General features: G+C 36.7%; 2 protein-coding genes, 1 long non-coding RNA gene and 2 other non-coding genes across 7 annotated transcripts in view; 2 read left to right on the plus strand and 3 right to left on the minus strand.

Annotated features, from left to right (window-relative positions):
* Positions 1 to 4,813: 4,813 nt before the first annotated feature.
* On the minus strand, positions 4,814 to 6,703 carry LOC133031816 (uncharacterized). Its single transcript, XR_009684896.1, has 2 exons — positions 6,475 to 6,703; positions 4,814 to 6,170 (listed from the first exon to the last, which is right to left on the minus strand). It is a non-coding gene; the product is annotated as an uncharacterized LOC133031816 (long non-coding RNA).
* An 18,608-nt stretch (positions 6,704 to 25,311) lies between these two features.
* LOC115713177 (uncharacterized) lies at positions 25,312 to 27,783 on the minus strand. The gene is made up of 4 exons (XM_030641683.2): positions 27,338 to 27,783; positions 26,676 to 27,253; positions 25,773 to 26,288; positions 25,312 to 25,665 (listed from the first exon to the last, which is right to left on the minus strand). The coding sequence occupies exons 1-4, from the start codon at positions 27,564 to 27,566 to the stop codon at positions 25,528 to 25,530; spliced, it is 1,461 nt and encodes a 486-aa protein (XP_030497543.2). The 5' UTR covers positions 27,567 to 27,783; the 3' UTR covers positions 25,312 to 25,527.
* Positions 27,784 to 52,646: 24,863 nt separating this feature from the next.
* Positions 52,647 to 52,753, minus strand: LOC133032827 (small nucleolar RNA R71). The gene has a single exon (XR_009685414.1). It is a non-coding gene; the product is annotated as a small nucleolar RNA R71 (small nucleolar RNA).
* Positions 52,754 to 57,714: 4,961 nt separating this feature from the next.
* LOC115701613 (small nucleolar RNA R71) lies at positions 57,715 to 57,821 on the plus strand. Its single transcript, XR_004008606.2, has one exon. It is a non-coding gene; the product is annotated as a small nucleolar RNA R71 (small nucleolar RNA).
* Positions 57,822 to 70,412: 12,591 nt separating this feature from the next.
* The window catches only part of LOC133032324 (protein S-acyltransferase 18-like), a 4,394-nt gene continuing 2,717 nt past the window's right edge, over positions 70,413 to 72,089 (plus strand). Inside the window, exons 1-3 of one of the 3 annotated variants that reach the window (XM_061106230.1) lie at positions 70,413 to 70,632; positions 71,241 to 71,393; positions 72,065 to 72,089. The exon at positions 72,065 to 72,089 is cut by the window's right edge and continues 181 nt beyond it. The gene's annotated coding sequence lies outside the window, so the exon portion shown is untranslated. Of the gene's footprint in view, positions 70,633 to 71,013; positions 71,394 to 72,064 lie in introns of those variants that run through there. The other 2 variants (XM_061106231.1, XM_061106232.1) reach the window with 2 other exon arrangements.

The raw sequence follows: 72,089 nt of genomic DNA on the forward strand, positions 1-72,089 counted from the left end.
TCTCCATCAGAAAAACACACATCGGTTTATGCACCCTCACCCAAGTTTGCAGCGCTTGGGTCGCCGGGGTTCTACGAATACCCCGGCAATTCCACGAAAGAAACTTCATTGAGGAGGAGGGGGCATGATAAGGGCCGCCTCCTCGCCCACTTGAAAATGCTGAGATTCATGGATAGGAACTTCCACCAAACTATGATCCGAACTTAACAAAGAACTTACCGAATTGTGCTCCGCCTTTGTTCTTTTCTTTTCATCAGTATTCTTGTTCTCTTTCGATTTCCTCTTAGGATTCTTTCTCCTAGTGGCCTGTCCATCTTTCGTTCCGCTGCTTCCCGGAGAGAAGGTATTAACTTCCAGTGTTGGAAGAAAGGTGATAGCAGACGCCCCTGTTTTGGCTCCCAAGTCAACAACTTCTTCTCTTTGGTCGATGATAGGGACAATAGACATACAAGCCTTTCGTTTTTTGGATCCAGAAAAGGCCTGGCCCAAAGTCGAAAATTCTGTTACATCATGCGAAACAATTGTTTGGGCCTGCCCATTCTTCACTTGGATTGGGTCCATTAGTTCAGACACCACCTCATCCAAAGTTTTATCAGTGGGCCAAGTTGCATATACATGTTCAGGATGTTGATGTGGCACTCTGGACCTACAAATTTCTTCATGAGGCCTTTCCACTAATTGGTCCCTAGTAGGCCCAATATCTGCCATGAGACTAGCAATGATACCCTTGTCCCTTTCCCGGTTATCAATGTGATTCATAGGATGAAGTTTTGGCTTTGAAACACCCAAGCCACTACTCTGACCTGCATTGCCTAAACCAGTATACTTCTCCTGGGATACACGGCTGGCCTTCGAAGGCACCTGACCCCCCATACTACAATTAGAGTGTCCCAGTCTAACGTTCAAAAGACCAGTATGTTGTCTACCAACCTGTGAGGGGTCATTGTCATCATTGATCATGACGTTTTTACCCTTGCCACCATCGTCCATTGCTGGTGTAACTCCGGCGGGCCGCCTATTCTCCGTGATTTTTAATCTCGGAATTCTGGGATCAAAACAGCTCTTGATTGGGACTCCTACCTTTATCCATGCACCGTAAAGAGGAACGGCTCTCCCAATCGGAGGGTAAGCATATTCCGTTGGTCTGCTGCACTTTGCGTATGAGTGAGCCAAGTAACCACAATTGAAACATACAGCAGGGAGCTTGTGATACTTAAACTGCACCCATTCCTTCCGGTCTCTCGAGATATTGAGATAAAAACCCGCCACCAGCCTCTGGTTTAGTAGAACATCGACTTGGAACTTTAAGAATCCTCTCCGAGCTATGTTCTCCCTGGTAGCTCTGTCGAAATCAATATACTCCCCTACTTTCTTCGCGATGACTCTCGAGTTTTCCCAGGTCAGATACGGAGTAGGCAACCCGTGAGCTTCCACCCACATCCTAGCCTTATTCATATCTGTCTCTTCCCATCTTCCATCTTCAGGCCACTCTCTCAAGTTTAATAGCAGACCATTAACCAGCCATGGTCTTTTCCTGAGCACCTCTTTTTTATCAGCTTCATTGTCAAAAAAGATCCCCCACACCCCCTGTTTCATGGTTTTCATACGCCATCTACCTGACAGAGACCAAATCTTGGTCAAGATATCTCTGAGCCTTCCTCGAGCAATAGTTCTCCTACCAAAGGTGGTGGCAAGAACTCCTTTACTTACGATATCAGCATTTATCTCGAAATCTGCCTCTAGTTCAAGGGACATTGAGTCAATGAACTGGAGACGCATCTCGTCCATATCCCCTGACTCATTTGCCAGCATATCATCATTAATCCCTTGATCATTTTCGATTACTGTCACCTCTTCTCCTCCTCCTTCTACCACAAGGTCATCGACCGGAGTTGGGTTGTTCATATTTGTATCCGTAGCATCCATTGTATTTTCCCTCATAAGACACTAACACTGAGACACTTCAGTAAATCGGAATTCCGATAGCTCAATCAGAGTACACTAACATTGTTGGTGATAAAAATATACTTATATATGCAAATATTTGCAATATATTGTAGTATGGTAGTCCCCCATTTCCAACATGGTTATGGTTGAAGTTACACTCATAGAACCATCAGAGTTGTTTCAAAAACTTTAATTAGAAGAAGATTATATGCACTTTTCCTCTCTAAAAGAAAAATGAAATGGAATTGTGATGATAGTCCCATATGAAAATGGGTTAGAAATGTCTTTTACAGGGAGTCTGGTTTCAGGTTAGAATAGTGTACCAGGCTATTAGTAAACACCTTTTTTTTTTTTTTTTTTTTCATTATTGGTGGATTCTAATAATGAATTTCTATACTAATCAAGTTTAGTGTTAAAAAAAAGTAAGTGGAGAGGAATGTTAGCCTTCTGCTAGTTGAATGAAAAACTAAAAGACATTTAGAAACGATCTTTACTTCTTCTTAGCAAGTCGTATGACGAATAATTATCTTCATTCCTTATCAAAAAAAGTGTTACTTTTGTGCTCCACATGAACAAGTGGATGATAACATCATGACTAATTATCTTCCGATAAAACAAACAAATAGCAACATAGTAATAATCAAGATTAGTTGTTTATTATTATAGCAAGCTAACTCCTAAGTCCTAAGGTAGGGACAGAAATAGCTTCTTTTGTTAGCTTCAATGCCAGCCTTTTGGATTACTTCAAATTCAAATTAAAAACGTTTGAAGGCGTGAAGTTTGAAGCAGAAAATTCCATAATCGGTTGATCTGTTGGAACTTTTTCATAGAGTTAATGAATTTTTAACAAAATGATAGTGTTTTAGTGTTTTTGACATGAGTGGATATGAGTTTTTGTTTATAAGGGTATATAAAATGTAATTTTGACATTTGGGATAGGGCTCTAAGGGGTACTTAGTTTTGTGCGAATGGGTGTGGATATATACTTGACCCACCACGAGCCGGTTGGTGTGGTGTGATACTTTGCTTTTTGAAAAAAATTTAATATATTATTTTTATTTAATTAATCAAAACAGTTTTTAAACATGTTTAAATTAATTGGTAAAACGATTTTTCATTTTTAAAAATGTATAACTTGTTTCACTCACCTTATTCAACTGTCTTGCATGGTATTTTGGGAGGACCTTTTTCTTCCAATAAGACTATTGGAGCCTATTAATCAACACCGCTCTGGATGACAAAGCAGTAATGACTTTCCATCAACAAATTTGGTCAGGCCAACAACCAAACAAACCAAGTAGTACTCATTATGGAATTGATCAACAACATTGCCAAAGTTTATGGGAGCGTATCTATATTTGGCGGAGTAGGTGAACATACCCGTGAAGGAGATGATCTTTACATGGAAATGAAAGAATTTGGCGTAATTAATGAACAAAATATTACCGAATTAAAAGTGGCTCTAGTCTATGGTCAGATGAATGAACCACAATCACTAGTATAGTTTCTTATCTATGATTTTTCTATTTAGATATACTAAAACCATCTTACTCAACGTCTTTCTTCCCATTACTACCTCTGTGCATTCCTTATATAATGCATCAAAACATTACGGGTGAGGACATAATGCATCAAAACCTTCCCTACCACTTGGGATAGGGCCCCATAGGGTACCCAATTTTGTGCAAATGGGTGAGGACTCACACTTACCCACTGCACGCGCGACGCGCATTGTCCGACTAGGTCAGTTGGTGTGGTGTGATACTTTACTTTTTGGATAAAATTTAATTATTATTTTTATTTAATTAATTTCAACAGTTTTTAAACATGTTTAAATTAATTGGTAAAACGAGACGTGTTCTTATTTTCGGCATCGTTCTCACGATCTCACTCAACGCCTTTCTTCTTGTTATGACCTTTTGTGCATTTCCTATATAATGCATCAAAACTAATGGGAGAAACACATCTTTTTCATAGAAAAATCATTTACTGTTTATTATTTACGATTACATTATATAAGTAGTCCGAGCAGTAATTTTTGGGTGTGGTGTTTCGACGGTTTTCTATCGTGCAGTAGAGCTCCGATACAGTGGTATTTCGATTAGGCTGTTTTATTTAGGGACGACTAAAATTTTTCGACTGTTTGCACTTTGCACATTCTTGGACAGTGTCGCAAGCGTCTTAAGGAGAGCAACCTAGTGTGCGAATCAATCCCAAAAATTTCATTCGATAATATCATTCCTATTTTATTATAACACTATCCAAGGGCAGTAACCAGAAGAAAATCAGTGGCATTGCATTGCGTGAGGATAGGAGTATTAGTAATAGTATAAATGTAATAGAAACAATTTTGCGATTGTGCTTCAAATCATGTATAAAATGTGTGATGACTAGCCAAAAGCAAAATTGTGTAAATCTTATAGAGTCCAGTCGTGTCTGGGCTGAAGGGGACATATAAACTTATCTAAACAAAAAATCGATCAACATAACCGCAGTCTATACCACCCTATTAAAAAAAGATGAAGTAGGGTCTTATTAATTTTGACCCGCCACCATAACATAGTAAATATTTAAATTTATATTATATCATTTTCTAAAATAGACAAATAATTGTTAATTTTGGTTTTACCTACCCATTTGTGGCCCTTCTTTCATTGATATCATATCTCCTTTTCCACCCCTTTCACCTAATCAAAGTCATTAAAAATAATCATATCCTTAAGTGTGTATTACGTGGGCTTCCCAAGTCTCTTTCTATTTTTGCAAACATGAAACGTAAGTGATTATGATATTATATTATTATTTGTTGAATAATTATGGATCAAAATGGTTAGGTCCCTTTCCATTATTGGTTGGTTAAAAGAAATGACAATCTAATCCCATGGTTTAAGTAACATAACAGTACACGATTCATAAAATATGATATCTCTTAGCCTCCTCTCCCAAAAACAAAAATAATAATAAAATAATAATCATATCATATCATGTCTATTCATGCCGTAGACTTTGGTTATTAACACTAGTTGGAATCCAATGACAGAATTGGGGTATTTTATAACTTGAAAAAGAGAGAGATCCTCGGTGTTGCAAGAAATGGTAAATGAAGAGTCTCTTATTATCTTACTGTTTTGGTAAATAGTTTCCTGTTTTGGCCAAAACAAATGGAGATTGTAGTTTACTAGATTTAAATTATGCTGTCTATTTATATTTTATATATATATTTTGAAACGTGTAGTTTATAAGTGTAGCCAAATGTTAGTCTGCCCATAACAGATACCACCTGACTCTTGAGTTGTCTCCGAAAAAACCAACTGAGAATCTGCCGAAGAGAATCAAACAAAGCCCACCTGAAAAGATTCTTGTATTGACTTAGCCTGCAATGGAATTCGGATCCTAGATCCGAGTGTTCATGAATATTTGTCATTATTCTTACTTGGATTTTCTCTCAATTATGGAAGATATACCAAAGGGTTGTTGGAGTTGGGAGGAGAACAAGTTGTTTGAGCTGGCTCTGGCCGTCGTTGACGAACAACACCCGCGTCGCTGGGAACTAGTGGCTGCCATGATTGGAGGGCAGAAGAGCGCACAGGAGGTGCTCAACCATTATGTTATCCTTTTGGAGGATGTGCAGGTCATTGAGTCTGGTAAATTGGATCACAAACTCAATACTCACTGCCCTCCTCTCTGCTGGACTGACCAAAATAACAAGTAACCATTTCTTTATTTGCTTGCTTTGACTATGCATATTGGTTAGTTTACATTGACTTGGTTTCTTATAGAAAACAGAGAAAACAAATATTAAAATAGGTTTCTTATGACCTCTTCATGTTTAGGAAGGATGTGAAAATAGTATAAAAGCAAAAACTAACAACATGTCAAAGACTTGTGATGTTGACTTTGTTCATCCAAATTTTGATATCTGATTCTCATGAAATGTGATTTTACTTGCAGAATTCTGCTTCATTTGAAATTGGAATAATCTGCTTTATCGATCTAGTATATCCAGAGAAGAAGCATATGTTGATGATTCTCAGCCAAAAGTAACGAATATCAATTAGAACGACGGATCATTATGTAATGAAGAAGCGAAATTCGAATATAGATTAGCCTTTGTCTATCCCTCTCTCATGGTTTTCTTATACTATCATTCTTTGCATTTCAATGGCTAATTTGGCTTATAGTGAATATCCCCTTTGTGAAGAACTCTACGTATCTAGTATATACTAACAAACAAATGCATCTAAGCAAAACAACAACAACAATAATAATAATAACATGCATATAAAAGATTGAAAGACAGCTATCATTATAAAAAGAACAAAAACAATGAGAAAATGAAAGAGAAGGGGGAAGGGGGCACAGGGTGAGCCAGGGAAGAGGCAGTGCATGAGTAGAGCCACAACAGGTTTCACTTTCTGTCGAAAGCTCCATCCATGCTCTGTCTGTTCCCTGTCTTGTTCTGTTTCACATCCCCTCTTTTCATCTTAATTACATTATATATTAATAAGTAAAAACTTGTGCATTTACCTCACCATTTTTTGACACACCATATCATTTGTGCTGCACCTTAAATCTAAACAAAGATTGCAATCCAAAATTGTCCTGTGGTGGTGATTTGTGGATTAGAAGAGTCTTAATGTTGTGTTTTTATAATAATGCACTTGAGAAGAGAGCCCAAAAGAAGGCCCAAAGAGAAGAATTGTACGTTTGTGTACTAGCATTCTCTTCTATCCACATCCCAATTATGACTTAAAGCTCCTTGTGTAAAGAGTACTAGTACTACACTACTACCGCTCTCTTTTGCGTACTACTAAATTGCGAAATGCAAAAGCAAAACCACAGCTCATGACACCATAATCAAACCAAAAATATGTACTACACAAACTCTTGGTAGTACTATTTCATTCTTGGTTTTGTGGTACAAGTACAACGACTCCTTAATAGTTCTATTTCAACACAACACCACCACCACCATCGCAATCCTAATTTAATGAAGAAATTTCAATCTTTTATTTAGTTTTTATTTATTATTTTTTTAAAAAAAGGATGACTTTTCTGTTTTCACCAATTAGATGGAGTCTTATGGGAAATAATGCATTATAATATCTAGTTTATTAACTGTATGGGAAATTTAAGAAGAAGAAACAAGCCGATGGTAGGTAGAAAATGGGAATAGAAGAAAACTGTTAGGGAATGGGATTATTCCCATTGTGTCCTCTGCCTTGCTGTCAAATAGAGCCGTTAGAGAGTGGTCGCAACTCTAATATTCTATCTTGATGTCAGAATTTGTTAGAATATTTTGTATATATTTCAGTATGTAATCATTACTGTATTATTGTATTTTTGAAAATGTATCATTTACTAATATATAATATAATCAACCAGCCACAAAATTTCTTGAGTTAAACTTTTACATTTCTCTCTATATCTCTCTACTACCTTTTCTCTGTTGCCTTTTTCTTGTTTTCAAACTTGGTATCAGAGCCAAATGGACGTGTGGCTTTGCAACGGCTGATAACACCCAAAACCCTGCTCACAGCACTCAAGCCTCCATTAGTAACAATGGTGTCGAAGGCCAATCTTCAACTGCTGCCCCAAGTCAGATCACACAGACTCAAAAACTGCAAATATACTCATACCTTAGGTAGGAAGTACCTTAACCCAATCTTTTGCTTTAAAACTTGATTGGAATCTCTCTATGAAAAACTATGGTTTCGTTCGTGGTCACCGTCTAGGTGGATATCTCACTGGTGCAAGAGCTAAACCAGATGAGTTTATACCCACTGAGACAAATGTAGGAGTTCAAACTCTCATAGTGAATCCAGCTTTTGAGGCTTGGATAGTACACAACCAACTGCTACTTGGATGGGTGTATGTATTAATGTCTAAAGGCATTGCAGCAGAGGTCATGGGATGCGATTCCTCTGCTGCTTTATGGACTGCTCTCGAGAACTTGTTTGGATCTCATTCTAAGGCTAAAATGGATGAGTATCGTACCAAGATCCAAACAGTTCGAAAGGGGAGTATGACTATGGTGGACTACCTCAAACAAAAACACTAATGGGCAAATGTTCTAGCATTGGTTGGAGACCTTTATCCAAAAAAACTTCTTGTCTCTAATGCTCTTTCTAGCTTGGATATTGAATATTTACTTATTGTATTAATGATAGAAGCTCGTCCCTCAACCTCTTAGCAAGAATTGCAGGATATCCTACTAAGTTTTGATAGCAAAGTCAAAAGATTAAGTGCTACTTCAGGCATAAACAAGATTGCAGCTAGTAACTCCTCACCATCTCCATCTGCGAATCTTGCCACAACTCGACCATTTGGTTTTCAAGGTGGAAGAGGACCTAACCATAACCAAAATGGATCTGAAAATCGTGGTAATTATAGAGGTGGTGGACAAGGTGGAAATAAAGGCAAAGGTCATGGAGATTGCAGTGGGGCAAACTCAAAGCCAACATGTCAAGATTATGGATGTTACGGTCACTCATCTGCCTACTGTTACAATAGGTATGATGAGACTTTTATGGGGTCTTCACCTCAAGATTTTGGATCTCAAAACTCAAACAAGAGTACACAAGGAGCTGCTGCTTTTGTTGCTACACCAGACATGGTAGATGATGCAGCTTAATATGCAGACAGCGGGGCTACGAATCATATCACATTTGATGCTAGAAATATGACACAGAAGTCTGAGTACCTGTGGTAAGGAAAATCTTATTTGTTGGAAATGGTAATAAAATTCCTATACATCATGTGGGAATCAATACTTTATGTTCTGCTAACAGTAAACTTTTGCTCAGCGATATGTTACATGCTCTAAATATTACTAAAAATTTGATCAATATATCTAAATTGACTCGAGACAATAATGTCTCTGTTGAATTCTTTTCTTTTCATTGTGTTGTGAAGGACCTGGCAACAAGGAGGGCTCTTCTTCAAAGGACACTTAAGGACGGTTTGTACCAGTTGGAAAGACACAAGAGAAGTCAATTACACCATCACAATTTCCCACCGTCTGTTGAAAGTTTTTCATTTTCTAGTTTAGTGTCAAAATCAAAGGAGAGACAACATGTTGTTGATCCTCCCTCTTTTTCAATTAAGGACAAGTAGCATAGCTTACTTGGCCATCCTTCTAGTAGAGTTTTACATTATGTGTTAAGTCATGTTAATGTAAAATCACCAATGAATGAAAAAGAATCCTTTTGTGGAGCTTATCAATTTGGAAAATCTCATGCCTTATCCTATTCTTTGAGCAATAGTAGAGAACAACATCCACTAGATCTTGTTCATACATATGTGTGGGGACCTGCCCCTGTGATGTCTAACACAAATTTTTAATTTTATATCCACTTTGTCGATGATTATAGCAGATTTACATGGATCTATCCCTTGAAAACTAAGGTTGAAGTTGCTGATGCTTTCACTCAGTTCATAGTCATTGTAGAAAATCAGTTTGATAGGAAAATCAAAGCTCTTAGAACCGATTGGGGGGAATTTCAAGCTTTTTCAAAGTGTGTCATTGAAAATGGCATAGATTTTCAACACTCTTGCCCACACTCCTCTCCTCAAAATGGTAAAGCTAAAAGAAAACATCGACACATAGTGGAAATGGGATTAACTTTGTTAGCTGTTAGGCTAAAATTAGTCTAAGTTTCGGGTCATATTTTCGGTTAGTTTTCACTCTTTGTTTCTAGTTTTAGGGTCATTTTACGCTTGATTCTTATGTTTCAGGTCCCCGGGTGTTTAAAAAAAGTATGTACAAGAATTGAGGACAAGTAGTGAAGAAATTGAGAAGAAAAACCAAATTACGTGTCGCTGCCTAATCCCGTCGCGACGGGGATTGGCAGAAAGAATTTCGAAAAAAGGATGTTTAACCCCGTCGCGACGGTGGCATTGCCAGTCGCGACGGGGACCCAGTGACAGGATTTTTGGGCAGTTTTGTAATTTCACGAATTTTAAAGATGAGACTTGGTTTAAATAGAGAGAGCTCGTGAAAATTAGGGATTATTCAGATTTGGAGCCCTAGAAACAAAGGAGGAGGCTAGAAGAGCTGCTTGTGGCGACCCGGATCAATTGCTTCAACTAGTTCTCTCTCTTCTCTTTAATTCTTCTATGCTATTTTCTATTTCAATGTTAATTATGGATTTGATTATGGATGTTTTGAACTAAACTCCTATTTAGGGAGAATGATGAATGTTGTTTAAGTTTTTCCTAGTTAATGAATAATTGCCATTCCTCCATCTTGATTGTGAAATTATCTATATTTGTGTTTAATTCCATGTGTAAACTTGATCACCTTCTACATGTTCTATAATCTTAATTCAAAATCTGAAAAGTGAGAATTGAGAATGCTAAAATTTGATAATCTAGGTTTTGATGTGAAACGAAAGTATTTGCATAGCCTTTGTGATAATTAGATTATTGCGTAATGCTGATTTCATGTTAGTTTAATTAAGAGATTAATTAGAGAACATGAGATTTAGAACCTAAAAGATCTGAAAAGAGTTAGGTTAATTTATAATCTGTCATTCACTTCAAGAAAAGGATAGCAATTAGGCATTAACGATTGGGTAAACTAACAACAGGATTCTCCTCCCTAATTTCTCATCTTGATTAATATTCACTTGTTTCTTAAAGTTTTCTGAATTACTTTCATTCTTTTTTAAATCATAAATACTTTTGATTTGCCAAATAGAATTATAAGTATAGTTTAGTAGTAATTAATCCAATTCTCTATGGTTCGACCTCACTTGCGTGAGTATACTACTTGATTGCGTGCACTTGCGTAGTGATCATAATTTTCGTAACATTAGCCCAAGCCTCCATGCCTCTAAAGTTCTGGTGGGATGCTATCCAAAATGCAGTATATCTCATAAATTGATTTCCCGCCATTTTCCTTAAAAACCAGCGCTCGTTTAAAGTTCTTTATTCTAAAAAACCAAATTATAAATGTCTTAGAGTTTTTGGTACAACATGCTATCCATGTATTCCACCTTATCAAGGTCATAAATTTCAGTACCATTCTGTGAAGTGCATCAACTTGGGCTATAGTGACTCACACAAGGGTGCCGGAGTACCACAGACAGATTATACATCTCTACAAATGTGATTTTTAATGAAAATGATTTTCCATGTAAAACTAGTTTCTTTAACACTCATAAACCAAAACAAGAAATCTCAGTCAATGTTCCTTCTTGGTCAGTCTCTTTTCCTTCAGATCAACAACAAGATCACTTAAATGACACACAAAATAATGTCACAGGAAGAACTCAAGACAGACTAGCTGGTTATGAACATCAAGATCAATCCCTTGAAGAAAGCTCATCCTATCAACATCTAGTATTTAACTCTGAACCTGATTTTTCTCATCATAGCTTGTCTAATGCTCTTGAATTTGAACAGAATGAGGCTACCAAGCTTGGTTCAAATTGTCATCTAAAAGCAGGCAATTGTGTCTCGGTCAAGTACAAAATATCATGCTTTAGCTCATGTTGCTGCATAAATTTCATGGATTCAGGCTTTTCTTAGTAAGTTCAACTTCCCTTTACATGGTACTCTGATCAGTTGGTGTGATAACATGAAAGCTAGTGCTCTTGCTTCCAATCTAGTGTATCACGTAAGGACCAAACATATATAGAACTTGATGTACACTTTGTTAGAGACAAAATTTTAAAGAAGTAGCTAGAAGTAAGGTTTGTGTCATCACACAATCAGATTGTGGACTGTTTAACAAAAAATCTCACTCACCATAGGTTTCATTTCTTAAGTGACAAAGTTGGAGTAGTTGAAACCCTTTCCAGTTTGAGAGAGGCGGTTAGAAAATGAGATTATTCCCTTTGTATCCTCTGCCTTGCTGTCAAATAGAGTCGTTAGAAGTGGTCCCAACTCTAACAAATTTTATTCTGATGTCAAAATTTATTAGAATATTTTGTGTATATTTCAGTATGTAATTATTACCTTATTATTGTATTTTCTAGAATGTACCATTCACTAATATATAATATAATCAGCTAGCTACAAAATATTTTGAGCTCAGTTTTTATAATTCTCTCTCTATCTCTCTGCTACCTTTTCTTTGTTGTCTTTTTCTTGTTTTCAAACTAAAACGACATCATTAATGGTTATGTACAGTTTTAATGGGTGCATTTGTTATGTAGTGAGTGAGCCAACCATAACCAAACTAAACCCAAATCAGATCTGAGTGTATTGAAGTTGGAGATGTAAAGTTTTCATCATTATTAATTATTTCTTTAGCAAGCATAGAAATTGACGCAGTTAACTCACCAACCACATGAATATCAACTACATGAATATCATATTATTATATAAGAATCTCATCACTGTTAACACTATAATTAAGATTAATTACATATTATTATGTAAATAATTTGTACTCAAATGTGTCACAAAATCTTTTTCAAAATAATAATAGTGTGTCACAATAACATTTATTTCCCTTGCCTATATTGCAACTTGATTTAGGAACATATTATCAAAACTTGAAGGCAGTAAACTAAGTAAATAAATGTGTTCAAACCAAAGTTTGATCCCCACCACATCATTTCATCATCACGAGATAAAACATCATGAATACCAGAGTATATGTTTTAAAATACTATTTTATATTAGAATATTTCTAATTAAGGAAATAAAATACTATTATTGATTCTGATAAATGAATATTTTATATTCATTGAATCTGAACAGAATCAATTACGTAATATTCTATATATGGTCAGATTTCTATATTCATTACCTGATTTGATTTCCTGAATTAATTGTCAAAATATTCTGACAATTAATGTGGCACAGATACTGATGGAGTATCTCACCTATAAATATAGGGTCTCGGTCCCCGAGCTCCTCACTCATTCTGTTCATAACAGCAAATTCCATCTAAAGAGAGTTGAGAGAGCGAGGAAGCCCGATTACCCATGGTAGTCAATTTCCTTTGCAGATCAAAGCTTATGTGGGTTTGAAGCTCAAGATTCAATGGCTGGAGGTATTTCGATCCTTATTCATAGTGTATATATGTTTGATTAATTCCGCATTTTATTCATAATCATGTATGTTTTAGTCTATACAAATAAATGTCTAACAGTTGGTATCAGAGCGGTTTTTATCTCTGCCTTGATTTTAGTTTGAGTTTCATATATATATATATATATACTCGTATATACAGTGTTTATATATATATATTTAATTCAGTGTTGATATATATATTTATTTTCGTTTGTGTATATATTTATATATTCATATTCATTCAATCCCAATATATACATATATATTTTCATACATATATACTTGTTTATTCATTCAGTTCATATATATATATTCATATACATATATGTATATATTTTTTTTCTTCATTTCATTACGTATATATGTTGTATATATATATTATTTATATATCTAAATGCTATATACAAATATATACAAATATATATTTCATGTTTATATATATACATACAGTATTTTTATTTTTCTGTATATATATGTATATATATTTATATATATATTGTATATGTATTAATACATTCATATATTAATATAGATTGTTCTAAGCATGAAAATCCACTTTGAAAAAACAAAGAAATTTCAAAATTATTTTTCAGAAAATTTTGGTGATTTTTAAAGTCTTTGTTTTATGTATTTTCGATGCATAAAATCTATATGAATGTCTTAATTTTTGCATTTAGATTCATTTGGAATTGATTTCATGATTTTTGGAAGTTTAAGGAAATTTTATCATGTCGTTTATGGCAGTGTATTTTTCAAAAAAAAAGGGAAAAAATTTCGAATTTTTTTTTTTATATTTTTTATTTATTTGGAAATATAAATTATTCTCCTATTGTTAATTTAGTCAATAAATTACATTCATTAATTTCCATTTTTAATTTAATACATATATTTAGAATTAATATGTTATTTAGTATAAACTGAAAATGGAAATTTGTTTTAATATGGTAATTAATTACATGATTTATTTAGGCATGTAATAATTGTGCAATTTGTATAATTGTGCATTTAATTATTTATTACCAAATTTATGTAATTTATTGTTTAAATTAATAAAATTTGAAAAATCTGCCATTAAGTATAGTCTATAATTTTGCATTTAATTCATTCCATATAATTAATTGTACTAATTTGTATAATTACCTTATTTATACAAATTAATTATTAGTATAAATATTTAAGATATTATATGGTCATAAATGCATAATTAATTATATATTATGGAATTAAGCATTTAATTTATTATCATACAATAATTGTATTAATTTGTATTTATTTGGCAAATTTATGTTTAATGCAATTAATTTAGATTTGTATGATTTAAATGCTATACATAAATTCCTTTTATAGTGCTAGATATATTTAGAAATATTCAAACATTAAGATAGGTTGAATATTTTATATAGCACATTAAGTTTCATAAAACTTCATAAAATATTCATAAAACTTCCTAAAATGAATAAAATATGAATAAAATGTAAGTAATTTTGTGGTTTGACATAAGAAAACATGAATTTGGGACAAATGCTCATATCTAGAATGGTTTTTAATGATCTTCGGACGACCACACTAGGAGCATTAATCTCAGTGATTGTCTACTATGTTAATAACGAAATTACTTTTAGGTAGAGCCCAATACCTAATGTCAAAGTGAAAATATAATTTTATATAATTAGGGAGTAGCCACAGCATCCTTATTTGTATAAAATTATATATTAATTAAAATTCACCTTAATGGACATAACTTGTAATTAATTATATAGGTATAATAATTTTACCCCACAGGGATTTTATTATATTTGTATAATTAATTAGGATAATATGTTAAATTAAATTCTCTTAATTTACCCCACAGGGAGTTATGGGGATTTAATTTAATAGTGTTATCACAAATTTAATTAAAGATAGATAATAAACCTTCATTTTCCAAAACTAATTGTTTAATTAAATCTATCATAAAGTTCATCTAATTTTATTAAATTTAAAATTTAGCCCACATGCTATTTTGGATTTAGTAAAATTTTAATCTTCAGTTTATACTTTAGTGTCTAGTGAACCACATAATTTTAAATAATTAGGGAGTAGCCACAGCATCCTTAATTATATAAAATTATATACATTAAGTGGATCAAGATCACATAATGGACATGAATTATGTGAACATAATAATCTTACCCTACAGGGCTTTTATTATATTTACATAATTAATATGTTAAATTAAATTCTCTTAATTTATCCCACAGGAAATTATGTAGATTTAATTTAATAATTTTATCATAAAGTATAAAATTTTGAAACATTTATAAGTAATTAAGTGTTTCATACATTTCATTGAGATAGAAATATTAAACTTTAAGTTTTTCATAAATTGTGTAAATCTATCATAATCTACATCTAAATCTAATCTTATTAAATTGAAAATTTAGCCCACAGGCAATTTTTGTTTAATAAGATTTCATATTTAAGCATGTTTATTCATTGGTAAAAACATGATTCATTTAAACCTCAAAACTTTATATGTAATTTTATTACATCACTATTCATAAATTTCTTCCATACCAGTAGAAATTTCCAAAAATTTACTCTGATAACTTAATCTAAAATGTACAGTTTTTACTGTATAATTAAGAAAAATAAATCACACTTAATTATCACCAATAAATTTTAATTTATTGTGTATGAATTCATTCTAATATAGTTAATGTGATTATTAACACATAGTGGATTATTTTAGATTGTTATTCCACATTCATAATTTCTTCCAAGGTTTACAAATAAACCTAAGAAAGTCAGTAACTGTGAGCAAATCTTATCCACAGACAAGATAAGTTCTCACATTTAGAAGTTTAAGGAACAAGCAATATAGTAGTGACTTTGTTTTAAAATTAGCAAAGATCTTTATGTTCCAAGCTTCTTTTGAAACTTGATTTAGACATATTTAAAGGTCTTTACTATAAAATGATGTCACTCATAAAGATATGCAAGTTCAATCTGACAATAAGAAATGTGTTATTAATAAGAATTCTTCTACATTATAGCACCAAAAATTATGGAACTTATATCCATGAATAGAATAAATGTTAGTAAATGGTGGGGATATTCATTACACTTGATTTTACTAACTTTATTTAGAACTTGTGTGAAATTCATTAAGAATATGTATTCCAACAAGTTAAAATCGGTGCATATTAGAATTCTATCATATTAGAAATCATACAAGTCAATTAATTTTGAAGACATGGACTCAAATTTTGCATCTCTTTTTTAACGATTACTCACATAAATTATTTTTCTACAAAAGTATAGATTTATATGTTTCAAAGACATTTAAATCTTAAGTAGAGAAATAGTGCATTTTGCATATTAAGATAGTGAGATCAATTATAAAATGGAGAATACTACATTAAAATTCACGAGTATGGATAAACTCCCAGTCCATTTGCAAAGTTTCTTTAAAAGCATGGGTTCATTGCCCGATACATATGCTTGGTACACCCAAATTATAGTGTGTAACAGATTTAAGAAACTAAGCATTTTTTTGGACATGGGGTGGAGCCTACATAGCAAACTCCAATCTTTCCTAAATCTTTGTCTATTGATTCTCAACAATGGGGTGTACATATCGAATCGTGTTCTAACCAAAGTTGTTTCTCAAACATATTTTGAGTTGTGATAAGGTTGAAAACCGACTTGATGACATGTACACATTTTATAAATACCCATATATAGTTAGAGTACAATTGTCAAAGAAAAGATCTGGGCCCTAAACCATAAATGAGCATATTTCATTTGAAAAGCTATAAGGTTTAAGGGTTACATATTTTATTATCCATCTCACAACACTAGAACTGTGGAATTAAGAATTGACTTGATCAGTGGGAGTGATCAATCTAGGAACCTAGTTTCTAAGAAAGATCATTCATATTTTCTCAAACTTCCACCTCAAGTGCTAGATTAATTATGATTCACAACAACCCTTAAGGTTAATGGTTATTGAGAATTCATAACTAATCATTAATAATCTACAAGTCATTGATAAAATTCTAATAAGTTATGTTATTTAGTAATTGCTTATAATAACATGTATATTGAACCATTTGCTCTTTTAAGAGTTTGTTGGTCCATCCTTAAGATGACTTATTAGAACAATAAGATCAATGTTTTCTAGTGATTACATTTTGTACAATAAGAGTTCAACTACAATATTAATTTGAGACATAAATTAAATTATAGAATGATAAGGAATTGAAGTTGTAGTACAATATGCCATGAATGAAGAAATGAATATCTTAAAGAGTAATAAAGTTTATCTTTAGTAAAGTTGCCTAATGGGGTGGAGAACATTAATTAAGCATAGATTTTTTCCACCAATAATATTCATTAGGCAACATTGAGAAACATAAAGATATAAAAGAATATTCATTACTAAGAAGTTCATTTTGAACTAAGAATCAATAACAAAGGAGATTTACATTCTCACTTGTTTTTATAAATGATTCTATTGTAGACCTTGGCATTTGTTGCTTGTTTTAATTCATTAATCAATTCCAAATAGTGAACTAGAGGAGAAGGTATATAGACTGCCATAAAGATTTTCCTCTATTAGTGGTGAACATATGCAAGCTTAAAGTGTCTACCTGTAGATTAAAACAAACATCTCACAAATTGGTATTAAATCATCTTTTCCTTTAGGTTTGAAAAGAGAATTATGGAAATAATTATATACCAGAAGGTTAGTGGGAGTAATATTTGTTTTATACGTAGACAATATGTTACTTGCAAATGATGATAAAAGTTTTCTATATGAGTTGAAATAATTCATATCTCAAATTATTATTTTGAGATAAGGAATATAAATAATATATATATATAATTTTAATTAATTAGAGAGTAGCCACAGCATCTACGATTAAATAAAATTATGTATTATTCATACTGATATAACTTTTATCTTTAAGTGTGATAAATTCAACTCGAACCAAAGCATTCGAAAAATGATGCGGAGTGAGAATAAATTAAGAACATTCATTTGCTTCTATTTTAGAAGCCTAATGTATGCCTAAAAGTCTGAATAAGACTTTGCATTACATTTGTTTCAGGATCGTTAAGTAGTATCAGAATAACTAAAGTTAAGACCACTTTATTCTTCATACAAAGTGATGAGGTGTCTTTAAGATACTGAAATTATATTCATACATATTTTGTTAAGATGAATTGACCATCTGGAAATATAGTTAACCAATTAGATTCTAACGTACTTCACTGGTTGTATTGATTCACGTAAATCAATATTTTATTACGACCTTAAGATTACCAGTAAGTTATATTGTAGAGAATCTTGATTGCTATTTCCACTATAGAAGTCAGATTCATTTATTGTTTTGAGGATACATCTCGTATGATGTATTATAGAGTTTCATAGTAGGCCTAGAGTTCAGAATTACAGTTTCATTAGGCCATTAAGAAAATTTTGCGATAAATTCAGCTACAATATTTATGGCTAATAACTCTAAGAGTACTGGTCGAAGCTAGCATATCGACATTAAGTATTTAGCCATAAAAAGGCGTGATAAGTGGTCATTAATCACGCAAACTGAATTGGGTGATCGCATAGATCCTTGACTAAAGGCATGCCACAACACAAATTCAAGGATCATAAAGTAAATATGGGATTCAGTTAACCCATATGCAGTTTTTTTATTTGTACAACCAAAAATTATTTAATGAAACTCTAATTTCGATATTTTCTCATATTTATGTGCACCTTAATTTCATCTGAGAAAATTGTCGTAAGAGGACCTGAATAAACATAAGGGTTAGGGTTTATTCACTTAAGTACATTGCCACATAAAGTACATTGTTATATAATAAATATATCGTAATACATGGAAGATAATACTCGACTTATAATGAGGACATGTCGCTATGATTCGTATGTTTATTATATAATGAGGAACGTTTGGGTTTGAATGTTTTAGTTTAAATGCTGACCAAGTGGGAGAATATTAGAATATTTCTAATTAAGGAAATAAAATACTATTATTGATTCTGATAAATGAATATTTTATATTCATTGAATCTGAACAGAATCAATTACGTAATATTCTATATATGGTCAGATTTCTATATTCATTACCTGATTTGATTTCCTGAATTAATTGTCAAAATATTCTGACAATTAATGTGGCACAGATACTGATGGAGTATCTCACCTATAAATATAGGGTCTCGGTCCCCGAGCTCCTCACTCATTCTGTTCATAACAGCAAATTCCATCTAAAGAGAGTTGAGAGAGCGAGGAAGCCCGATTACCCATGGTAGTCAATTTCCTTTGCAGATCAAAGCTTATGTGGGTTTGAAGCTCAAGATTCAATGGCTGGAGGTATTTCGATCCTTATTCATAGTGTATATATGTTTGATTAATTCCGCATTTTATTCATAATCATGTATGTTTTAGTCTATACAAATAAATGTCTAACATTTTATATATCATATAATATATTATAAAGAGTAATTTGCGACATAAATAACTCTCAGCTGCAAATAAATATTTAAGTTTAATTTTTAGCGGTAATAATACTTAAGTTTTAATTTTAAAACTTCTATAGGTACCTGATTAAATAAATTATTACATGATAATTTTTTATTGGTCCAAGCTATTAAATTTTTATTATTACTGGCAATTGAGAGTTAAACTTAAATATATAGTGGGACATAGTTCTGTGCGTGGAGGAAATTACACTCTATACCTTTTTTATATTGTCCTTTTTTATTTTTACCTTCTTTTTTAAAATCTATCATTTTTACCTCTTTTTTTAAATATTGTACCAATTTTGCCCCTGTCACTTCAAGATACTCTCCATGTGATTCTCTTATGTAAGGGTATTTTGGGTACAATACATATAAAAAGAGGTATGTTTCAAATAAATATAAAATTATAGGTAAATTTGATTAATTGATGAATAAAAGAGGCATTTTTCAACTTACCCCTAATTCGTGGATCCCCTGGGCCCAGTGGGAATGGTGGGGTTGGGAATTTTATGGGCCTTTTTTGGCTTGCGAAAATATCAACTTTTCTTCATTTTGGGCATTGTTTTTTATTTATTTTTTCAAATACATCATAAATGCTAGTTTTTCTATAAAATTTACTCAACACTATAATAATTTTTAAATAAAAATATATTACATTAATTTTATAAAAAATATTAGATAGTTAATTTTGTTTTGAATTTTTACATTAATAAATTTTTAATTTCTTACTAAACTTAATTCATTACTTTTATTGAAACATTAAGTGATTATTTTATTAAATTTTGCATGGAAAAATACATTATAATTATTGTTAAAATAGATCAAATTGAATCACAAAATATTTTACACAAATTATATCTTACCGATTCGAAAACTAATTTATTTTGCCAGGAATTGAATATTGTATATTTTGAAGTGATGATCACAATTTCAAACTTTGTACATTTAATTGGGAAGTTTATAATAATATATATTTTTTGCATTTATTTTACAATAATAACCTTACTACTATTACTGACATGACACGTCAACTAAATCTGTGTTAGGCTAAAATTAGTCTAAGTTTCGGGTCATATTTTCGGTTAGTTTTCACTCTTTGTTTCTAGTTTTAGGGCTATATTACGCTTGATTCTCTGGTTTTAGGTCCTCGGGCATTTAAAGAAAGTATGTTCAAGAATTGAGAAAAAGTTGTGAAAGAATCGAGAAGAAAATCCAAGATTGGTGTAACTGCCTGTTCCTGTCGCGACGGGGAATTTTCCAGTCGCGACGGGAACTGGCAGAGAGATTTTCAAGGAGTTAAAGTTTACTCCCGTCGCGACGGGAGCTTTGCCAGTCGCGACGGAAACTGGCAGAGAGGATCTTGAAGTTTCAAAGTTTAATCCCGTCGCGACGGGAGCTTTGCCAGTCGCGACGGGGACCCCAGTGATAGGATTTTTTGGAAGTTTCGTAATTTCACGAATTTTTAAGTTGAGACTTGGTTTAAATAGTGAGAGTTCGTGAAAATTAGGGATTATTTAGATTGGGAGCCCTAGAAACAAAGGAGGAGGCTGGAAGAGCGGCTTGTGGCGACCCGGATCAATTGCTTCAACTAGTTCTTTCTCTTCTCTTTAATTTTTCTATGCTATTTTCTGTTTCAATGTTAATTATGGATTTGATTATGGATGTTTTGAACTAAACTCCTATTTAGGGAGAATGATGAATGTTGTTTAAGTTTTTCCTAGTTAATGAATAATTGCCATTCCTCCATCTTGATTGTGAACACTATTCATATTTGTGTTTAATTTCCATGTGCAAGATTGATCACCTTTTACATGTTTTATGATCTCAATTCGAAATCTGAAAAGTGAGAATTGAGAATGCTAAAATTGGATAGTCTAGGTTTTGATGTGAAACGAAAGTATTTACATAGCCTTTGTGACATTTAGATTATTGCTTAATGCTGATTTCATGTTAGTTTAATTAAGAGATTAATTAGAGAGCATGAGATTTAGAACCTAGAAGATCTGAAAAGAGCTAGGTTAATTTATAATCTGTCATTTACTTCAAGAGAAGGATAGCAATTAGACATTAACATTGGTAACTTAACAACAGGATTTGTCTCCCTATTCTCTCATCTTGATTAATATTCACTTGTTTCTTTAAGTTTCTTGAATTTCTTTCTTCCTTTTTCAATCATAAATACTTTTGATTTGCTAAATAGAATTATAAGTATAGTTTAGTAGTAATTAATCCAATTCCCTGTGGTTCAACCTCACTTGCGTGAGTATACTACTTGATTGCGTACACTTGCGTAGTAATTAATAATTTTCGCAACAATCTGACACATTTGACGTGTTATCCCAATTTTTATCCACTTCACGTGGCATGTCCACATAGACAAAATTGAGGCCATGTAGCATATAGCCTATCAATAGGTGAACAAAGTCACCTTGTACGGTATACCAATGGTCAAGGGCTCTAAGGCAATAAAGCAAGGTCGAACAAGGATAAAATAGCCAGCCAGGAGACCCTAGCCGGACCACACCCTGGTCGGCCAACAAAGTTCCATGTGCCGGCCAGACCTTAAGAATAGGGCTGGCCGACCAGCACATGCAAAGAACACCAAAAGGAATTTAAGGGAATGGTGGGGTCCACAACAAGCTTTCTGAACGATCCACAAGCTTAATTCCAGATCCAACAATCCTTGAAGATAGGAATTCTTCCTAAAGCTATATACCTTTTTTTTTGTAATTTAAATAAAAGATAGAAAAATGTTATTCTCCCTATTTTAGAGGGATACTTGTTTGAATGATTATTTTTTGTAAGCCCTAAATTATATAAAGGGTCTTAGGCAAGGTAGAAAGGACTTGGATTCTAAGTCTCATAAGCCCTAGAGCTCCTTTCTCTCACTTACTCACTAGACACTTAGTCTATTTCTTTCACAAAGTCTCATAAATTTTGAATTTGTAATACTTAGTTCTCACTACTGTAACATTGAAGAGAATCATAGCTAGAAATTACAAGGTTCAAGCCTATAATCTGAGTCGGCGTGGTATTATCTCAAGAATCAACACAACTAAAAAGGGAGTAGGTCATTGCTCGCTAATTAAGGGGGTCGAACCTTTATAAATCCTTGTGTTACTTTTATTGTTTATTATTATTATTTATACGTGGTGATTATCAGTAATAAATAAGGCTTCTCAGTTAGATGAAAAAATTCTGAGTCAATATTTTGGTACTTTCATTGAGAACTTTATTTGATTTTTATCCATCTCATTATGATCAATCACCCTGGTTCTAACCAGAAGAACTACTTCCTCCACTTCCCCGGGTCTTTCATCGCATCTTATGGATTAAGGGTTGAATTCTCTTGCAACACTTGCTCAGGTAAACTTGAGAATATATATTCTTTTTATTCCTAAAGGCTTTTTGAGCTAAGAACTACTGAATAACACTGACTCGTGGACTAAAACTAATTAATGTCCTAACCACATAAAAAACTGTTTGTCTCTTTTCACTCTTTCTTTTTTAATTATTTGTTTCTTTAGTTCTTATCGTTTATAATTCGTTTTTGAAAATCTTGGTAAATATTAAGTATTAGAGATTTAGGATGCAATGGGGAATTGAATGCATAATGACCAATACTGGTAATATGAAAACCTGAGCCATTTCCTATAATGACATGTTCTTGACCAAGATATTCTGAGCTACTTGCCAAGTTCTGAGCATCTGGTGTGAGATGATTCGTGGCACCTGAATCAGGATACCAATTGGAATCTTGGACTGTATCAACTGTGGCAATCATGGCATGTAATCGTGCTCCAGTTAGGGAGTTTAAAGGTTGATTATAAACGGATACAGGTCCAAAAAATGACTTATCAAACCTATAGAAGCATTGAAGAGCAACATGGCCTGGCTTCTAGCACAATTGGCAAATAGGTCTTCGTTGTTGTTGGTGTCAGGGTTGATTCGACCATCTTCCATGTCTAGGGTGTCCTCTGCCTTCACGATTATTTGATCCACCATAGGAATCATGAGAGGTGTTATATGATCCCTGAGTTTGTTGTCCATTGAAGTAAAGTGGATTTCCACCATAGCTTCCTTGATTGTTTGAAAAACCTCCTCTTCCATTGTGAGCAAGATTAGCTTTAGCAGATGATATGTCGAGATCCTTTATACTCTTGTCAATTCACGCTTCTTGAGCCACAAGAAGGGCTTCAAGCTCTGCAATGGTAAAATTTTCTTTGTGAATGTTGTAGGAGGTGTAGAAGATGTCATATTTTGGTCCAAGACCATTGAAAATGGCCTCGACATGATCAACTGTAGAGAATGTATGTCCAATGAAATTTAGTAGATCTATAATCGATTTTATTTTCAGTAAGTAATCGCTAACGGAGGAACCCTTTTTCTTAGTACTGAGGAGTTGAGTCTTGAATTAACTTATCTTGGAATCTGTTTGTGCAGTGAAGAATTCTTGAAGCGCGATTTAGGCAGTCACAAAGGTCTCATGCCTTATCATGCGAGTGTTCATCTGGTCATTCATGGAGGACAACATCCGTGAAAGAAGGAGTTGATCTTGTGCTTCCTAATTTATGTAATCTTGTGAAATTGTATTGGTTGTTCGATCAGCTTCGTTGTCGAACTTGGGAGGAGTAGAGTTTGGTTCAAAGAATCGTTGGAGATGATGACCACGAACAACAGTGAGGATTTGATGTTTCCATGATAAAAATTTGTTTTCATCAAGTTTGGAAGAAAGAGAATGCTTGAACGAAATAGGTTTTGTAGGTTGGATCTCTGCAAGCTGAAGATGATCCCACCATTGTTGAAGGAAGCAGAGAACGAAGAGAAGAAAAGAATTGTGAAGACAAGCTTGAGGACAACTATCAAGAACAGATTAGAGATTTTCTAACTCTGATACCATATTGAAATAAAAATAGAATTGAAAAAAAAATATTTCTCTTATTGATTAAAAAGGCTAATGCTAAAAGTTTATATACAATGAGCTTTAAATAGTAAAAAACTTAAGCTAAAATCCTGTAACAGTAATTCTAACTAACTTTCCTAATTGTATTGTTAGTTAACTAATTGTCCTTAACATACTTCACTTGGATTTGGCATCACTTTGAGAGGTCCCTCACCCAAGCTTTCTTAATTGGACACTGCTAAGAGGATAGTGGATGCCCTCCTTCGTCCTCTGCCTACTCCACTTTGACTTTGGTGACCTACCCCCACATGCTCATCATCCTCTATACCCTTTACTCTTAAGGATAGTACTCCCTATCTTTACATACATCTACATCTACATCCCAATAGTCCAAGTTCGGTAGATAGGTATTTTGGATTTATCTTCAATAAATATACTCTATTTATTTATTTTTTTGGAAAGTGTGGGGGTGAATTGTTTTTGGAAAAAAATCCTTTTAAAATGTTGTACTTTAAGCACCCACAATTAATAAGAGTAATCTGAAACGTTGAGCTTATGTAGTATTCTTATGGCAAAAGTCCAACTTTCATAAAATAGTAAAGAGCACCATGTAATATTGTTACTAGTAAAAGTGAAAATCGAAGTATACATATTTGAATTTAAATTAAAAATATAAGACCAGCTATTACTAATAGTGATATCTTAGGTGATGAGCATTGCCTTATAGTAATGCTCGTCATATTTTAGACTAATTTGGTGCTTGGAAAGTCAATAAGTAGTCTTTTTAGTAATTGGAGATTGAAATGCAATATTTTAGACTAACTTTTGCCTCTAAATTCAACTTAATGACTTGTGTAACCTTTAAAACTACTTACTCTTCCAACCTCCACATTGGGAAAGAACAATTAGATAATTTTCTTTCTCGTTATCATTAATTGAATTTTTTCTTAACACTCATCATTTCTGATGATTTTTTTGGTGACAGAAACTAAAACAATGACCTTACCCTGCCCAGCCCTTACGGGCATTTTTTTTTTGGGGGGGGGGGGGCTCCATTATAAATATACATATATGAATTATACATCAATAATCATCATGTCATCTAAGATACTAAAATGAGACTAGAACTTTGGAGTAGTGAGCAGAACATCAAAGTCACTTAAGCTCCATTCTGCTACTTCATCTTTGTCACTTATATAAATCTCAGTCCCCACATCAATCGAACTCCATATCCTTCTAGCTGGAGTAGTCCCTGGATCCTGCTCAAACCAAACACAAAACATTTCATGATGATGTTAACGCAAAACAAATCTGCTAATTACTACTTGTTGATTGAACAAACTTGTTCTGTTATGAAAGTAGTAACCTGATAGTAGTAGAGTCTACTCGAAAGGCCACCCACATCAAGCTCCCATGTCCTGGGATCACCCACCCAACCTTGTCCTTTCTTGGTGGGATAGCCATAGTCACCCCATATGGGATGTGGCAGCAACTGAATTATCTCTTGCGCTTGAGGATTGCTGTAAGGGTCACAAAGGCTCACAGGCTGCTCCAAGTGCTGGGCATTGCCTGGCGCACAGTAGTAGTGGTAAGCCGAGTATGGGAAGCGGGCTGTGTCGTTACGATAAATCTTTATGTTTTGGGGTGTTATATGGTAAGGTGGGCAATTCTGTAAGCCTGTGGGGCTGCACCAAGCTGGTGTGTCAGGGTTGATTATCATCTCTGTGTATCTGGTAACATCGGTTACTACTTCACCATCACAGGCTAAGCCATTGTTCTTCCAACAACTGCCTATGTCGATTAGGTAGAACTGGCTCTTTGGTCCTCCTCCTTTCTTGATATCCAAACTCAGTCTCACCTTAAAATTTGGTGATTCTGGTAGCTGAATACAGTATAAATTTATACACTAGAGAAATTAGTGAAAAATATAGCATTCCCAACAAAGAGTCACATCAAGTTGAAGCATATATAATATAGATTAGTAGCTTCAGGTCAGAGTAATGACCATCTGTCTACTGAATCATGTTGAAAACAACTTCATGTTTTGACCCAAGTTAGATTCCCATGACAATATTGTATTGACATTTTTAACTCTTAGCTATTCATGAAAAGAGGACTATTGAAAAATTGACAGTGCAACGAATGGACCTGTCTTTCTCAGCAACGTGGCATAAACTATATAGTCGAGCAATTAGTGTAATTCAATTATTATGACCTCTTCAATTAGAGTAATTTGAAAACTAAACATAGAAAGTTAAGTTTCACCGACCGTTTTAAGCATTCCTCTTGTGTCATAATGATATCCACCAGAATATCCTTCTGTTGCATCAGCTCTGAGGTACAGCATCAGCCATGGATACTTCTTTGAGGTCTTGAGTTTATGATTGAAGACCCAACTTCCAACTCCAACTTTCTTTTCCCAAACAACTTCGTAGAAGGAAATCCCATCAAGACCATTTGCAGGTTCAGAATCCAAATCATAAGTGCCATTAAAACCTCCTCTCATGCTTTCACCATACAACTCAGTCTCATCATGTTTAAAGGTGGGTTGGTTCATACACCCTTTGCCAAAGCAAGGAAACCTTGTTGATTTAAAGGGTCTAACCCTTTTCCCATCAGCCGGACACAAACCTGAGTTAGTGTCAAAGTTACCATTTTTAAGCATAACCATCCAAAACTGCCATGGTTTTGGGGTGTCTCTAACTTCACATAGAGAACCCAGATAAATTTCTTTCTGTGCTGCGTAAAGATCTACATTGTTGGCATTTTCTGGATTTAATCCAGAGAATGGAGTCCCAACTCCAAGTTTGTTATCTTCTTTTGTTACCTTGTGTTTAAGAGAAGAACCTGCCCCCATTACAATAAATAAGTACCAGAAAAAATGTACATGAAAAGAAGAGTCGAGTCTAGTCTAGTCTTGTTTTTTTTTACCTTTGAGATCAAAACAATCAGCAGCTCTGGGGCTGCCCGTGTGAGGAGCTTCTTGGCCAACTTCATTGCAAAAGTTCCAAGCTTCAAAGGCCACTCTGAGCCCATCTCTTCTCATTCCTGGATCTCCAACCACTGAGATGTAGTTGTCATCTGGAGTAGAACCAGAAGCACTTAACACCATTACCACATTAATAATCAAAAGGAACAGAACATTCATTTCACTCCCCATGGTGTTTTTTCCTCTCTAATGTTTTGTCCAACTGGGATGGGAGCAGCTACCTCCTATTTATAAGAAACCAAGCACAGATTCTGACCAATCGAAATGGGGCCATTCTCATGTGCTCAAGGCTGCAGTTGTTGGTTTTGGTGTTACCCTTTTCAGTTGTAATATTTTTAATTTGATTTTGATTATTTTTTGGAAGACACTTGTACTGCTACTTTTGCTTTCTGCTCAGTGAGAATGCACCTGTTTTTTTTTTTAGTTTTTCTTAAAAAAAATAATAGATATTATTAACAAATTACAGCTCTTGGTGGTCCAAATGGAAACAAGCACATCATCAGAAAAAGGGAAAAAAAAATCTTACATTTGTTATCTTTGCTTTTCTTTGTTTGTGATGAGTACTTTTTTGTTTGATAGTTTGACTTGTAGTAAAAGTTACGAGCAATTTGGTTACAACATACAAGTGGGGTCTTAAGTTGGAAAGAAAAAAAGAAAGAATCTGTCCAAAGTCCATGTTATGATAATTATTAATAAAATTAAAGCAAAAACCAATCGAAATGCTCTTTATTCTAGTTTTGGGGTGTTTTTTCTTTTTTCTTTTTTCACAGCTGGCTAAAGAGTCACAAATTTCAATTTAATTCCCAAATACACTACAACTTTAATCAAGAAAGCATTGGCAAGCCACAGAACAGAACAGTAGACAGGGTAACAAATATCAAGTCCCAAAACTGTATCTATTGTCTTATATGGGAATTGGAGCTTGAAAATATTCAGATTTTATTTTATCTTTGCATCATAGGCTGAAATGGGAGCCAAATTCAGCACCAATTTTTCAGCACTTTTTATAATTAGTTTGTGATATTTTTTAAAAGATATTTTTAGAAATTATATGGAACTGGATATTCAATTACACTAATGATAATAGTTGTGAGAAAATGGCAAAGAATATCCTTACACAATTACGTGTTATATGAGATTTCATCAAAAAGATTAGAATAATGATTAAATCTTAGAGCCTAATTCAGTTAGTGGTCAGGCTCAGCACACTGATAATTACTTCAACAAATCTTCAATGCGAATATCATCTTGTGTTTCTTTCCAATATTCTTTTCATTTGCTTGCATGTGAAAAGCTTTAGTAGTACTGGTGACATTTTTATTGTTTCTTTATTTCTTTCCAAGATGGTATTTGTTTGTTTGTTTGTTTTTATGTATTTATTTTCATAGCAAAGAAAAAGAATGCTTTTATATACACCCTCTTCATTTTTGTTCTTATTTCCCATTTCTTTTAAGTAAGCCCCATAAATTTTATAAAAGGTTCTTTTGACACACACACTAAACAATTAGTACAAGATTGATAAATCAAAATTAAATTACACATCTTTAATGTGTATTCTTTAAGAAAGAAATATTTTTACATCCTCAATTAAAAACAAATAATTTTCAAGACTTAAAAAGCCTAATTAAAATTTTAGTTATATCCAACAGAAATAACATAAATATAAACTAAATATATCTAATTAACCATTAGTAAAATTGAAATATTAAATTTTTATACTTAAAAAAAATATAATAAGTAAAAAAGTAATAAAAAATTTACATCATAAACCCAAAAATTTTAAAAAAAAATTATAAAAATACGTCGAAAAAAAATTCATTCTTATTCTTTAAACTTGGTATTTATAAAAATACTTATTCAATAAAAATAATAAATCATTTTTTTTTGTTTTATAGTTTATTTATAGTTGTCATGAACTTATTTTTCTAGTTATTTTATAATTTATTTTGATTTATAGTTGTTGTGAGGTTAATTTCTCATTGTTGTTTTTTTAATTTTTGTTGAGTAAAATATATTTTTATAATTTTAAAATTTTATAAACGTATTTTATAATTAAAAATTTTAGGTCGTAAAATTATAAATAAAACGTAAAAAGAATGATATTTTTTTTAAAAAAAAATCCAAGAGTAATTAGTATATAAGTGATATTTTAATTTTGGACTAAATAATTAATTTTTATTTCCAAATATTTTAAGAGGAAATTTATGTTAATTTGGTAATAATTAAGAAAGGTCAAAAGATAAAAATAAAAGAATGTGTCCTTTGATAATAAATATTTTCTCAATATTTTTGTCACTGAACTTTTTACGCTATTAATTGTGTCATTTATATTACACTATTTTTTAATAATACCTTTGAAAATATAATTTTTATTGTAATGTAATCCGTTCATCTCATTTTATTTAATTTTATCGTAAAATGAGTAAAGTAGTGGATGGTAGTTGAATAAATTATAAAAGGAGAAAAATATTAATTTGCATCTATTTATCAACTACATCTATCGCGTCACTCGTTTTACGATAAAACTGAATAAAATATGTTGGAAGAACAACATTACTGTAAAAATTATATTTCGAATGGTATTATTAACGAGACGTATATTATAAGGACACAATTTAATAATGTAAAAAATTAAATTGATAAAAATGTTAATTATTCAAAATAAAATTAGTGTGTCATGACTCAATAGTCTCCCCTATGAGAAATTAGGCCAAAAAAAAATAGAGTAGATTGTCGAGAAGCCCAATTAAGGGGGAAAGGTAAAGAAGAAAACTAGGTAAGAGGAGTAATAGAATAATGAATAAGGTTAGGTGAGTGCAGGGTACACAGAAGAATGGCAATAATAGAGCAGATAAGGCTGACTTCTCTTTATCAATTAATGACCACCTGCACTGCATCACTTCACCACTTCTGGACTGGACCCTGCCTCCCTTGGCTTCTTCTTCTTCTTCTCTTTGTAAAATAATTCAACATTTGTGAAAATCAAACTTATTAGTCATGTATGTACTTCATGTACAAGAATTAATGTGAGCTTTTAATAAGAATATGAAGCTGTACTACGAAAAATATTAATATAATAGTATAGAAAATTATTGTTCACCATGATAATGTTATTTGGGGTTATATGACAAATGGTTTTTTTTTTTCACTTAAGCAATAATTACTTGCTTAACTAGTGTTTAGCAACAACAAATTAGCAATAGGTTAGTTATATTTTTAATTCCAAACTAGTATAGAATATATATGTACCTAGATTGGGATCTATTGGCGATTTGACACTCTTTCCTTTTATTCTTTTCTTCTCATTTTTTCTAAGTAATTAATTATTATTTATCAATTATTTAAAAAAAAAAAAATCAACAAACTATCAAAATATATAATGTAGTTATAAGAAATTTATAGTAGAAATTACACAAATGAAATTTTTTTTAATATTTATTTTTTTATGGCATACTTAAATAAAATTAATAGGATATGGATTTTTAGTTATGTTTACATCTTTATAAACTTTTTTACACTATTTTTCGCTCAGTTAATTTTTTTTTTATACGATAATAAAAATATAATTTTAATATATGATAACAGTAAAATTATATTATCTAATTTTATATTATTAATTTTTATTTTTTATTAAGAAGTTTAAAACTTATACAATTAATCCATATATATATATATAGAATTTTAAATGATTTTATTTTTTTTTAAAAAAAAATTATTATTATAAAAATAAGTAAATATGATGGTGTAGGTAAAAATTAATTTTTCTTTTTTCCATAATGTATTATTTTTATATCGTGATGCTTTTAAGTTATTGTCATTATTAAATCTCACTCATTATCGTTATCGTAACTCACTTGTTGTCTTACCGTATCTTACATGTTGTCATTATCGTAGCTCACTTGTAGTCGTCACCACTCTCCTTCTCAAATCTCAATATTAATTTTGGATTCTATTTTGAATTTTAAACTGCAATAATATCGCCTTATATTTCAGTTGTATATAATTAACATGTATATTTATATATAGATATATAAATTATTACTCATTCAATCTAATTATATATTATAGACTTTTATTAATTTTATTAAAGTAAACAAATAATATTCAAATATTATAAAATTATAAATAATCTAATATATATCAATTATGAATAATAAAAAATAATAAATGAAGAAGGAAAAGATTTAATTAAAATTGAAAAGTAAAAAATAGAAACACTGTGATAAAATAATAAGTAATTTTTTTTTAAAAAAAAAAACCATAACTAACAATTTTTGTATGTAATTACTATTTAAAATATATATTTCTACTGAAAGAATAATATAATATTGTTGTCGAGCAATTTTCGCAACACCAAAAAGTATAATTTAATTGATAAAAAGGAGAATTATTTAAGAAATGACAAGTGCGAGTATTCAACCTAAAATGGCGAGTACTCGACTGGGAATGCAAGAACAAACAACAAGGCTGGAAAAAGTAAACAAGACGATGAATTATAGTGGTTCAGTCAGATTTTGTTCTGCTTAGTCCACTGTAGCAAGGGATTCGTAGGTCCATTTTCATGGTGGATCACCCCTTTATATACAAAGTAGGTGTCCAATCGGTTACATGAGGATCACATTCATTGTTAATCCATTATTTACACATTGAATTGCAATAACTAAACTCAAACAACGTTAACATTAATAAATGTGTGACAGTTACTAAATTCATCAACGTATGCGTCTTCCGCATCTGCGAGTTGACCGTTCATGTTCCGTTTGTTGAGCTCGCAGGATCGCCAGTACGTATGGAACGTCTGCGTCCTTTAGGTAATCGCCCTTTGTAGACGTCGCATGTTGGAGCTAGTAAAGTCTGGACATGCGAACTTATATTGGTCTGTCAGGGCTATTGGGTCGTTGGGACCAAACTGCACCATAGGGGATTGGTCTCTATTCTTGTCGTGGAGATATAGAGGGGACACTCGCACATGTTCTGACATATGCGAGTTGTATCTACCCTGTATGATGAGAATTATGGTTATGCGGTGTGACTTAAGTCACACTTACAGTATCTCGCTGTTTTTATCCTGAGCGAGGTTTAAACTTCGAGAAGTCTCTCATGGACATTCAGCCTTCATTGGAAATCTGAATACACGTGTCCTTTAAAGAGGAGTCTGGTCTCGAGTTTCTAAGTGAGAGAAATCTCACTATAACACATGCCCCTAGTTTCGCGACGTGACAAGAGCGGTCACTGAGGGAAACTATTACTCGAGAGACAGGTGAAAGGTTGTCACGAGGAGGTGACCTTTTGGTTGTCCCATCGAGGGTTTCGAAAAATGACGGCTGTAATAATTAATTTTTATTATCTCTAGGATGCCACGTCACAAAACTCTTCGGTTTTCGTGTAGGCGTGGCCATAATTGGCCGTTAGATTGGGCGACCTTAGGCATTCTGGCTGCCACGTGTCATAATCCCAATTAATAAGGGATATGGGTATTTAAACGCTTTGATACGAATCAAATTTCCCATTTTTCCCTCTTTTCTCTTAACTTCCCTCCAGTTCATATACTTCAGAAAAAATTCATCCCCAGATTTTCTGCCAGTTTCCACAACATTTTCAATCTCAGACGTGATCGAGAGCAGTTCGCAGGAATCAAAACTAAAGGTTAGTTTTCTGCATTTTCGTTTTTGTTTTTAGAGAAATTGTGCTTTACTTTCTGGGTTTGGATTTTCTTGAAGGCTTTTTAGGAATGTATGCTAGTGGGTATTTATGTGTTTTGGGTCAATGAAACTGGGTAACATTCATAGTATAGGACCTGTAAACTGACATAACCGCACACAATTCATAGGCACTGATTCACGTCTTGAATACTCGCGGATATTCGGATGAACAAATTGAATGTTCGCGGGTGTTCAGATGAACAGCTTGAATAATCGCATGTTTCCAAGACTTTATTTCTGCTTAACTGTTAGCTAGACCTTTTAGGATCTTTACATGTCGCGGGCTGAGTGGTGAGAGTATTAATTGCCATTCCAAATGGTGGGTGTGTCACAGTATTCTAATGGCCATATATGCGATTATATGCCCCTTGAGATACTGAGATACGCCCAGCCATTTGTTGACGTGCGTTAATGCTCGAATGATCGCACTCTTTGGTTGGTAGGTAGTTTCGAAACAGTGGGGGTCTCCCAGTAACTTCAGGGTTATGCTCGAAAATGCATACCTCTTGAGTCACTGGGAAACGCCCAGCCGTTTCTGGAGGTATATCGCACAACCGAGGATGCGTGAATTACTTGCCCAAAGATAGCTATATTTCTTCTCGCATGTTGACAGGTGGTCAGCTTTTGCATGGAGGCTGACCTTTCTGTCGAATGCGACTTTATAATCTACTGCGGGTGAGATCACTTACTTTTATTTTTCACACATCCATCACGCTGAAAAGATCTTCTATCTTTCAGATGAGCGATCTATCGGATAGCCAGCAGCTCGGCTCAGGAGGCCGCGCCTTTGACGGAGAGTCGGACCAGGAGAGAGACAGTTTTCTCCCTACGGACATCTCCGAAATGGAGGCTGCGGAAATAGAGTTAGGTCCGATGTCTTCCGTAGACATCGAGAGGATGGTACAGGAGCTCGCTGAACCTGGGACAATCGATATCCGAGACAGCGAGTCCACAGTGTCAGCACGCGACTACCTCATACATACGAGGCATGCTCCCGACATCGAGGTCGAGGAGGTGGAGGAAGAATGGACTACTCCAGTCCGCGAGTCAGGTGGGGAAGAGGAGGAAGCGGAAGGAAGTGGGACGGATTCGGTCGACGACTCCCAATTGAACGAGCCCTTCTCATGCGAGGATTTAGTCTCGAGGGTTGCCAAATCTGACTTCACCACCTTTGTGAGGTTGAATTTGTTGCGACTCGCGTTTCAACGTCCTAAACCATCTCAGAGAGCGCACCTTCCGTTCACCAACCCTGCGATCATTCCTACAGAGGATGTGGTAATCTCAATACCCATCCTTCGATGCGGTGTATCGGTCCCCTTTCATCCCTTCATCGCTGCCATTCTTAGGCGATACGACGTATCGCCCTTTCAGCTGACACCCAACAGTTATCGCACCGTATTGGCTTTCTACGCGATGTACATGGAGTATGCCCATAGGGCTCCGTCAGTAGAGGAGTTTAGTTACTTCTACGACATAAAGAGCGTGGGTCTCCATAACGGCTTCTATTGCTTTAGTAAATGGGCGACTTCTGAAATAAACGGTGTTGAGGGGATGGTATCGAACATGGGTGACTGGAAGTCGAAGTGGTTTTATGTTTTTAAGGTTCCTGGGATTAGGACTGATTTTAATCGCAGACCCAGTATGTCGCGTCTTTGTTGCCTTAGATATATTTTTTACTTTGCTTTCTGAAATCTTTTGCTAACTCGCTTTTTGTTGTCATCGCAGATAGACCAGCTCGACCAACTCTCGACGCGACTAGGAAGGAGACAGCTGAAATTCTCGGGAGTCTTCCGGTACAAGATCGCGACTGGCGATTATTGTGCACAACTGCGAAGTTGCGAGAACACCAGCTGATTCCCGAGAACGCGAGTCTTCAACGGGAGCCAGTATACAAAGAACCATCTGAGAAGCAGCAAGAGCGGATAGACAAGCGTCTTTCTAAGCAAACCCCTCGGCAAATTTCAGGTAACTCGTCTTTTTGCTATAAATCTGACGGGTAGAATTGTGATTTTTTTACTTATCTGTCATTTATGCTTGTAGACATGACTTTTCTGAAGTCTGCCCCTGTCCTGAAGATCAAACAAAAGGGTGGAACACCGGCGACTTCGCCGGTCGTCGCCCAGAAGAGGAAGAGCGATGTGATGGCTTCGCTTGTCGCAGACTCTTCCAAGAAGTTGGCCAAGACTACTCAGGATAAGGGGAAGAAAGTCGTCATCGACCCTCCAGTTCGTGCTCGCGACTTCCTGGCCATGCAGGAAAAATTCCTGACTGAGATCCCTTACGAGGATCTCGTTACTCGATCTACTGAACTGGCCGCGCAATCCATGGCTTTGTTCATAAAAGCCGCGGCTACTCCTTCGAAGGAGGCCGACTCGCTGAAGAGGCAGAACGCCCATTTTCAAGAAAATATAAAGAAGCTGAAGCAGGAAGTGGCGAGGATTGAGGAACTTAACAAGGCCAAGGAGAAAGAGCTCGAGGAACTCAGCAGGGCAAAAGAACAGGTGGAGCTCGAGGTCATGAAGTCGCGGACAACGATTGTTGAGATGGCTCGCGACTTGGAGGCTGAGAAAGAGAATGGGAAGAAACAGTACGATCAGGCTGTGTCTGATTATATTTATACCACTCTTTCCAAAGTCCCCGACTTCGACTTCTCGCTTCTTGGAGCTGAAGCTGCTGAGATGGCTGAAGCGTTTCGCGCCATGTCGCCTACCCAGACTCAAGGTGGGGGAGGCAACCTTCTGGACGAGGTTGAGGGCGTACAGGCTGAAGAAGTCGAGAACGAAGTCGTCAGCAAGGTCGCGGACGAGGCTGCTCCTGATGAGACTACTCCTGCTGCTCCAGATGCTTGATTATCTTCCAATTTATGTTGTTGTTTAATTTCACTCTTTTTTGTTTTTATATATGTGCGGTACATGGGTACTCGCACTTCTGTACTTGAACAAATTTACTTTATCTTTTGGACAAATTTCTATCCTCGCGGGGATAGCTTACACTTTAATATTTACGCAGTACACGGGTACTCGCGATTTTATATATTTTTACCTTTGATTACAGCTTGGTGTAATAAAGTAGGAAAATTTTTAAAGTTGGTAAGCTAAATTTAAATCACTTGAAAAACTTAGCAAGTAATTTTATTCATGCAATCAGTAGTACATGCGGGCATATATCCCCCTATACTTAGGATTTTTTGAACAAAAAATATCTAAGTATAAGTACTCGAATTAACATAATCGAATAATGCGAACATTACTGATAATAAAATTTCAAGCTCTCGCTATTCCATGCTCGTGGAATCGCGGTTCCATCGAGTGTTGCGAGTCGATAAGTTGCATCACCAATTTGATCTGCGATTATGTATGGTCCTTCCCAATTATCCCCAAAGACTCCATGCGACGGGATTTTGGTGTTTGACATTACTCTTCTAAGGACCAAGTCTCCTACTCGCAGAGTTTTTATCTTTACTTTGGAGTTAAAGTACCTTGCTGTTCGTTGTTGATAAGCCGCGTTTTGTAGTTGCGCTTTATCACGCTTTTCCTCCAAAAGATCAAGGCAAAACAACTGATTCTCGTTGTTCTGCGAGATATTGAAAGTATCCCTGCGTAGGGAACCTGCTCCAACTTCTACTGGCAACATGGCCTCGCACCCGTAAGAAAGCGAGAAGGGTGTTTCGCCAGTTGTAGATCGAGGGGTTGTATTATAGGACCATAGGACTTGCGATAATTCATCTGGCCATGTCCCTTTGCGATCTTCTAATTTTCCCTTTATGGTGTGCTTAATTATTTTGTTGACTGCTTCAGTCTGTCCATTACTCTGCGGGTAAGCGACTGCGGAAAAAGCTTTTTTAATCCCTAAATCGTCGCATAGCTGTCGCATCTCTTTACAGTCAAATTGTTTTCCATTGTCTGAAATGAGTTTATGCGGAATGCCAAAACGACAAATGATGGAGGTGTAAACGAACTCGCGTAACTTCGTTGCAGTGATGGTTGCGAGTGCTTTTGCTTCAGCCCACTTCGTGAAATAGTCAACCGCGACCACAGCATATTTGACTCCGCCTTTTCCCTTGGGTAACTCGCCAATTAAATCAATTCCCCATATTGCAAAGGGCCAGGGACTCGTGATAGAATGGAGGTTACTCGGGGGCTGATGTGTGTAAGTGGCTATTCGCTGGCATCTGTCACACCTTTTTGCAAATGCGAGGGCATCTTGTCGCAATGTTGGCCAGTAATACCCTTGCCGCATAATTTTTAAGGCAAGGGAATTACCTCCAGTATGATTGCCACAAATTCCCTCGTGCACTTCACGCAGTATGTAACCGCAGCCTTCTCCACTGATACATTTGAGAAGTGGTTGACTAAAACTTCTGCGATACAATCCCTGGTCATATATCACATAACGGGCTGCTCGCTGTCGCAATTTCCTTGCTTCTATTTTATCATCAGGTAGGAGCCCCTTGTCAAGGTATGCGAGGATGGGAGTCATCCAGGTAATCTCCTGAACGTCATCGATCTCCATGATTGTTTCTCGATCTATGGTTGGATGAGTCAATACATCTACCGGAATTACATCGAGTAATTCGGCTTCTCTGGTGGAGGCCAGTCGGGCCAATGCGTCTGCGTGGGCATTTTGAGTACGCGGTACTCGAGACACAACTACATGTTTGAACTTCTGCATTATTTCACGAACGATGGCTAAGTATTTAACCAATCTTCCGCCTCTTGCTAGGTATTCTCCACTCACTTGGCACACCACGATTTGAGAGTCGCTAAAAGCTTGTAGATACTCGACTTTCATCTCGAGAGCCAATTTTAGACCTGCGATTAAAGCCTCATACTCGGCTTCATTGTTAGATGCAGAGAATTCAAAACGCAGAGCAGCGTGTACCTTGAAATTATTGGGACTGATTAACAAGATCCCGCTGCCAGAACCTTCATTATTTGAGGCTCCATCGACATACAATGTCCATACTTCTTTGCTTGCCACGGCAATGTCATCTCCACCCTCTACAACTGCCACCTCGGTGCTTGGGAATTCAAGTATAAAATCTGCCAAGGCTTGCCCCTTGATCGCAGTTCTTGGTTTATACCTGATGTCGAACTGACTTAACTCCATCGCCCATTTTAACAATCTCCCCGATGCTTCTGGCTTTGCCAAAACCTGCCTTAAGGGGAAGTTTGTCAAAACTTCAATGCTGTGAGCCTGGAAATAAGGTCGCAATTTTCTTGAGGATATTATCAAGGCGAAAGCCAATTTCTCCATTTGAGGATAACGCGTCTCGGCGTCTAATAATCTCTTACTGACGTAGTACACCGGGTGTTGACGTCCTTGGTCCTCGCGGACTAGTACTGAACTAATCGCGTATTTGGTGACGGCCAAATAAATAAACAAAACTTCTCCGGGCAACGGTTTTGATAAAACTGGAGGTTGCCCCAGATGCGTTTTTAACGCTTGAAAAGCCTGCTCGCATTTCTCATCCCATTGAAACCTTTTGTTACCTTTCAAAGTCTGGAAAAACTCTTTACACTTGTCAGAGGATCTGGATATGAAGCGGTTTAAAGCCGCGACTTTGCTCGTGAGGCTCTGAACCTCCTTTGGCTTAGTCGGTGACGGCATTTCTACCAACGCTCTAATCTTCGCAGGATTGGCCTCTATTCCTCGCTGATTTACCATAAAACCAAGGAATTTTCCGGAACCCACTCCAAAGACGCATTTTAATGGGTTTAGACGCATCTTGTATCGTCGCAATATGTCGAACATGGCCTGTAAGTGCGTAATATGATCCTCCGCATGTTGCGATTTTACGAGCATATCGTCAACATATACCTCCATTGTCTTTCCAATAAGATCTGCGAACATCATATTCACTAGCCTTTGATAAGTCGCACCTGCGTTTATCAAACCGAAAGGCATTACTTTGTAGCAGTATAATCCTCGATCAGTAATGAACGAGGTATGTTCTTGGTCTGGTTCGTACATCGGGATTTGATTGTATCCCGAGTACGCGTCCATGAAGCTTAAAAGTGCGTGACCTGCAGTGGCATCGACAAGCTGGTCAATGCTAGGAAGAGGAAAGCTGTCTTTGGGACAGGCTTTGTTCAGATCTGTAAAGTCAACGCATGTACGCCATGAGCCATTGGGCTTTGGCACGAGTACTGGGTTAGCTAACCAGTCAGGGTAAAATGACTCCCGTATAAAGCCGCAGGCAAGGAGGCGGTCAACTTCTTCTTTCAACGCTTGGTACCTCGCGGGGTCCATTTTGCGGCGCTTTTGTCGGACACCTCGCACTTCTGGGTCAATGTTCAAGCGATGACACATGACCTGTGGAGATATCCCGACCATATCTGAATGTTTCCAGGCAAAAATGTCAAGATTTTGTTTTAGAAAAGTCGTCAAGTGTTCTCGCAATTGTATATTTAATCTAGAACCAATCTTTAAAACCTTGTTATTATCTATAGGATCTATAGGTACCTCGATTGTGTCTTCCGCGGCTTGGGCTGCGGCGGTGTGATCAAGGATTCTTGGATCCAAGTCTGGTTTGTCCACGTGCGGTACCTCCTCGATCCTGAGGATCTCCTGGCGAGGTGGTGGTGCATTCAAAAGGTGAATAACATTCACTGTCCTTTTTTCTGCGAGCTTGACAGCTGCATTGTAACATTCTCGAGAGTCAGATTGGACTCCCCTCACCGATCCTACTCCAGAGGGAGTGGGGAACTTCATCGTTAGATGATAGATCGAGGTTATGATCTTCATCTCCTTCAGAATTGGTCGACCAATCACGGCGTTATACGCTGAGTATTGGTCGATTACTGCGAAGTCGGCCATCGACTTGGCAGTTATTGGGGCAGTCCCCAAAGTGATTGGGAGTTTGATCATTCCTTTGATTGTTATGACATCTCCCGAGAAGCCATAGATGCTTGATGTCATAGGCCGCAAATCCTTTTCTTGTAACCCCATTTGCTTGAAGGCTTGGAAGTTCAGTAAATTCACCGAACTTCCATTGTCGACCAATATGCGATGGACGTTGTCTCCACCGATATTGGCGACTATCACGAGTGCGTCAGAGTGCGGGTGGTGGACCCATCTCGCATCGCTCTCCATAAAGACAATGTCCTCGCATTCCTTCTTGAAGAGCTTCTCTGGCCGTTCACCAAGATTGTTCACATTGGTTAACGGCCTCTCCTTGGCTTGTCTAGCATACCTTTCTTGTGACTTGCGAGAGTCACCTGCGATATGCGGTCCTCCGATTATAGTTAAGATGTTGCGAGGCGTTCTCGAGCCACTCGCGTTCTGACTATCTCCTTTGCCATCCGCTTGGGGATGTCCCTCCTCGCTTCTCTTATACTTGTCGAACTTTCCTCTTCTGATCAGTTCCTCTATCTCGTCCTGCAAGACCCAACACTCAAGGGTAGTGTGACCAATGTCTTTGTGGTACTTACAGAACTTTTTGGGATCTCTTCGGTCGCGATTTCCCCTGATGGGGGGCGGCTTCTTGAAGACGCCGTTCCTTTCCTCAATCGCATAGATATGGTCTCGAGGTACGGCCAGTTCGGTATAATTGACGAAGCGAGGTCCCCCTTTTCTTTTTGGCGAGGACTCCTTCTTTGGGGGTGACTTAGCCAACTTCGGGCTCCGCGGTCTGCGCGAACTGCGTCTTCTTGGGCTTCGGCCCCTGGAATTCTTTCCTCGCGGACTGCGAGACCGCGACCGCGGTATGGGTGATCGTCATTTGTTCTTGCCCTTCTCTAACTCTGCCAAGGAATTCTCGATTCTCTTATGAGGTTCGGCCATGGCGAAGAACTCTACCAAGGATTCTGGCCTTCGGGCCTGTAGCTCTTTCCAGAAGTCGGTTCTTGGCAAGATACCTGTTATTAGCATGCAAACAAGCGAAGACTCGGGGGCCTTCTCAACCTTTGTTACTTCGGCGTTAAAACGCTTGAAATAATTTTGCAAAGACTCACCAGGCTCTTGTTTGATGTTGGCCAAAGTCGTATAGGGTGGCCTATACGTCATCGTGGCCTGGAAATGTGTGAGGAATAAGTCGACGAAGTTTTCCCACGTCGATATCGATGCCTCTGGTAATTGGGTGAACCAATCATGGGCATTCTCCTCGAGTGTGGCCGCGAGAATGCGACACTTCGCAAGCTGCGGTACCTGGTCCACTTCCATTATAGTGTTAAACTTTTCTAGGTAATCTAACGGGTTAGAAGTACCTTTATATTTGAGGGATTCGGATAAACGAAACCCTTTTGGAAGTTGGGCCTGCCGCACTTCTGCGGTAAGAGGTGAGGTGCCGTGCAGCTTGTATATGGGCTTACGCTGCTGCTCGAGCATCTTCAAGGCTTGCAGAAGCATGCTTTGATCGATTCCTCCTGTCGCAGGGGTTGGAGTCGCTACGACTGCGGGGCTCGCAACCACTGCGCCAAGGTTCGAGGGGATATTAATCCCAGTGGTTGCAATCGGCGCGATAGGCGGGTTGTTAACTGTATTGACACCCTGATCGCCCGTATGGGGATCATGGAGCGTCTCAGTGTTATGCGGACCGCGGGAGCGTGCCCTAAAGACTGCGTTGAGGTGATCACGCAGATCACCTCGGTGTACACGATAATGTCCTCCTTGTTGTGTCTGTACAGAGCCAGACCTCGTATACCTGCTCGGAGTGCGGCCATGCGAGGATGAAGAGGCCGACTCTGCGTCGTTATCTCGAGGTGGACGACTGCGAGGGTTGCGGCGCTCAGGATCCTCGTCGACTTGTGCGCTCTGGTTAGGCAACCTTGCAGATTGGTCTCTTGACGTCGGGTGATTCAAGTCCAAAACTTCAGGATCAGTTCTCCGTTCCCTGCGTACACGGTTAGTTTGACGTCTGGAAACTGTTACCTGAGGGTTTTCGTTGCGAATGGCAGGAACTCGAGGAGGGCGTCGAGCTCGGCTCTGTCCATCTACCTCGGCTTGTAGTGCTCGCAGCTGATCCTGGATTGCAGCATATTGATCGGTCGTGAGCTGGACCACTCCTTCGGACACTACCGCCGGGGTGACGGGGGGAAAGTGCATGGTTGCTGGTGGTGTGGACGTGTCTCCGACTTGAGGACCAGTTGTTTCTGGGAATAGGTTGAGAGGTCTGATGTTGCTCCTCCCTACTCCGCCGTTGATGACGTCTACAGGTGGCACTCCAGCTCCAGGCAATGGTACGCTCATCATTCCAATATTAATGGATCCGTTGTTAGCTCCGTTAACGTGATTTCCAGCCATGATGAGTGGTGTTCTTTGAAGTGAATAAAATCTTACAGTCGAATTCCCACAAACGGCGCCAAATGTTGTCGAGCAATTTTTGCAACACCAAAAAGTATAATTTAATTGATAAAAAGGAGAATTATTTGAGAAATGACAAGTGCGAGTATTCAACCTAAAATGGCTAGTACTCGACTGGGAATGCAAGAACAAACAACAAGGCTGGAAAAAGTAAACAAGACGATGAATTATAGTGGTTCGGTCAGATTTTGTTCTGCTTAGTCCACTGTAGCAAGGGATTCGTAGGTCCATTTTCATGGTGGATCACCCCTTTATATACAAAGTAGGTGTCCAATCGGTTACATGAGGATCACATTCATTGTTAATCCATTATTTACACATTGAATTGCAATAACTAAACTCAAACAACGTTAACATTAATAAATGTGTGACAGTTACTAAATTCATCAACGTATGCGTCTTGCGCATCTGCGAGTTGACCGTTCATGTTCCGTTTGTTGAGCTCGCAGGATCGCCAGTACGTATGGAACGTCTGCGTCCTTTAGGTAATCGCCCTTTGTAGACGTCGCATGTTGGAGCTAGTAAATTCTGGACATGCGAACTTATATTGGTCTGTCAGGGCTATTGGGTCGTTGGGACCAAACTGCACCATAGGGGATTGGTCTCTATTCTTGTCGCGGAGATATAGAGGGGACACTCGCACATGTTCTGACATATGCGAGTTGTATCTACCCTGTATGATGAGAATTATGGTTATGCGGTGTGACTTAAGTCACACTTACAGTATCTCGCTGTTTTTATCCTGAGCGAGGTTTAAACTTCGAGAAGCCTCTCATGGACATTCAGCCTTCATTGGAAATCTGAATACACGTGTCCTTTAAAGAGGAGTCTGGTCTCGAGTTTCTAAGTGAGAGAAATCTCACTATAACAAATATCGTACAAAAATATAATAATGAATAAAATAATTAAAATTATTATGCTATAAAAAATTTATCATCCCTCATACTTTTTCATATAAATAATAATAAAAAAAGTAAAAAGTACAAAATAATAAATATTCAAATAAATAAAGACATAGATTCAATTTATATTTATAAAGGATATAATTTTTATGAAAATAAAAAAAAATACATATTAATAAAAATATTATCCAAATTTATTAAAATAAAAATACATATAGACACTAAAATTAAATTGTATAATATTTTATTAGTATATGAAGAATACTTATTTTGTTGATGTTCTTTTATACTTTCATGAATGTTCTTCAAAAATTAAAAAAAAAAAATGAGAAAATTTTAAGTAAAAGAAATTGTGAAGTAAGTAAGAATGGTTACCACATAAATACAGATTCAAGGTGGTTATTTTTAAATTTAAAATAAAATAAAAGATGATTATTAAAATTTAAATTTTTAGTTATATATATTGAGTTTAGGCTATAATCCTGGCATAATATCTAAATTTTTTTATAAATTCAACATATCATTTAACTTTTTCTATAATTAGTATTGATATCATTTGTTATTGAACTCATTTATCTCACTATTTTTTTCATATACGCTACCAATTAAGGACAATTAAGTAGTACTATTAATTATCTCTAATATATTTCCATGTATTGTATATACATGATGTCATGTGAATTTTATATGTATTTGTTATACTTAAAATTCGGCTGGCACTTCAAAGGAGGACATGTGTTAAATTGGAGAATATGAATCAATATATAATGATAATTATATTTGAAAATGGAATAACTCATTAAATGTGGAACTGACAGAGTATATTATGCAAACTAAATATAACAATCGAGTGAATCCAAACAACTAATAGCGAGGCATCCATCTCGCTATAGGAAGACACAGTCGTGGTACCTTTACTAATCAGCTCCTGACATCTTTCAATGAGATCCACAGCTCCGTCGAGTCAGCTCTCTTAGATAGAAGCTGACATTCAAATGATGTTGACTGCCGAAGTTCACCTTGTCACCAAGAACTGCGATTGTCAAATGGAGCGTTATGTTTATAAGCGCAGAAAACGACGAGGTTTACATTATCAACCTCGGAAAGACATGGAAAAAACTCTAGCTCGCTACCAGGATTATTATTTCTATGTTCCCAGCGAGATGTCCCAGAACAATATGTGTTACAACGTATTTAATACACGTTTGCATTGACCCAGTAAAAGTGGACCAATCACAGCTGTGCGATTTTTAAATAATAATTACATTTATTTTACGTGGGATGTAATCAAATCCCACAATTTCAGGGGATGATTGCTGTAAAATATCCGTCAAATTTGTAATTAACTGCCCTCCTATGTGATTATAAATAGGAACAGGTTAAACTGAAAAAGGGGTGAAAAAATTCAACAGAGAAAAATCCCTATAACTGTATCAGAAATCTAATAAGATTGACTCGTGGACTATGCAGAATTTTAACTACAAAACCACGTAAAAAAACCCTTGTGTTCTTGTTTTTTCTTTACTACTTTTATAATCTGTGCAAATCCATCACGATTTAGGCTTAAATATAGTTAACGAAAATCTATGTTAACAGTTAAGTGCTTTCATTGAGAGCCTTCGTGAAAAAAGCTCAGAAAAAACCCTCCTTATATATATAAAAACAACTTTCTCCATGGCTGTCAACAGAGAAAACATCGACACTCCTCATGAAGAAACCACTCACCGTCCTGGAAAAGAGCCAATGGGCTCCCAAAGGCCTCCCGATTCACAATCTAAATGGACCACTCGTTCAAGGAGAACCCAACCTGAGGGTGGCCTAAGTACACGGACCATACGTTCAAGGAGGACCCAGAATCTAGGAACAAGGTATGAGGAACCTGAAATGAAAATTGGTAGAGCCCATCCCAGGCCAACTGGTGAGGATGGCCCCTACGATCCAACAAGATACGTGCTGATTGTCGAGTTGGAAAACTGCCAACTCAGGCGCCGCCTGGAGGAGAAAAACCGGCAGAACACTGTTAGGCTATTTTTAGCCTAAGTTTCGGGTCACATTTTATAGTTATTTTTCTTCTTTATTATTATTTTTGGAATATAATTACGCTTGTTTTCTTTGATTTCAGGTTTCTACACTTGGAATGCATAAATTAAACAAATTTCGGGAAATAATGATCTATAAAATAGAGAAAATTTTGAAAGAGAATAAAGATGAAACTTTAAGTCTAAATTCGACTATGTTCTGATCATATTTTGGAAAAAGTCAAAACATAAAAGTTTTAGATCTCTTTTTTATCTTTCCAACGCATCTTGAATCAGCTCATTTGGAGTTTGTATGAAAAATTTATGCCCATTTTACTAAAAGAGATCGAAGCAGAAAATTCCATCTCGCCGCGGCAAGATTTCCATGGCCGCGGCCATAAAGTCTGGGGCAGAAACCTGTTTTTTTGATGCACTTCTGGCTGTGGCGAGACCACTTTTGGCTGCGGCTAGCGTCAGTACGGTCAGGGGTATTTTTGTCCGAAAAATCCTAAAAATTAGTTATAAATAGAAAACTGTGATTGGAAGTCAAAGGAAGCGATTTGGAACCCTAAAACTCAGCAGAAAGCGGCAGGAAGAGCAGAGGAAATCAAAGTGAAGATCCCAAATAATTCCACCAACAGTTTCTTTCTCTATTCCTCTTTAATTTCTTTATGTTGAATATTGTTATAGGAATGGTTATGGATTTATTTCTGAACTAAATTTCCCGATTAGGGAGGATGATGAATGTTGTTTAATGTTTTTGCCTAGTTAATGTTTGATTGCCATTCTTCCATTCTTGATTGTGAAATTATCTTTATTTGTGTTTAATTCCATGTGTAAGCTTGGTCACCTTGTGCATGTTCTATGATCTCAATTCAAAATCTGAAAAGTGAGAATTGAGAATGCTAAAATTGGATAATCGATGTTCTATGTGAAACGAGAGTATTCACATGACTTATGTGACGAGTAGATTATTGTTTAATGCTGATTTCATGTTAGTTTAATTAAGAGATTAATTAGAGAACATGTGATTTAGAACCTAGAAGATCTGAAAAGAGCTAGGTTAATTTATAATCTGTCATTCACTTCAAGAAAATGATAGCAATTAGGCATTAACAATTTAGGTAAACAAACAACAGGATTCTCCTCCCTATCATCTCATCTTGCTCAACTTTCAAGTGTGTTATTTAAGTTTTCTGAATTTCTTTCATTCTTTTGAATCATAAAAACTTTTGATTTGCCAAATAGAATTACAAGTATAGTTTAGTAGTAATTAATCTAATTCCCTGTGGTTCGACCTCACTTGCGTGAGTATACTACTTGATTGCGTGCACTTGCGTAGTATTTAATAAATTTCAGCAACAAACACTGAGTTGGAACGTGAGGCAGCCGCGGATAGGGCAACATAGGAGAATAATACCCAAAATCAACCTGATCTTGGAGTGAGAAGACCACGAGGGAAACCTCCCGACTCACGAACCAGGAGGCAGGAGACAGCTCAGGAGAACCCTCAGAATGCTCAGGAAGAACAACCTAGGGAAACTGAGGTTCCCCCTGAAAACAAGCAACCGGGGGAAACTGAGGGTCCCCCTGAAAATGAACAACCAAATGATCAATTAGAACCTTCTCATAGATATGAGAGTAGAAGGCGACTAGAAACCAGGAAACAGAAAATTCCTCGTGGAAACGAGGGAAATCCTGGGACTCAACCTGGAACACATGGGTCACCAACGAGGCACCGCCAACGTTCTTCCCAAACCAATAGGGAAAGGACACATACAAACCCCAGTAGGGGGCACACAACGAATCACACCCAATGGAGAAGAACAGGCGTGAAGAGGCGAGTGTTACCTAGGGGCGCACAAGAACCCATAGCCGATCAACGCGAGGAGGAGAAAGTATTCGTCGCAACAATGATTGAGAAAGCACAGACATGAGTAAGACTGCAAGTCACTCAAGGATGAGATCCATGAGCAGGACGAGGTCCATAAGTAGGACAAAGTTCGTGAGTAGAATGAGGTCTGCTAGCAATTATAACCAACCGAATTTGCGAGAACACTTTAACCAGAAAAAATTTGATCTTCGCCAACAACTCGGTCCAAAGCAAGGGGATCCAATCTAATTGCAAATAGATGAGTTGGAGGATAAGTTTAGAAGGTATCAAGTCGGGGAGTAAGGAAAAAAATCTGCATATGACTCAGATGAGGAACTCGAGCCATACCATCCAGATATCATGAATACTCTTTTTCCCCAGGGATTCAAAAATCCCCACGTCTCGTCATATGATGGGACCACTGATCCGATCTCGAATTTGAATAATTTCAATACTATAATGCGAGCTAGCAATGTTACAAACAATCTACGTTGTATTTTGTTTCCCACCTCACTAGTTGGAGCAGCAAGCAGCTGGTTCAATAAATTTACTCATCACTCCATCACTTCTTGGGAACAGCTGTCTAAGGACTTCAAAAAGCAGTTCTAGGCCGCTAGAGATAGGCGACCCAAAGCGTCCTCACTCACCAACATAAAGCAACAGCCTGGCGAGACGCTTAAGGCGTACATATATAAGTCATTTTAGCACGGCTGCTGCGAGAGTAAGAAATTGGATGATAATACCTAGCTTATTGCCCTTCATGTAGGGATCACTACTAATCTCTCCACTGCTGGAGGTGAACTGTGGGACGACCTACAGGGTCATCCAGTGAAAAACATCACCGAGTTCAACGAGAGGGCTCAAGTTTTTGTTCGAAAAGATTTGAACTTGTTAAAAATTGGCTCGGGAAGCAAACCCAGCACTATTTCAACAAGTATTGTCTCGACTAAAGCTGATAACCCAAGGGCCTCTGGCTCAAAGAGGAAAGACGACTCTAAGGGGTCATCTAAGGACAAGAAAAAACAAAAGAAGCACAACAAGTATGTGCCAGTTTACACCATTTATACTGAGCTTAATGAAACTCGAGAAAATATTTACCTTGCGCATGAGCACAAGGTTTCATTTAGTAAACCTGAGCCTATGAGGCACACGAGGCATAAACTTGTAAGTACCACAAGGACATCGGGCATACAACAAACGAGTGTCGTTAGTTGAAAGATGAGATAGAAAGTCTCATCGCGCAAGGCCACTTCAAGCAATATTTGAAGAGACAGGACAATGGACATAACCAGCCCAATCCGCCCAACAACCCAGGCAACAAAGGATTACAACCTCCACCTGTTGAAGGAGAGGATATCCTAGTTATCTCGAGAGGGCCACATATTGCAGGAGAGAGCAATAACGCCCAAAAGAGGCACGTGAAGGTAGTGAAGAACGAGCAGTCTACATTTGCTCCAGAACCTTCCAAGAAAGTAAAAATTGAAGAGCCTCTGATTATATTTTCAGAGGAAGATGAAAAGAACGTGAGGTACCCTCACGTCGACCCATTGGTAATCACCATCCAACTAGCCAACAAGAGGATAAAAAAGGGTGCTGATAGACAACGAGAGTTCAGTGAACATCCTTTACAAGGAAACACTGAAAAAGATGGGGCTCAAAAAAGCTAAATTAAGACCTTGCATGGTGAATCTTTGCGGATTTACTGGCGACAGTGTCGCTAGTCAAGGAATAATCGAGCTCGCATTAACCTTGGGCGAAGCACCTTTATCCACCACGATAATGAGAGACTTTTTGGTTGTCGATCTGCCATCGGCTTACAATATACTGCTGGGTCGTCCAACATTAATCGGACTAGGGGCAGTTAGTTAGATCAAGCACTTATCCATGAAGTTTTTAGACACCAATGGGTGTGGGAGTAGTGCGAGGTGATCAGATGCTGGCTCGCGAATGCTATCGCATAGAGCTACAGCACAGAAAAGCCAGTCACCAATTAATGGCAATATTGACAGAAGAAGGCGAAAAGAAAGATGAAGATCTTGATCCTCGGATTCAAGATGAAAGAAACTTATTGAAGCCCATTGAAGAATTGGAAGAAGTTGTTCTGGACCCAAGAAATTCAACAAAGTTTGTTTACATTGGGAAGAATTTGGATGAACAATTGAAATAGCAGCTAATAAGTTTTTTTTAAAGGCAAACCAAGATCAGTTCGCCTGGAGCCATGGAGATATGATAGGGATTGACCCTAATATTATCTGCCATCATTTAAATGTTGATCCAAACTACCCAGCAAAGAGACAGAAGAGGAGACCCTTGGATTCCGAGAGACAAAGGGCACTCAAACAGGGAGATGATAAATTGTTGGTCAACGACTTTATCCGCGAGGTGTTTTATCCCTCGTGGATAGCCAATCTTGTTCTTATCCCAAAACCCAACAGAAAGTAATTGTATGGATTGGAAAAATCCCCAAGGTAGTGAAATAAGAAATTTCACAACTTTATCATCAGGCAAGGATTTAACAAAACTCTCCATGAAACCTTCTTATACTTCAGAGGAAGTAGCATTGAGAATGGTAAGTATATTACTACTATATGTTGATGACATGCTTCTCATCAACAAGGAGAAGGCCAAAGTAAGAATCTAAAGAAAGTTTTGAGGAATTAATTTGACATGAAAGACTTGGGAAATGCAAAGAGAATATAAGGAATGGAGTTGAGAAGAAACTGAAGAGAAGGAAAGTTGACTATAAGTCAACATGGCTACATCAACAAAGTTCTAGAGAAGTATTCTATGACGAATAACAAGCCTACTAAACAACCTATGACAACTCAATACTAAGTGTCTAACAAGCACTGTCCTACTTCAGATAAAGAAAAAAAGGATATGGAAGGAGTTCCATATGCAAATGGAGTTAGTTCCATCATGAATCTGATGGTTTGTACAAGACAAGACATAACTGTTAGGCTATTTTTAGCCTATGTTTTGGATCTAATTTATGTGCGTTTTTCGCTGAGTTGGGACGGAATTACGCTTGTTTTCTATGTTTTCAGGTTCTTTAGAATAAAAGAGGTCTCGGGTGCAGAAATTCAATAAAAGACGAGCTGAGCCGAAGAAAACACAATTTTTGAGGAATTGTGTATATATGGCCGCGGCAAGACACAACTTGGCCGCGGCTAGATCTCGAAACTTTGGAATGCTACAGTCGCTGCGGCGATGGGGAGTCTCGCCGCGGCCATTTAAGAGATACAGAAAGACCTATATTTTGCAATCATCTCGCCGCGGCGAGAGGAAGCTTGGCCGCGGCGAGATCCAGTACGGACCAGGGGCATTTTCGTCCATCGGACCCTAAATTTTAGATATAAATAGAAAACTGCGATTGGAAGTCGAGGAGAGCGATCAGGAACCCTAAAATACAGCAGAGAGCGGCAGGAAGAGCACATAGATTCAAGTGACGATTCAAAATTCATCCACCAACAGTTCTTTTCTTTATTCCTCTTTAATCCATTTATGTTGAATATTGATTTAGGAATGGTTATGGATTTGTTTCTGAACTAAATTTCCCATTTAGGGAGGATGATGATTGTTGTTTAATGTTTTGCCTAGTTAATGTTTAATTACCATTTCTCAATTCTTGTTTGTGAAGTTATCTTAATTTGTGTTTAATTTCATGTTTAAGATTGATCACCTTGTGCATGCTCTATAATCTCAATTCGAAATCTGAAAAGTGAGAATTGAGAATGCTAAAATTGAGATAATCGATGTTCTATGTGAAACGAAAGTATTCACATGACTTATGTGACGAGTAGATTATTACTTAATGCTGATTTCATGTTAGTTTAATTAAGGAATTAATTAGATAACATGTGATTTAGAATCTAGAAGATCTGAAAGGAGCTAGGTTATTTCATAATCTGTCATTCACTTCAAGAATAGGATAGTAATTAAGCATTAACGATTTGGGTAAACAACAACAGGATTCTCCTCCCTATTATCTCATCTTGCTCAACTTTCAATTGTGTTATTAAGTTTTCTGAATTACTTTCATACTTTACTGTTTTTAAATCATAATTGTTTTCGAATTGCCAAATTGAATTATAAGTATAGTTTAGTGGTATTTAATCCAATTCCCTGTGGGATCGACCTCACCTGTGTGAGTTTTACTACTTGATTGCGTATACTTGCGTAGTGTTTATAAATTATAGCAACAAGTTTTTGGCGCCGTTGCCGGGGAATTGTTTAAAGATTAATATTACATAAAATTATACTAACTTCTACTTTGGTATATTTTCTCTTGCTGATTTTTCTAACCTTTTTCTTGCAATATTTTCTTGATCTATTTCAGGAATCCTAAGTGCATGCGTCGTCAAGGACAAGCAGTCATATTACCAGTTGATCCTGAAATCGAGAAAACTTGCAGGAGGAATCGAAAGTAGGGCTGTACATCGGTCGGTTTAGTCGGTTTATACTATATATTTTCCAACCCAACATAAAGATCGGGTTATAAAATTCTGCATGCAAACTGCCCAATTTAAAAAAAAAAAAATTCTGTACCCGAACGACGGGTTGGGCGGGTTAACCCGCCCAAACCGAATTAGGATGTTTTTTTTTTCAGATTCAACTAAAATAAAAATTAATAACATTAAATACATAACATTCCAAATCTAAATTCAATTTAGGGATTGGGTTTTTTTTAATATATATTATATATTATTATATATTATATAATATATATATAAAATTAAAAAAAAAAACTGAAAAATCAGGTTAAATCGGTTTGGGCGGGTTCATTGGGCGGTTTGGGTCAAAATTCAACCCGCCCAATTTACAGATTGGGCGGTTTAGAATTTTGTGAAGTTATGTCGGTTTGTATTTTTTTTCGGTTTTGTCGGTTTGGTTTAGTCGGGTTATTCGGGTTGGGCGGTTTACGAAAATTTCTGTACAACCCTAATCGAAAGAACAAGAGGCAAGAAAGAGTTTCAGCAACTTCTGAAACATCAGAAATCATGGCTGCCAATGTGAACAATAATGCTGGAAACAATGGGGGTAATAGCGGTAATAATGGAGGTGCCGTGGAAGATCAAGCTAATGGCCGTAGCTTGAGAGATTACATTCTCCCTACTCTAACGGGAGTGCAGTCATGTATCAGGCCACCGGCAGTGGATGCAAACAACTTCGAGATTAAACCTGTCATCCTTCAAATGGTGCAGTCTTCAGTTCAGTTTGGTGGCCTCCCTTCTGAAGATCCTAATCTGCATCTCTCTAACTTCATGGAACTTTGTGAAACTTTTAAAGTTAATGGAGTTAGCGATGATGCCATTCGACTGAGATTGTTTCCATTCTCGCTCAGTGAACGAGCCAAGAGTTGGTTGAACTCTTTGCCACCCAACTCTATTGCCACTTGGAATGATCTGGCAACAAAATTCTTGTCAAAGTTCTTTCCTCCAGCCAAGTCTGCAAAGCTGAGAGGAGAAATCAATAATTTCTGCCAACAAGATAATGAATCTCTCCATGAGGCTTGGGAGAGGTTTAAAGATCTGATCAGGAGGTGTCCTCATCATGGTATAGAGAAGTGGATGCTGGTTCACAACTTCTACAACGGGTTGGTTGGTAATACTAGAACTCTAATAGATGCAGCAGCGGGCGGAGCTTTTATGAGAAAGAGTGCTAATGAGGCGTATGATCTATTGGAGGAGATGGCTCTAAACAATCAGCAGTGGCCAACTAAAAGGAGTCAATCTAAGAAGGTAGCTGGTGTGTTAGAAGTTGATGCCATCACAAAGTTAACAGCTCAGGTTGAGGCATTGACAAAAATAATTGCAGGGCAATCTAAACAAGCCCAAATTGTTTGTGAGTTATGTGGAGGAAGTCATCACTTTTCGGAGTGTCAAGCAGATGTGGATGATTTGCCAATGGATGAAGCTAAGGCCATTGGGAATTTTTCACAGAACAACAACAACAACAATTATGGGTTCAACCAGGGTAACAACCGAAGAAACAGTGGGTTCTATCAGCAACGAAATCAGAACCAACAGTTTAATCAGAACCAAGCCTCTGGTGGAAATTCTAGTTTGCAAACAGATTTACTGCTTCAATTTATGACTGAAACTAGATCTTCAATTAAAGACCTGCAGACTCAGATGGGCCAGCTAGCAACTCAGGTAGCAACCCGCCCTCAAGGAAATTTGCCTAGCACAACTGAAGTCAATCCCAAAGAAAACTGCAAAGCAATTACCCTGATGTTACGAAATTTATAATCACTACGCAAGTATACGCAATCAAGTAGTAAACTCACACAGGTGAGGTCGAACCACAGGGAATTAGACTAATTACTACTAAATTATACTATTGATTCTATCTGGTAAAAGAATACTTTTTATGAATTAAATAAAACAATTCAGAAAATTAAAACTAACAAAAGGAAGATTAATCAAGATAAGAAAATAGGGAGACGAATCCTGTTGTTAAGTTACCAATGTTAATGTCTAAATGTTATCCTTCTCTTGAAGTGAATGACAGATTATGAATTAACCTAGCTCTTTTCAGATCTTCTAGGTTCTAAATCTCATGCTCTCTAATTAATCTCTTAATTAAACAAACATGAAATCAGCATTAAGCAATAATCTAAATGTCACAAAGGCTATGTAAATACTTTCGTTTCACATCAAAACCTAGACTATCCAATTTTAGCATTCTCAATTCTCACTTTTCAGATTTCGAATTGAGATCATAAAACATGTAAAAGGTGATCAATCTTGCACATGGAAATTAAACACAAATATGAATAGTGTTCACAATCAAGATGGAGGAATGGCAATTATTCATTAACTAGAAAAAACTTAAACAACATTCATCATTCTCCCTAAATAGGAGTTTAGTTCAAAACATCCATAATCAAATCCATAATTAACATTGAAATAGAAAAGAACATAGAAAAATTAAAGAGAAGAGAAAGAACTAGTTGAAGCAATTGATCCGGGTCGCCACAAGCCGCTCTTCTAGCCTCCTCCTTTGTTTCTAGGGTTCCAATTCTGAATCTCCCCTAATTTTCACGCACTCTATCTATTTAAACCAAGTCTCATCCTTAAAATTCGCGAAATTACAAAACTGCCCAAAAATCCCGTCACTGGGGTCCCCGTCGCGACTGGCAAAGCCCCCGTCGCGACGGGGTTAAACAACTTTGTCTTGAAATTCCCTCTGCCAGTTCCCGTCGCGACTGGCATGTTCCCCGTCGCGACTGGGTTACACTTCGACTCCTTATGGATGTCTCTGCCAGTTCCCGTCGCGACTGGCAAATTCCCCGTCGCGACTGGAACAGGCAGCGACACCAATCTTGGTTTTTCTTCTCGATTCTTTCACCATTTTTCCTCAATTCTTGTACATACTTTCTTTAAATGCCCGAGGACCTGAAACCAAAGAATCAAGCGTAATATAGCCCTAAAACTAGAAACAAAGAGTGAAAACTAACCGAAAATATGACCCGAAACTTAGACTAATTTTAGCCTAACAAATTCCCCCAAACTAGATTCTTACTCGCCCCCGAGTAAGGGAAAAAAAAACTAACTACGCTGTCAGATAATCACTACACTGCTGACTCATGCTCTGTTTTCTTCCTTGCATAAACTAGAATTTCGATCCTACTAACTCTAATAATTAACTCAGTTGCTTAATTTACAACATTATGTACAACTGCAAAAATTTATTCAAATGTGAAACATTGTTATAAAAGTTTTACTCTTTCCAACAGTTCCACAGCCCGATAACTCATAAGCTTGCATGCTTACCTTTCTCCACTAATGTTGACAGTATTCTTTGGAATCATTAGGTCTTTTTAAGGCTTTAGGTAATATGGCTTAGATATTCAGGGATAGGCAAAAGTCAATTTTTGGCTCAAGATATCATAAGCACACAAGCAGAACCCACAAGCTTCATACCTTCCTTTTTCTAAGATCTCATAATATTCCATGAATTTACCAAGATTGATAGAAGACATCTCTATTATTTTTCAACATCACTGAAATTTTTTTCTTTTTTTTTTCACACATATTTTTACTTTTTATTGTGTTTTTTTTTTCATCATATTCCATTTTTTTTTTCAGTGACATTGAATTACACAATTTTTTTTTTTTGCTCTTCTCAATCTTACAAGTTTTTCTCCCTCTCACTATTTCCTCACACTAAATGTTTCTCCTCCCACAAACTAATTATGTAGCTTATGATATCATGGATAACATGGTGAAGAAAAATTAATAGTGTGGTTGCAATTTTTCAAATCGATGGGTGAAAAACATAACGGGTTTAGGCTCAAAAGGTTAACTAGGGATACACATTATTACGGTAGGCTTGAAAGGCTCAAACTATCCAACAAATGCCTAAGTCATATTCCAATTGAACACTATCAACGATTTCGTCTCAAAGGAATAAAAATGCAAGTTCTAAGCTATCATGTCAATCTTACCACAAACCAACGTAAAACAATTATAACAATTTTCACAGATTGAGTATTTGCCGATAAACACAGGTTTCTAAGCATCCAAACTAATCCAAAGAGTTAGCAGAATCAAGCACACAGTTATTTTACAATTTCAAATCACATCACACTAATCAGCAGTATACAACTATCGTCAAGCTTATTACCATTCCTTAACTAAAACAAAAAAAAAAACTAAAACAGATAATTAAAATGCAGAAATTAAAGTGCAGAATTTAAAAATTTTAAGTCTCTCCCCCCAAACTAAATATGACATTGTCCCCAATGTGCTATTATACTCAAGGTGAGAAGGACTTACCTGAACCCCCATCAGAAGGGGTTTGGCCTCAATACTACTTCAAATTGGATCAAGTCCACCTCTTGCATCCAATAGGGTCCTTGTACCAAATGAAGAAAATTGACCTCCAATGTTGCTAATTTCAGAGTTTTGCACAAGAGGAAGTTTACCTTCAGAATTACCACACATCAATCTTTTCCAACGCCGCCGAATCGTTCGAAGTCGCTCTTTAGGTTTTGCTTTCTTCTTATCAGCTTTAACAAAAGAACCCTTCACCATCTCAATCTTACAACAGGTAGGAATGTCGGTTGGGGAAAAAACATTAAAATTGACCTGTTCATCTTGCACTCTCAACTTTAACTCCCCCTTTTGAACGTCTATTAATGCTCGACCCGTGGCTAAGAATGGTCTTCCCAAAATAAAGGGAATAGTTGAATCTTCCTCCATATCAAGAATTAGGAAATCAGCAGGGAAGATAAACTTACCAACCTTCACCAGTACATCTTCAATTATCCCACGAGGATGAGTCAAAGAACGATCTGCCAGTTGCAAAGTCACTGTTGTAGGCTTTGCTTTTCCCAATCCTAGCATTTTGAAGACAGACAATGGCATTAGATTAATGCTTGCTCCCAGATCACATAGAGCTTTAGTTTTCACCGAACCCCCTATAGAGCATGGAATATTGAAACTACCCGGATCTTTAAGCTTGGGCGGTAGTTTCTTTTGCAAAATGGCGCTACACGCCTCATTTAATGCCACTGTTTCATAGTCCTCCAATTTTCTCTTCTTAGACAATATCTCCTTCATGAACTTCACATAACGGGGCATTTGTTCCAAAGCTTCAGCAAAAGGAATGTTGATGTGTAGTCTTTTAAAGACCTCTATAAATTTTGTGAACTGCTTGTCTAGATTGGTCTTTCGGAGTCTCTGAGGATAGGGTATTTTCACATGATGATTAATACTGATTGGTGGAGACTGCTGTGGTGGTGCTGGACTATCAGTAATCTTCTTATCTGATGATGCTTGAGTTGGTGTTGTTTGATCTTTAATCTCTTCATCCTCTGGTTGTATCATCTCAGGCCCATCATATTTCTTTCCACTCCTTAAGGAAATTGCTTTACATTGCTATTTTCCTTTTGCATCATTAGTGCTAGGCGAATTTCCTTGAGCTTGTTTTTCCACTTGAGTAGCCAATTGTTCCATTTGAGTTTCTAGAGTTTTAATAGAGACTCTAGTTTGCATCATGAATTGGAGCAATAAATCAGCTTCAAAAGTGGAGCCTCCACTAGAACTTTGTTGTTGCAGCTGTTGTTGGTTTTGTTGGGGCTGGTTTCTCTGCTGGTAGAACCCCTGTTGGTTGTGCCCATAATTATTGTTTTGGGAATAGTTTCCAATGGCTTTTGCTTGATCCATTGGCAAATCATCCACATCTGCCTGACACTCAGAAAAGTGATGGGGACCTCCACATATCTCACAAACCACTTGAGCTTGTTTGGCTTGCAGTGCGATCAGCTTTGTTAGGGCCTCAACCTGAGCTGTCAGCTTTGTAATGGCATCCACCTCTAGCACACCAGCTACCTTCTTAGTTTGACTCCTTTCAGTTGGCCACTGCTGATTGTTTAGAGCCATCTCCTCCAATAGATCATAAGCCTCATTAGCACTCTTTCTCATAAAGGCTCCACCAGCTGCTGCATCTATCAGGGTTCTAGTGTTACCAACCAACCCGTTATAGAAATTATGAACCAGCATCCACTTCTCAATACCATGATGAGGACACTTTCTGATTAAGTCCTTGAACCTCTCCCAAGACTCATAGAGAGACTCATTCTCTTGTTGACAAAAATTGTTGATCTCTCCTCGCAGCTTAGCAGACTTTGCTGGGGGAAAGAACTTAGACAGAAATTTAGTTGCTAAGTCTGTCCATGTTGCTATGGAATTTGGTGGCAAGGAGATTAACCAGCTCTTGGCTCTTTCTCTAAGTGAGAATGAAAACAGTCTCAAACGAATGGCATCATCACTAACTCCATTGACTTTAAAAGTCTCACAAAGTTCCATGAAGTTCGAGAGATGTAGATTAGGATCTTCAGAAGGGAGGCCACCAAACTGAACTGAAGACTGCACCATTTGAAGTATGGCAGGTTTGATCTCAAAGTTATTCGCATCCACTGCCGGTGGCCTGATACATGACTGCACTCCCGTCAGAGTAGGGAGAATGTAATCTCTCAAGCTACGGCCATAAGCTTGGTCTTCCACGGCACCACCATTATTGCCGTTATTTGCAGCATTCGCATTCACATTAGCAGCCATGATTTCTGTTGTTTCAGCAGTTGCTGAAACTCCTTCTTGCCTCTTGTTCCTTCGGTTTCTCCTACAAGTTTTCTCAATTTCAGGGTCGATGGGTAGTATAACTGCTTGCCCTTGGCGGCGCATGCACTCAAAATACCTGAAATAGATAAGAACAGTTTTTTTTTTTTTTTTGCAAGAGAAAGGTTAGAAAATCAGCAAGAGAAAATATACCAAAGTAGAAGTTAGTATAATTTTGTGTAATATTAATCTTTAAACAATTCCCCGGCAACGGCGCCAAAAACTTGTTACGAAATTTATAATCACTACGCAAGTATACGCAATCAAGTAGTAAACTCACACAGGTGAGGTCGAACCACAGGGAATTGGACTAATTACTACTAAATTATACTATTGATTCTATCTGGTAAAAGAATACTTTTTATGAATTAAATAAAACAATTTAGAAAATTAAAACTAACAAAAGGAAGATTAATCAAGATAAGAAAATAGGGAGACGAATCCTGTTGTTAAGTTACCAATGTTAATGTCTAAATGCTATCCTTCTCTTGAAGTGAATGACAGATTATGAATTAACCTAGCTCTTTTCAGATCTTCTAGGTTCTAAATCTCATGCTCTCTAATTAATCTCTTAATTAAACAAACATGAAATCAGCATTAAGCAATAATCTAAATGTCACAAAGGCTATGTAAATACTTTCGTTTCACATCAAAACCTAGACTATCCAATTTTAGCATTCTCAATTCTCACTTTTCAGATTTCGAATTGAGATCATAAAACATGTAAAAGGTGATCAATCTTGCACATGGAAATTAAACACAAATATGAATAGTGTTCACAATCAAGATGGAGGAATGGCAATTATTCATTAACTAGGAAAAACTTAAACAACATTCATCATTCTCCCTAAATAGGAGTTTAGTTCAAAACATCCATAATCAAATCCATAATTAACATTGAAATAGAAAAGAACATAGAAAAATTAAAGAGAAGAGAAAGAACAAGTTGAAGCAATTGATCCGGGTCGCCACAAGCCGCTCTTCTAGCCTCCTCTTTTGTTTCTAGGGTTCCAATTCTGAATCTCCCCTAATTTTCACGCACTCTATCTATTTAAACCAAGTCTCATCCTTAAAATTCGCGAAATTACGAAACTGCCCAAAAATCCTGTCACTGGGGTCCCCGTCGCGACTGGCAAAGCCCCCGTCGCGACGGGGTTAAACAACTTTGTCTTGAAATTCCCTCTGCCAGTTCCCGTCGCGACTGGCATGTTCCCCGTCGCGACTGGGTTACACTTCGACTCCTTGGAGATGTCTCTGCCAGTTCCCGTCGCGACTGGCAAATTCCCCGTCGCGACTGGAACAGGCAGCGACACCAATCTTGGTTTTTCTTCTCGATTCTTTCACCATTTTTCCTCAATTCTTGTACATACTTTCTTTAAATGCCCGAGGACCTGAAACCAAAGAATCAAGCGTAATATAGCCCTAAAACTAGAAACAAAGAGTGAAAACTAACCGAAAATATGACCCGAAACTTAGACTAATTTTAGCCTAACACCTGAGGAGCGGTAAGAAGTATGATGGGCCTGAGTTACCACAACCAGTTAAGGTAGATGAAGAAATAAATGCTCAACCAGTGCAAACACCAACACCAACAGCAGAGAAGGCTATTGAAAGCCCAACACTACCACAACAGTCTCCACCTATTAGCATTGATCATCATGTGAAAATACCCTATCCTCAGAGGCTCAGAAAGTCAAGCTTAGACAAGCAGTTCACCAAGTTTCTAGAAGTCTTCAAAAGACTTCACATTAACATTCCTTTTGCTGAAGCTCTAGAGCAGATGCCAAGTTATGTGAAGTTTATGAAGGAAATTTTGTCAAAGAAGAGGAAGATGGAGGATTATGAGACAGTGGCTCTAACTGAAGAGTGCAGCGCTATTCTACAGAAGAAACTCCCTCCAAAACTCAGAGATCCAGGGAGCTTCACTATTCCTTGTACTATTGGAAAAATTGAAGGAATAAATGCACTATGTGATTTGGGAGCCAGTATAAACTTAATGCCTTTGTCAGTGTTTAAAAGACTGCAGCTGGGTGAAGCAAAGCCAACCACGGTAACTCTTCAATTGGCGGATCGATCACTAGCTCATTCTAGAGGAGTCATTGAGGATGTGTTAGTAAAAGTTGACAAGTTCATCTTTCCAGGTGACTTCATTGTTCTGGATATGGAAGAAGACAACAATGTTCCTATCATCCTGGGGAGACCCTTCTTGGCAACAGTGAAAGCATTAATTGATGTTCAGAAAGGAGAGTTAAAGCTGAGGGTACAAGGAGATGAAGTTGTATTTAATGTGCTCAAAGCAATGACCTACCCTACGGCTAGTGACAATTGTTTTGCAATTGATGTGGTGGACCAGTTAGTGGAGACAAAGACGCATACTGAAGACCCTCTTAATCTGACTTTGGTGCAAGGGGAGGTGGTGGAACAAGACGGTAAGGAAGCTTATGAGTATGCTATGTGGCTCGACTCTTATGGACCGCTGAATAGAAAATACTATGAAGAGTTAGGAGTCATACCAACAAAGCCTACCCCATCTACTGAAAAGCCTCCTCAACTAGAGTTAAAAGTCCTCCCGGATCATCTCAGGTATGAATATTTGGGAGAAAATAAGACACTTCCTGTTATTGTGGCATCCTCCCTATCTTCTGTAGAGACAGACAAGCTATTACGGGTTCTAAGGAAGCATACAAAAGCCATTGGATGGACTTTAGCAGATATTAAAGGGATCAGCCCTTCAACTGTAATGCACAGAATCTTAATGGAGGAAGGAGTGAAGCCTACCATTGATGCTCAACGAAGATTAAATCCACCAATGAAGGAGGTTGTCAGAAAAGAAGTCTTAAAGTGGTTAGATGCCGGGGTAGCGTATCCTATTTCAGATAGTAAATGGGTAAGTCCAGTCCAAGTTGTTCCAAAGAAAGGAGGGATGACGGTGGTGAAAAATGAAAAGAATGAACTCATCCCAACCAGAACTGTCACAGGATGGAGAATTTGCATTGACTACCGGAAACTCAACAAGGCCACAAGAAAAGATCATTTTCCACTCCCATTCATTGATCAGATGTTAGACAAGTTGGCAGGTCAAAAGTACTATTGTTTCCTTGATGGGTACTCAAGGTATCACCAAATAGCTATAGCACCGGAAGATCAAGAGAAAACAACATTCACATGTCCATATGGTACTTTTGCTTTTCGACGAATGCCATTTGGGCTGTGTAATGCTCCAGCAACATTTCAGAGGTGTATGATGGCCATATTTTCAGATCTAATAGAAAAATGCATCGAGGTGTTCATGGATGATTTTTCAGTGTTTGGCTCCTCGTTTGACCAATGTTTAAGCAACTTGGAATTGGTTTTAATAAGGTGTGAAGATTCTAATTTGGTGTTGAACTGGGAAAAATGCCATTTCATGGTTACGGAAGGAATAGTGCTGGGACACAAAATCTCGAAAGAAGGTATTGAGGTTGACAGAGCCAAAGTATCTACAATTGAGAACTTGCCTCCTCCAGTTTCAGTTAAGGGAGTTTGAAGCTTTTTGGGTCATGTCGGGTTCTATAGAAGATTTATCAAAGACTTCTCCAAAGTTGCCAAACCGCTATCCAATCTTCTCGCTAGTGTTGTACCTTTTGAATTTGGGAAAGATTGTCTTGAAGCATTCCAGATTCTCAAGGATAAGTTAATCTCAGCACCGATCGTGACTACACCAAACTGGGAATTACCTTTTGAAATCATGTGCGATGCAAGTGGTTATGCGATTGGAGCAGTTTTGGGACAACAGGTTGACAAGGTATTCAGAACCATTTACTATGCAAGCAAAACCTTGAATGATGCCCAACTGAATTACGCTACTACAGAAAAAGAGATGCTGGCTATAGTGTTTGCATGTGACAAGTTTCGACCCTACTTGATTGGCAATAAGGTGATAGTGTATACAGATCATTCAGCAATCAAATACTTGATGACTAAGAAGGATGCCAAACCACGACTAATTCGATGGGTTCTTCTTTTGCAAGAATTTGATCTAGACATAAAAGATAAGAAGGGTACTTAGAATCTGGTGGCAGATCACTTGTCAAGACTAGAGCTGGAAGAAAGTCAGAATATGAAAGAGGTACAAATAAATGAACAATTTCCCGATGAACAACTCTTTAGTGTGAGGGAAAGTCTAATGGTACCATGGTATGCTGATTATGTTAACTACTTGGCTGCCAATATCACTCCTCCTGAGCTATCTCGCCAACAACTAAAGAAATTCTTTTCTGAGGTGAAACATTACTACTGGGAAGAGCCAATCCTCTACAAGCCTTTGTGCGGATCGAGATAATAAGAAGGTGTGTGCCTGAAGAGGAGATGTACTCTATTCTTAATCACTGTCATGCTCTACCATGTGGGGGACACTTCAGTGGAACTAGAACAGCTGCCAAGGTGTTGCAAAGCGGATTCTTTTGGCCAACACTTTTCAAAGATGCTAGTACTTTTGTGAAGGCATGTGATCGTTGTCAGCGTACAGGAAACATCTCAAGGAGAAACGAAATGCCTTTGACAGGAATCTTGGAAGTAGAGTTGTTTGATGTATAGGGGATAGACTTTATGGGTCATTTTCCTTCATCATTTAGCAATCTATACATTCTACTAGCTGTAGATTACGTATCAAAATGGGTAGAAGCTGCAGCAACACCAGCTAATGATGGAAAAACAGTTCTTCGATTCCTTCAGAAAAATATATTCACACGGTTTGGTACTCCCCGAGCAATCATAAGCGATGAAGGGAGTCACTTTTGCAACAAACAGTTCGAAGCTCTTCTTTCAAAATATGGTGTTCGTCATAGAACTGCCCTCCCCTATCATCCGCAAAGTAATGGCCAAGCTGAGATTTCTAACCGGGAAATAAAGACGATTCTGGAGAAAACGGTGCAGAGATCAAGGAAAGATTGGTCAAGAAAGTTGGATGATGCATTGTGGGCCTATAGAACAGCGTTCAAAACGCCAATCGGGATGTCACCATATCGGTTGGTGTTTGGAAAGGCGTGTCATTTACCGTGGAGTTAGAACACAAAGCTTATTGGGCAATGAAAACTCTGAACATGGACTTAAAGGCTGCTGGGCAGAAAAGACTACTACAGCTGGATGAATTGGAGGAATTTCGAAACGAAGCTTATGAGAACGCTAAGATTTACAAGGAAAGAACTAAGAGGTGGCATGACCAAAATTTAGTCAGAAAGGAGTTTCAACCTGGTCAATAAGTTCTGCTCTTCAACTCAAGACTAAAGTTGTTTCCTGGTAAATTAAAGTCAAGGTGGTCAGGGCCATTTACAGTGATCAAGGTGTTTCCTTATGGAGCGGTGGAACTAAAAGGTGAAGGCCCTAATACTTTCAAAGTGAATGGGCAGCGATTAAAGCTCTACTTGGGAGGTCAATTTGATCAAACCAAGTCCGCCATGATTCTAGCGCCAATATGAAGATCTCGATCAACGTCTAGCTATGCGACGATAAAGTTAGCGCTAATTGGGAGGCAACCCAAGTGTTCTTTATGATTTAGTTGAACTCTTTGTAAGTTTTACTGTTATTTTTCTTTTTCAGTTTGTCAAGTTTTGTTTCCTCAAAAAAAAAAAAATTAAATTTTTTGTCCAGTGGCCGCGGCGATGGGATGTATGGCCGCGGCCATTTAAGCCTTACAGAGAGAGGCTATTTTTCACGAAATCTGGCCGCGGCGATGGGATGTACCGCCGCGGCCATTTAAGCCTTACAGAAAGGGGTCTATTTTCACGTATTTTGGCCGCGGCGAGATTGGTCAGGTTTGTTTAAAAAGGGGCAAATCCCTAACATTTCAAAATCACACCTCATTCTCAATCATTCACCTCTCCACGCCGAAAACAACTTTCTTCACCATTTTTCTTCATCTAATCCCATTCAAAACCCCATTCAATCAAATCTAACCATACACTTTCATCATCAATCATCATAAACCCTTATTTCTCTCATCAAACACTCATTCCCACTCAAAATCAACCCCAAATCCCTAAAACCTCACCCAAAAATTTCAAAACCCTTATTCATCTTTTTCTTTCTCAAGAACTTCAAGCTTTCAACAATGGAGGATGATTAAAGGGAGATGCTCATTGAGGTATTAATTCTAAGATTCCCAATCCAATTTTTATTGTAAAATTTGTGAATTTTTGGATAGTTTTGGATAATCTTTGGGATATTTGGGATTTTTGCTATATACATTGTTGAAAATTATTTGTGTGAATAGAATTGGGTTTGATTGAGAGGGAATTAATTCCCGGGAAGTGGATTTTTAAGAGGAAGTGCTGTCGAAATTTTGAAAAATTTTGAGAGTTAGAAAAAATTTGGGTGAGATGGGTCCAAAAAGGTCAAGAGTCAATGAGGAAGGGGGAGCTTCATCATCCAACCCACCTAGGAGTCGCTCTAATCTTAATAGAGTAAGGTTTACCAACATGGATGCTCAAGAGCGGTTTTTGAAATTGAAAGACATTGTGAACCTAAGCCAAACTGCAAACATTCCTCCTGCATTTGCATCTATTAGAGATCAAATCCTATATAGGCAGTGGACTAAGTTTGTGGATGTCACTGAGCGTAGTAACCAAACTCTAGCTTTAGAATTTTTAGCCAACTGGCCTGAAAGAGAAGATGACAAAGTAAGAGTTAGGGGGGTTAGAGTTCCTGCTTCCACAACTGCCATTCATGCTCTTTACGAGCTCCCAACTTTCACTGTAGAGCAGCAACCCTTGAAACAGCAATTTCGGGAAAAAAGTTTGAATTATGTGGATATTGCTGAGACTCTAGGGTATCCTGGCCTGAGGTTCCATGAGCTTGCTGGAGAACCATACCAATTGTACCGATGTGAACTTAACCCAGTGGCCAAGGCATGGCTTTACTTTGTTAGTGCAAGGTTACTCCCGAACAAACATTTTTCTGATGCTCAAATAGACAGGATTAAATGGGTTTATGGCATTATGAAAGGTTATAATTTGAATGTGGGGGATATTATTCGAGTGACCTTTGACATAATGGTTGAGGGATCTTCTGGTGGAGGACTTGGGCTGGCTGGAATTATCACTGATCTTTGTGAGAAACATGGGGTACCGCAGTACTCATATGATACCAAGGCGCCGCCGCAGCGCAGTATTAACTTATCCACTGTTCTTCGCTTCAAACCTCCTCATCCTCATGGTCAACCGCCAGTTCAGAGAGGTCCTCCGGCAAGAGAAGAAGAGGAACATGAGGACATTGAACCACCACGCCTTGCCGGGCCGCTTGACCCCGCCATGCAGTACACTCACAGTCAGCTGAATTATCTGATTTAGCAGAACATCCATATGCAGAATTACATGGCCCAGCGGAGTATCTTTGATGAGCAGCAGGTGGCACAATTGAACACACTTGTCACGAGGATGAATATCGGTGTGGACGATCCGAATTACTTTGCCATGCCACCTCGCTTCAACCCTTATGACCAGCCACCGCCGCCAAACCCCTTCTAAGGGGCTCAGGTAAGTTTCTCTCACCCTGGTTTATTTTCACACATTGGGGACAATGTGCATTTTTAGTTTGGGGGGGGGGGGAGACTTAAATTTTTTCAGTTTATTTGTTTTCGTTAATTAGTTTGTTTTAGTTTTTCTTTAGTCCTGTGTGATAGCTAAATTGAAAGATTGATTGAATCGCTGTTATTCACTTGTGCAATGGATTAAAACATAACTGTGTGCTTGACTTGCAACTGTTTGAATTAAGATGAATGTGTGCTAGGAAGTGATTCATGTAGACTTAAAACATTTGTTATTCTCACATATCACTTCTGTTCTATTTGGTTTGTGGAATGATTGACTGTACATGAAATAGAATTTGTGTGACATACTCTCTTGAAGCGAAATCCTTGATGATTTCTGTTTGGAAAGTGATTTAGGCAAGTTTTCTTTGGAACGATTGAGCCTTTCAAGCCTACCTAAAAATTTTACCATAGTGTACCCAAAGTTGAGCCTTAGCCTGTTTTAAAAAATTTTCACCACTTAACTGAACTGAATTTGTTATCTTTAACTCTTTTCACCCTGAACATACCTTATTATGCCATGAGCCTTTAAGCAAGTTTGGGGGGGATAAAGTGTTGTAAGTGGAGAAACAAAGTGTAAAGGTGAGAGATTGAAAAATATTGTGTGTTGTGCCTCTAGAAAAAAAGAAGAAAAGAAAAAAAAGAAAATATGTGAAAATGTCTTCTTGAAAAAAAAAAAAAAAACTAAGAAAAATATGAGGTACACACATAAGGAAAAAATCGCAATCTCTTACTACTGTTTTTGGGATATATGGAAGAAAAGAAAGAAAAAATAAGTGTCGAGGCTTGCTTGGTTAATAGTGCTTATGGTATAGTGTAGCCTAAATGACTTCTTACCTACCCATGTACCTAAGCCATGCGATGCTAACCGAAAAAGACCTATTGATTCCAAATAGAAATTTGTCAACATTAGTGGAGAGAGGTATGTCATTCAAACTTATTGATCATGTGTTAGTGGGATGTTGGAAAGTTTAGAACAGTTGTGATATAGATGGCAATTGCGATGTTTTATGTTTGTATGAATTACTTACTTGTAAATTGCACATTCAAATTAGTTCTTAGAGTTGGCAAGTTGAAATTCTGGTTATTGATGGATTGAAGTTGTGCAGGTGGTGGTAGCAGTTCAATCGTCGGAAAGTTTAGTTATCATTATTTGTTTGCTTTAGTTTAGTCTTAGTTTACTCGGGGACGAGTAAAGAGTCAGTTTGGGGGAGTTTGTTAGGCTATTTTTAGCCTATGTTTTGGATCTAATTTATGTGCGTTTTTCGCTGTGTTGGGACGAAATTACGCTTGTTTTCTATGTTTTCAGGTTCTTTGGAATAAAAGAGGTCTCGGGTGCAGAAATTCAATAAAAGACGAGCTGAGCCGAAGAAAACACAATTTTTGAGGAATTGTGTATATATGGCCACGGCTAGACACAACTTGGCCGCGGCTAGATCTCGAAACTTTGGAATGCTACAGTCGCTGCGGCGATGGGGAGTCTCGCCGCGGCCATTTAAGAGATACAGAAAGACCTATATTTTGCAATCATCTCGCCGCGGCGAGAGGAAGCTTGGCCGCGGCGAGATCCCGTACGTACCAGGGGTATTTTCGTCCATCGAACCCTAAATTTTAGATATAAATAGAAAACTGCGATTGGAAGTCGAGGAGAGCGATCAGGAACCCTAAAATACAGCAGAGAGCGGCAGGAAGAGCACAGAGATTCAAGTGACGATTCAAAATTCATCCACCAACAGTTCTTTTCTTTATTCCTCTTTAATTCATTTATGTTGAATATTGATTTAGGAATGGTTATGGATTTGTTTCTGAACTAAATTTCCCATTTAGGGAGGATGATGATTGTTGTTTAATGTTTTGCCTAGTTAATGTTTAATTACCATTCCTCAATTCTTGTTTGTGAAATTATCTTAATTTGTGTTTAATTTCATGTTTAAGATTGATCACCTTGTGCATGCTCTATGATCTCAATTCGAAATCTGAAAAGTGAGAATTGAGAATGCTAAAATTGAGATAATCGATGTTCTATGTGAAACGAAAGTATTCACATGACTTATGTGACGAGTAGATTATTACTTAATGCTGATTTCATGTTAGTTTAATTAAGGAATTAATTAGATAACATGTAATTTAGAATCTAGAAGATCTGAAAGGAGCTAGGTTATTTCATAATCTGTCATTCACTTCAAGAATAGGATAGTAATTAAGCATTAACGATTTGGGTAAACAACAACAGGATTCTCCTCCCTATTATCTCATCTTGCTCAACTTTCAATTGTGTTATTAAGTTTTCTGAATTACTTTCATACTTTACTGTTTTTAAATCATAATTGTTTTCGATTTGCCAAATAGAATTATAAGTATAGTTTAGTGGTATTTAATCCAATTCCCTGTGGGATCGACCTCACCTGTGTGAGTTTTACTACTTGATTGTGTATACTTGCGTAGTGTTTATAAATTATAGCAACAATAACCCATAGCATAAGCAGTTTGAGTAGATACTTAGCAAACCTAGGAAAAGAGCACCAATTTGCATTGAAGTGGCTTCTGAGATATTTAGCAGGAAATGCTCAAGAAGGTCTACTTTACTTGAAGACAGGGAAGGGAACAAACTCAATTTGGAGGGGTTTAGTGACTCTGACTATGTTGGAGACAAAGACTCAAGAAGGTCCACATCTGCCTTTTAATTCTTAGTTTGTGGAAATTGTGTAAGTTAGAAATCCCAACTTCAATTTGTGGTGGCCTTATCTACTACAAAAGTAGAGCTTATGCCATTATAGAGTGCCTATGGATACAAAGGATGTTAAAAGAAATTAGTCTGCTGAAGGACAACACTGTGATCTACCTAGACAGTTAAAGCGCTATTCACTTATGCAACAATCACATGTATCACGACAAGTCAAAGCATATTGATATTAAGTACTTTTTCATTAGGGAAAAGGTTACACAAGGCTGGTAAACATTGATAAGGTACCAACAGAAGAAAATCCTTCAAATTTTGGAATAGAAGTAGTGACTTCTCAACAAATTTGACCATTTCAAGTCACTACTTCGGATTGGTGTTGGACTAGAACTCTAGTAGCTACTTTTGTGATGCTGCTACTTAGTTAAGTATCCTCCGATGTGAAATTTGTTGGTTTCAGAGCACACTTAACTAATTGGCCACGTATTAATGCACTAAAGGATAAAGAAGCTAAGTTAGTTGTTAAAGGGGGTTATTTTAGTTATTTTTCAGTTACCTTTCTTTCTTGCTTCTTGTAATAACCAATTCTGTTATATTGGTTTACTTCTCAGTATATATTCAGCTCTACTAAGCTCATTGTTAGTTAGACTGAATTAGAGAGAGAAAGAGAGATTATGTTGAGTGAGCTTGAGAGAGAAACTCTGTACTGGGAGAGTGAGATAGTTATGAGAATTGTTCAGAAGAGAGAGATTGAAGGAGCTTTGTTCGTGGCTGCCTTACTCGATGTAAACTCAAGCTTGGATTGATCTTAGCGCATAACACTGAATTTGTGATTGGAGTTCAGAAGAAGAGAATTAGACTTTCTGATTTGGAGGAAGTTAAAACCTCTATAGTCTATAATTATGGTGTTTTGTTTCTTTTCTGCATTTGACTAAGTTTTCACTGTTAGTTTTAGAGTTCTTGTTCTGCACTGTGTTGTTGTGTTTGTTTGTGTGTGCAAGTGATCGAGATCGTGTTGGATAAATCCCAACATTCTTTGCACACTCTCAGAATATTAAGCTCACATTTAAACAAAATTATCCATTAACTAAGTGAGACGGATCAGTTATAATAATCCAAAACACAAGGAAAATAATTTTTTGAAAGGAATTGATCACATTTTCTTATCAAGCTTTTCTCTTCTGAATAATGTCAATTTCTTTACCAAAAATCATATAACCATAAACAAGTCAAAACAAAAATGAAAAGTTCCGAATACAACATGATAGCAATGTCAAAAATAGTACCCTGAAACAATTGAGATAGTATAGTCAGACCCATATTGGTATTGTGGTAGAGTACCACACATAGATAATAAAACGATTTCTCTCAGCAGCCAAACAATTTCATCAAAAATACGAAATGGACAAAGAATCACAGCCAAGATAAACATTTCCAATCATTACAAACTTCCTAACCAGAAGACAAAAAGAAATTGGAAGTGGAAACTGAAGCATAACTATGTACGAGCCCACCACCGTCGAGTTTCCCATTACCACATAAATAATCAAAAGGAACACAACATTCATTTGTCTCACCATGGTGTTTTTTCTTTTGTAATTTTTTGTCGAGCTGGAATGGGAGCAGCTAACTCCTCCTATTTATAAGAAACCAAACACAGATTCTGACCAATGGAAATGGGCCATTCTCGTTTGATTATACAATGGTACTTTTATGCTTTCTGGTCAGTGAGAATAGAATAAAAATATATAATTTGATTTTTGATTATATTATTATCAACAAATTACAGCACTGTTAAATAAAAAATTACATCTCTGTGTGGTCCAATTGGAAACAAGCGCATCATGAGGAAAAAAATAAAAAATGAAAACTGTGGGCCCCATAAAAGAACGTTAACTTTTTTCCAAAGTGTTTTCAAATTCAAATTCAGAAACCCTATTGGCCTATTCCGCCTTCTCTTCCCTTTACAACTCTTCTTCTACTTTGTTCATGTCCAAAGCTCCTCCTAATCTTCTTCTTCAAAACTCCATTCCCAAAATGAAATTGATTTGAGATTTTTGTCGTCTCAGGTATGTACTCAAAATTTACTATATCATATTTTATCTTATAGGCAATATGAGAGATAGTATACTACACAGTCTCTTATATATGCTTCTTTCGGGGAATGATTAAGATATATATTTACGAGATACATTTCTCTGTTCTATCTTCAGTTTTGTCTTCTCATTATGGTTGCAAAGATTTCATGCTTGTGCTGTTGTTTTTTTGTCTGTGTATTGATTTGAATTTCTCTTTGGAACAAACCCCATCAATACAGTTTCTCTAATATATATATAGAGATATATATATATGTTGTTTCCATGATTCCTGGTTGGCACAACACATTTGATATATTTTTTTTTTTCTTTTTCACACACATATATCATAATTCTTTCCATGATTATTGGTTGGCATAGCTGTGTGAAGAATGGGATTTTTATTTAGGACTAATTACACATGCTAGTAAGTTGTAACTGTGAAATGGTTTTTGGAATCACTAATATTGGTGATTAAACAGCTTATTATTGGTGAGTTTGTGGTTACACCAAAACATTCCCATTCTGACATAAGAAAGTGAATTTGTGATGAAATTCAAGTTCATACAGGTCAAGTTTCATTTGATTTTGGTGTTTTGCAGCAGAGCTTTTGAAATAGTTATAATCGTTGAAGTAGTGAGACTCTTAAAAGTGACATTAGAGTCTGACTATATGTTCTAGTAGTAGCAGAGAAGCAAACTCTGTTATGCATGTTCAGTCTAGGAAAGCTTCTTCTATTTCAAAGAAAACTAAAGGTGCTTATATTTTTGTTTCTGTTATATCTTCATATTAAAGTTTAATGCCAGACACTATTTGTTTCTGTTATATATACAACTGTAATCAATGTCAAGTCCCTAAAACTGTTTTCATTGTCTTATATGATAATTGGAACTTGAAAATATTCAGGTTTTATTTTATCTTTGCTTAATAGGCTGAAATGGGTGTGAGAAAATGGCAAAGTTTATCTTTACACAATACTAGTGTTATATCAGATTTCGTCAAAGAGACTAGAATGATTAAATCTTAGAGCCTAATTTAATTAGTGGTCAGCACACTGGTCATTACTTTGACAAATCTTCAATGGTGAATATCATCTTGTGTTTCTTCCCAATCTTCTTGCTGGTGAGATTTTTATTGTTTGTTTCTTTCTTTCCAATATGGGAATTTGTTTTTTTGTTTCTATGTACTTATTTCATAGCAAATAAAAAGGGTGCTTTCATATACACCCCTTTCAGTTTTGTTCTTTTATCGTACTTTCATAAAAACCCCCATAAATTTTTAAAAGTTCTTTTTACACACACACCAAACAAATTTCAAAAGGTGACATTAAGCTTCAAATTTCAAAGTTATTTTCTTATTTCAAATTTCATTAAGCTTCTTAATAATGACTTTCGGGGCAATAATAGAATAATTGTAATTATTCTAGATTTGCGCCATTCAAATTTCAAATT

The sequence above is a fragment of the Cannabis sativa genome, chromosome X (assembly GCF_029168945.1).
Source record: "Cannabis sativa cultivar Pink pepper isolate KNU-18-1 chromosome X, ASM2916894v1, whole genome shotgun sequence".
NCBI lineage: Eukaryota > Viridiplantae > Streptophyta > Magnoliopsida > Rosales > Cannabaceae > Cannabis > Cannabis sativa.

Bases quoted from the DNA above. Each gene is read 5' to 3' on its own strand.
- LOC115713177 (XM_030641683.2), bottom strand. From the start codon at position 27,566: ATGGGGAGTGAAATGAATGTTCTGTTCCTTTTGATTATTAATGTGGTA. The intron at 27,254-27,337 runs GTAAAAAAAAAC...TAATGGGGGCAG, and splicing joins TGATTGTTTTGATCTCAAAG to GTTCTTCTCTTAAACACAAG. The intron at 26,289-26,675 runs GTCGGTGAAACT...TACTGTATTCAG, and splicing joins CAAGAGGAATGCTTAAAACG to CTACCAGAATCACCAAATTT.